We start from the raw sequence: 60,948 nt of genomic DNA, 5'->3' as shown, positions 1-60,948 counted from the left end.
ATTAAGAGGTAACAGGAGGGTATCCTGCTGAAACACAGGCACAGTCCTTAAACAAGTCTCAAGTTCCAACCCAGGAGAGGCTAATTATTCGATTTCATCTGCCTTGATGAAGTTGTTTATTCAGAGTTGAGCTCGTTCATCCTTATGGAGTTCCAGGCTGCATGAAAACGTCAAGTCACTGAGAGCAGCAGCCTGTTGATTCTTCTTAGCTTCAGTTTTAAGTGTCTGGCCTCTGGCTGTAGCTGGCAATGTTTTATCCCAGAGCTACTCCAAATACTCATCAAAGTAAAACAAAAAGTAAGGTTAATTTTTTTAAATGAATTTTCATCGCCCATCAAAATATTCAGCTTCCTCAGGCATGAGATGAAATGAAAGGTTGCAGTAATAACAAGATTATAAAACTTTTTATTGATCCCCTCTGAAGATGAATTTATAAAGCAAATTCCACACATATCTCAGGTTCACATTTCATTTTTTTTACGCAAATTTATGGCACCATTACTTTCTTTAATTTCACCAGAAAAAAATATTGATGTGGCTGTGGCCAATGTTTTATTTTATACAAATGATGAGGAAGTACATGTAGACCCACTGTAAAATAGCAATTACACTATATCAACATTCCCCAAGAAAAAAATAATTAGCCGGGCCAGTAAGATGTTGAAGCCAGTGATTTCGGATGCAAGGAAAAATATACATTCCACTGACAGGTTACCTGACACCATGGTAAAACTCCGGCAGACACAACAGTCGAGGAAGCACAATTGGTTTCCCCTTTGGAAGCAACACAGTGGTAAACAACTGATGGACAATATTAAACCCAAGGGGGAGAAGCTGAGTATGACAAACAGATTTATGCATGGGTGAACTCCAATGTGCCAGAGCCATCAATTCTCCATCTTTAAAAGTTTCTTTAGCCTCCGTCTCACCGCGCCTGTCATAACATTGATCCCTGCTAAGTGCTAATACATTTACATTTGTAGTGCTGCTCAGTAATAAAAGAGGTTGGATGAGTGGAGGCCTTTTACCATTGCTAAAACAAACATCAATGAACTCATCCACGGAGGAGCCACCCCGCCTTCAAGAGTCCCCCGACAGTCCATCCACCCACTCTCAGCTGGGCCACCGCTCCACAGTGCCGGTCAACAGTGTTGCGGTTTGAGTCTCCTCAGTTTCACTCACAATTCTCGCCATCATTTCAGGGTTCACTCACAAGAGTCTGTTTCGCACATTTGTCCAGACTGGATTCACTGTGCATGCTGTTCTCGCTTTAGGTGTGTGGAGGAAACATTTTGTCACCAAAAGTTATCAACTGGAGTCACAGGTTAAGCACACAGGCACAACATGGGAAAAAAGGGATACAGGCTGGTCTCTACCGTCTCAGATGACTTACATGCTTTGCTTTTTGTCAAATTACATTTTATAAACATTCTGAATCAAGAATTAACTATGCTGCATTTCATTAAACATTAACCTGCAATTCGCCTTCATGTTATTTTCTTCACATCTCTTATTTTGTTGATTTAAATCCACTGTCTTCAAAGCTGGGTTTCATCAGTTACATGAGTGCAAAAATTAAAAGCAATTTTAATAAAGACAAAAAGCATCACATACGGGACAAAATAAATAAATAAAGAGAGCTGTGCAGGTTTTGATTACTTAACAAACCATGGATAAAAATAGCAAAGCATTTTCCAAATACAGCCCAGTCAGTACCTCAGTGAATTATCTACACGCTTGTGCAGCACCTCATCTGACGCAACACTAAAATACTGATCTTAGGTGAATGATCTGGAGAGGTATAACCAAGGCTGACCAGCCATGATAAGATCTTCACTCTGCCAACTACTGAATAAGGTAATAACAAGCCTACTTTAAGACAAGTGGTTATTGGGTTGTTTGAAATAGAACAATTCACAGCTTTACAAATCCCTTTCCTTGGATAGCTGGTAGGGAACATCAATATAGTTGAGGCATTTTGAAAAATGACTTTATACGACTACATACTGTGTATGACCAGTGAGCAGGAAAATACTACCAAATATGTTAGGTCATCATTTCCTAATCCATTTTGAATTGCCTGCTGTAGCGCCTGTGTGTGAGAGGAACTCTACCTGCACATATGCTAAGTTTGACCTTTCTACAGTGTATACATTCTTTGCTTACATATCACATGGAAAGAGCAGAAAAGAAAGCATACACAGGCCTTTACTAAGATGGTAAGGAAACAGTCAGCTGTGCATTCACACCTGGGACTCTGGCTGCTGCTTCCTGCAGTGATCTGTTCCCACACGGTTTCAGTTCCAGTTAATCACATACAGTACTCTCAGTGCAGTGAACAGCAGGTATTTTGGAATGGGATACCAGTAGAAGAAGGCACAGAGGGGTGCTTCATAAGTGTCCATGCTAACGGAAATTGTGCATCCATACAGTTTACCAATAACACTGTGAACTGGATATATAGTACATCATGTGTAACAGTAGTCTATATCTGGGATCCCTCCTTCTCTATAGCCGCGGTTGGTGCCATGACCTGCATCAGAAACATGGTTGTCTCCTTTGTACAGGCCAGTGCCATTAGAGGGGTATATGGTATGAATGATGTAATCCTCTCGTAGGGGTTTAGGCTGCATTGGCTGGCCGGCTGCCAGTGGCGTCATCTGGAACCCTGGACTGCGGATCTCCAAAATGGTATTGTCCTTCTTGGTGCCTGACTCAATGTAGTCATCACAGCTCTTCTTTTTTCGCGAGTGTTTGCGAGTGTAGTGGTCACGGGTGCACAAATGCCCAGTCCTATGTCCATACCAGCAGAAGATACCAAAAATAAGAGCCAAGGACACAATGGCGGTAGCCCCACCAACAATCCCTGCCAAGGGCAGAACTGTCATCTGCTTTGAGTCTTCATTCTCATCCTCCTCCAAAGGGGTGGGGTCAGACGTTTCAGCTTTTGCGCACACAAGAGCTTCATCGGGGTCAGCATCTCCAGAAATTGCTCCCTTGCTTTCAGAACTTGCAGCCAGGGGCACCATGCAAATAATGTAACTGGAGCGTGGTTGGAGGGAGGTAAGCAGGTACTCACGACGGTCCCCCCGGACCAGAGTCTCTGTAATTGATCCCATTGCATTCCCAGTTCCCAGTCGGAGCCAGCTCAGCCTAAAGGACGAGCTGGGTTGGGCCACGCTCCAGGTAACACGGACACTGTTGTGCGAGAGAGGCTTCACATTGAGGGCCAGGCTCTTCCCCACTCCGCTGCTGCTGAGAGTGTAGTCTAAGCCAGAGTCAGGAAGCCCCAGGCCAGGTCGCTTTGATCGAAGGGTGAAGAGAGAGCCCTGTGGAGGGGTGTGAGTGGTAGAGGTATCGACTCCACCTCCGCCCACTCTGTCTCTGGTCCCCGCAGTCCTCACCACCTCACACTCCTCCATCTCGCTGGCCAGGTCTTTCAAAGCCATGTCTCGCACCCTGTCAGGTCCATGGCAGTTGAGGCCTCTGACAGTGATGGTGTTACCGCGGGCATGCAGCCAGTCATACAGCCAACGCAGGTTGCAGCCACAGTGCCAGGGATTGCCTCGCACCAGCAACTGGCCCAGGCTATCTAGGTCTTTGAACAGTCCCCTCGGTAGGGTTGTCAGGTTGTTTCCTGACAGGTCCAATCTAAGCAGCCCGTGCATACCATCCAAGGAACCACGTGGCATATGAGTCAGGGCATTTTCCTGTAGAGACAGGCGCTGCAGATGGGCACTGGGCAGGTTGACCGGTGGGGTCTGGAGGGAGTTACGGACTAGGGACAACTCAGTCAAGTTGGCAAGGCGGGAGAACGTGTCATCGGCAATGCGCTGGTTTGCCAAAAGGTTTCCGTCCAGGACGAGGCACCTAAGTGAGGAAAGCCCTCTGAAGGCGTGGGTAGGGATTGTGGAGATTCGGTTGTCATCTAGACGGAGTTCTTCCAGGGAGGCAGGCAGTCCTGAAGGGATACTGGACAGGTGGTTGCGTGAAAGGAAAAGTAGGCGCAACCGTGGGTTGTCAGCGAAGGCCTGGTCCTCGATGCTAACAGTGGAAATTGAATTGTCATCCAGGTGGAGCTTCTCTAGCAAGGGCATCCTAGCCAGTGCACTACGAGGAATAGTGCGTATGTTGTTGTCCTGCAAATGCAGTTCACGGATGGATGGTGGCAGGTGTACAGGGAATTCGTCCAGTTCATTATCATACAAGTAGACCACACGGATGGCAAGCTGGCGCTCCAAGGACGTGGGCAAACCCGGGTTGTTTATCTGGTTGTTCTGAAGGTAGAGGACGGACGCCGAAGGAGGAAGTGATGGGATGGAGCTCAGACCACGGTCATTACAGTAGATAAAGTCCTCATCGCACCTGCATACGGATGGGCATATCATGTCCCTGTCTCCAATGTACCCTTGTATCGTGGCTGAGGCAAACTGAAGCATGCCAGCGCGTAGTGTCAAGCAAAGAAACAGCAGGAAGAGCCGAGCCCGAAGCTTAGCCACACCTACAGGTGCCATTATGGTGAACATAAGCACTGTCTCACTTTTCCAGGTGTGTTTTCAATCCTCAAATTCTTGCAGTGAGCTGGATTCCTGTGAGCTCCATCCTGTGAGAGAAAGGGAAATTAGAGTCAGCATTGAGGTACAAATGAATAAGTTAATAAGTATAGGTGACTAGGCATGTGAGGGGATTTCAGCTAAACTCTGATTAGTTTCAGACAGCACCTTTATCCTTGTCTGTCTTAACAATATAAGAGCCTAAGAAAATGCTACAACTCTCTTATCTTAACAGAACACAAATCTTGCACTCATAACAAGGTTGCTTGCTCTACAATTACTGGTCATAGCATCAAAGAGTTGTTCACACATGGCGAGGTCTTTGCAGAATCCCCTCAGCTTCTCAAAACATTTATTCAAAGCAGAAAATAAACAAAAATTAGAGAACTGCGCAGTCCATCATAATGAGGAATTAGCCACAGTAATCCAAGATAACAGACAGTTAGACTAAACTTGAACATGTCCTGTAACAAAAAGTTTGGAAAAGCAAATCTGTATTGACAAATCAAATCCCACATTTAGAATTAAGCCTTGTGCATAAATATGATGAGAATATTCTCCCCTGCTGAATTATTTAAATAGATCTGGAGAGGCTCTATAACTCCATTAGGAGTTTCCAGCAGATGGCTGCATTAGCCAGACAGAGCTGAAGATACGTTTCATTATCAAGACAGAACAACATGTTTTAGCTATGAGCCGTCATCTTCAATAGCTGAAGTCACATCAAAATCATGTCTTCCTAATGTAGTTGCATCAAATTAAGTACCATAAAACAGTAAAGGAAATATTTAATATGTAGTGAAATGCACATGATTAGACGACTAATGAACTATTTGTAATGACCACAACTCATTTGGGAGTGTTCATGAGCTCGACTCAGAACTTGATTGGCATCACAGTTTGCTGCTGTTATTAATTAAAGGGGACCTATCATTCAAAATGCACTCTTGTACGTCTTTTAAACATGAATATGTCCCGGTGTGTCAGGGAGCTCACCAAGTGTCAGAAAACACAACTGTCTCTCTTTTCCTCAATACCCAAATCTCTAAAAACGGGGTTTTAACGGATCTGATACAGATTTGAAAATAGTGTGACGTCAGTGACGAGAAGCTCCGCCTATATGGCCAACTTTCCACCAATCAGGGGAACGAGAAGTTGCCGTGGCATGGTAACAGCATGGTAACAGCATGGTAACAGCATGGTAACAGCATGGTAACATGACGCTCATAACTCGGCCCCTCCTTTGCAGGGGGGCGTGTACAGCTGCAGCGCATGCAAAGACAGGGGTGGAGGAGAGCAAAATAGAGCAATATGAGGCATGGCTAAAATGCATGATCTGTTTGGTATTTTGAAAAAAAAAACGTATAAATATATCTTATATAGGTATGGCCCTACAATATATTATTCAAATATAGCATGATAGGTCTCCTTTAAACTAAGACGTCATAACAGTAAGAACATTATTGAATACAGAGATTTTAAAACTGGTAAATTGCAACAGAGTGACAACATGAGCCCATTCCAGTCTTCAATAACCAGAGCCATTAGTCAAACCATTAAGGCCCACACAGCAGCAAACATGGTCAGGCTGTTTTATTGATTTCCTCACGAATCAGAGGTGATCTGCCACAGCCAGTCGGCTCTCATATAAATTACAGGATTCCCAGGAGTGTAGGTCACGATAATTAACCAAATGAATGACAATTCTGCTGGAGGTTGACTTTGCTGAATATATATTTGCAAACCTTTATCTGTGTTTAATCGTTATCACAATATTGAAAACGATGAGAGAAATTATCGTTGACCTTGCAATCATTTTCAAGAGTAAAGAATCGCTGTTCAAGTACCGAACCCTCTAACAGTTGTTCTACAGTTCTAAAATAATTATTGTCTTTGTTTGTTTGTTTGTTTGATTTAATTTGCCTTTTAAGAAATTGTTTGGTTACAGGGCACACTTTAATACACTAAATAAATACATAAGAATCAACAATTGAGAAAAAGAGAAGAAATAAAAAAGAAGAAAAGGAAAAAGTGAAAAAAGATACAGATAAGATAAGATAAGATAAGATAAGATGAACCTTTATTAATCCCAGAGGGGAAATTCAGTTGTACAAAGCAGCAACAGGGTAAGCGTGAAAAAACAGGACAGCAAAGATTCACACAGATTAATAAAATCAAAAATAAATAAAATCAAGAATTTTTTTTTAAATAATAATAAAAGACTATGAAATAGGAGATGAGTAAAAATAAGAGTAAAAATAACTGTAAAACAACTGTCAGCATGTGTACATTTGGTCATCTAAGTTATAAAGTACGGAATAAGTTAAAGTGACAAGTGAAAAAATACAGGTGTTCTATAACTAACCCATTTTTCCCATCTTTCATAAAGATATGAACTTGGTTTTTTGTTCTTAGGGCTATTGTTTCCATTCCATTAATTTCACTTACTAGATTCTTCAATTGGTCACGTCAAATTCTGATCTTTTTTTGTCAGCTAAAACTTACAAATAAGAGGATTGTATTTTATTTTCCAGGGAGAATGGGTATCAGAAAGACTGTGTCATCCACTATTATAGTATATTTCAAAGTACCGGTAAATTAAGCCTATTGATGTGCCAGTATGCTAAAGTCGTTGGATATCGCAGTAAATGCAGTCTCGTGCTTAGATTTATATTTTGGAAATTGTTGGTTTTAACCATTTCAAGAAAAAAATAATATAAGGTTTATGAAAAACTATATTTTGGTTCAGTGGTATTCTTTGTAGTTGGATAACATATTTGTGACTTATAATTTGGGTCCAATGTACACGCTTCTTTCCTCTGTTCTTCTGTAGGATATTGTAATACAGTACACTTTTCATTGGATTTGAGGCTTTGGACTGCATAAACATAGCTTTGTTATTAAATAAATAATTGTTATTAACAACATTGTCACTGAAGCTCAAGCCTTACTATTACAAATTTCTTCTTCGATTTATGGTCGTCTCCACCATTTCCCGACTCAGTGCTCACTGATCATGAAACTCAATTGCCTCTCTACTCCAATCCTTTCCAAGATACTGAAGTTGGGTCAGTGCACTCTCATTGGAGCTTGAGGAGTACCATAATTAATTAAATATAAAAAGATAATGTTGTTTATAAACTTTTCTTGCAGTTTCACATTTTATGGCGTATATGTCTATGCATCAAATTCTGTGGTGCATTTTCACCCTTGTGTATATGTGTTTGGCTGAGTAGTGCTAAAGAATGGATGACTTTTGATTCCCAGGAGCTTCAGCAGAGTCTCTTGAACAGTGGAGTATTTGGGTCAGACCTTTAAAAACAACATAGATGTGGTGTGAGATTGAAGTGGTGCAGACCAGAGCCTGAGGGATTAATAGAGCATATTGAGCCGCGATTCTCTGGATTAATCAGGTGCTACGAAGAATGGCAGACGGTCATTTCAGGATGTGTTTGCCCTATGGTTGCTCATTTTTCTTCCTCAATCAGAAAATGAAAAGTATAAAAAGCTTCTCAGTACTCTTTGTGTTTGTGGATGTTTCTGCTTTGGATGTGCTGTGTGTTTGTCTGTCCATGCATGCTCAAATTGCAAAACATTAACCCATATGGGAACAATCTATAAGGTCGCAGTCTACATTTCAGTTATCTTTAGAGGGGAGTGAAGCGGGGATGTGGGGCAATGTGTTAGCTAGACAGCCAGCCGCCTCAGGCACAGTACGACAACCCCCCGAGCGAATACTGGAACCCAAGACTGGATCAATTTACATAAAAGAAAAAAACAGGGAGGGAGAGAGAGGGACAGAAAGCAGCTTTGAGCAAGACCTTTTAATCCCATCTCACCATTAAGTCACCCACAGAGGACTGGGAAATCTGGAAGAAGCAGAATGCGGATTGACCAAATGGGCTGCTGATGTATCAGGAAATCCATTTTACTGATGGCTCGGAAAAGATAATAGTGGCCCACAGCTTATCTTACATGGCATGCCCATGGATCGCATTTTAGATCTAAAGATTGCACATGTGGAAGGGATGATGCAATACATGATGGTTATGGTGATGACAGAAAAAATTGATCTGAGAGAGAAAAAAAAGAGGCCAGATTAGCATGGCCTATTCATTTTGGTATATCGTAGAGGGTTTTATTTCTGTAATAGTTCTTGAAATAATCTAATTTAGATACAACGTCTTGTACTATCATTTCAAGCTATTAAAACATGGAGATATAAATGCCCTGAAATAAACAAATAAGGCAAAAATATGCACAGCTCCATGCCCAAAACTTTTTCGCTTCCTTCAAAAATGCAAAAACATGAGCTTCATTGTCACTTTTGTGTCAAATAAACCAACTACTACAAACTACGGTCATTATCACAAATGACCTTCAAGTGTTTTGAATACACAATCCATAATCAGCGCCTCGCATAACACATGAAACAAAATGAGTTCCTGCGTTAGTGGCTCACAACACATTTGAATTCTGAATTATTTGAAGTGCAAACGCATTACAATCCTTTTGAAATCTCTTTTTATCTTCTATTCATTGAAAATATGCTCTGTGAGTATGCTATAGTATAGAGGCAGATTGAATGACATGTTAAAGGCTAAATATGAAATAAATTCATCCCGACCACACTAAGTCATTTCTTCTTGGTTTCAGCACCAATTTCCTGCCATGTGGGAGAGATTGGATTTGTGCTAAGCAGTTTCTCATCTAAACTGCTGACGCACAGACCCAGGGTATGTGACATATGTGACATACATAGAGATTTGTGTTTCCGGATGAAATAAGTTTTCCTATTTTTGTCATAAAGTCTATACAGTATAACGCAAGTGAAGAGCGCTGTATTTTCTCTTGTGTGAAAATGGATTAAGATTTGAATGAAAAACTCCACCAAGAGCTTAAATTCTTCAATAACATGTACAAAAAACAACAGTTTAATTCCATTTATAATAAAATAACACATTACACATTTAAAATTGGCTATGGCTCGCAACCGTTAAACCAAATATTTGGATATTTACGATTATGAGAAGGCAAAGCACTTTGAGAGAGCATATTTTCAATCAATTGCCATATTAACATGAAAAACAGAACAATACTAATCAATATTGGTCCTAAAAAGTGTTCATAGTGCTTCATTTTAATCAATATTGCTTTGAATGTCCTGTAGCAGAGTGATAGAGATAGTAAAGCAGCAAAGGAGTTCTTCACATAATTCATATAAGCGGATGTACTGTTCTTTCAGCTTTCCTTTTGTTTGCTGTTCGGTATGCGGCTCACAGGGCCTTGAAGTGACTTGATATATATAGCGCTTCAGCACTATAACATGTTTTATTTGTACAGCACTGTTATGTGTTCTGTCGTGGTACCAGTCTTATTCCCTGTCCTCTCCTCTGCCGCTGCTGCATCCGGAATTATTTTAGTTTGGTGTTTCTTCCTCCAGACAGCCAGATTACAGGCAGGTTTGGTGAGTAACAAATCACATGTAAGGGGAAAGAAATGCAGCTGTATCCACTTAGTTACACAGAAAAGTTACTGATACCAAAAAACTAAGACGAGCATAATGTGTTTGTTGTAAAAGGATTGAATTTTTAATTTCTTCTCCCATAGGGCCTTTTTAAGGGAGCTGCATGCATTTCATTGTGCAATCCCGTATTATATAACGACAATAAAGCTACAACCTTAAACATTCCTTTCTCATATCAAATGACTTCCCCTTCCGTATGCCGATTAAGGAAACGAAACAACAGGATTTCTTTGGAGCTATTTAAAATAAAGGTCTTGATATTTAATGGGAGACTTGCTGCTGTGCCACATTGCTGGATGGTTCAGTGTGATAGCCTAGCTGTAAAATAAACCTCAGATGTGTCAGTCTGTGTCAGTGATCATAATGCAGTCTTTGATCAATGCCGCGCTGACTTCTTAAATCATCTCCACTGCTTTTAATGTTGCTGCTTCTTCCAGTAATGTTGGTGCAGCACTAAATAGAGGAAAAGGTTTATTCCTAAGAAGAGTCTTCTCCATTTTGAGAAACATACTTGATCATTTTAAATGGGACTTTAAAGGCAAATTGATCTTCTGCCTTTGAGTCAAGGAGTCGGATGTGGGTGTCACACTTAAAGGTGGGGTAGGTAAGTTTCAGAAACCGGCTCGAGATACACTTTTTGTTATATTCCATGGAATGCTCTTAACATCCCGATAGCAATGAATATCTTAAGTGCTTTGACAAAAAATCCATACAAAAATGTCATCTGTGGAAGCTGTAATACTGTAAAAACTACAACCAATCCGTTTAGCCGGGCGGCTAAACGGATTGGATTGCCGCCCTATCTGTCAGCCTTCCATCTCGTGCACGCATTGGGCGTGCCGTCATTGGGCGTGCATTGCAGCAGTACTTCAATGACTCGCCAGCAACAGGCGGCCACTTTCACCATGGCAGAGTTAGGTTCAACATCGTCTACTGGTCGCAAAAGAAAAAATGTAACGGAGCAAATTAAGAACAAAAAGAAAGTGGAAACTAGGAGAAGTCAAACCAGAGTCAATATCGGAGTTGCTTTGGCTGTGTAGTATTGCTAACCTAGATGTGTTTAGCTTTGCCTGATATGTAACGTTACTGCAGCCTGCTCTCGCGGAGGAGGTGCTCTGTAAGGAAGTCTGAAGGAAGGGGCGGATTCTTTTTGGCTGTGTACTTTTAAATTTTAGTGCACTCGAGCCGGTTTCTGAAACTTACCTACCCCAACTTTAAGCTAGGGCTCGGATTCTTATTTTGAGAAGGAGAGAGGGAGGTTTGTTAGCTTAATTGGTTGAATTTAAATGAAATCCTGACGACTTGTTATATAAATGCAGGGTTCTGGGAGGCACCAGTGGCTGACTCACATGACAAGGCTGTGCTTCCAGGGTTTCAAATGTACCCACATCAGAAAAAGCATCACGAGCAAGAAAAATATAGCAGTGCTGTCAGGTTATGTCTGCCAGCCATACTGGAGATTAGAACAGCTGTAATCTCACCACTGCTAAAATGGTGTGTAGTGTAAACTGATCACTTCACTGCTGCTAAATCCCCCTGTCATGTAGTGGAAACACCTTCACACATCGACAGCAGCAACTGAGGAAACTTTGAAATATTAACAACTGCATCTTTCCTCTTTGTTTGAATGCAATTCAATCATTCATTCTAAATGTAATCAGATGTGGCTGTATTATTCAAAAATAATTAAAAATAATCGTGAGGAACTCGCATTGTGCTTTTTATCAGCAGGTCTGTGTTTCTGTGTCTAACTAAAAGTAATGTTCCCATTAAAAGTACATTTGACCTTCAATGGACTGTTTTTCTATTTAAAGAGCCACATCATTATTTTGTTTTCATTTATGTCAAAGGAAAGGTTTTTTGTTATATTCCAGCAAAGGAAGATTGAACAATTTTCCAATACAGATTTTCACAGTAAAGCTGTGTGTTAAAGAAATAGGACGATACATCAGTTTATATTATATTATTGCAGATTTATCAGTATATTTAGTTTTGTGTTAGATTTCTCTGCAATGTGTTGCAATGCCATTTCCACTGCCTTGTTTCAATTGTAATTTGTACGTACATTTCTCTTTTCTCTACAGAAAACAGTACAAATTCTTCTAACCTGAAACACTTAGGCAACATGGAGAATTTATATCAAATTCACATTCACATCCTACAACCCCATCTACCAAAATAGAAAGTACAAGCAGATCTGTTTCCATCACATGTTGCTGCCATGATCTCAGACTCAGCCTGCTGCTCCCAATCAACTGTATTACTCACCTCCCTGCCGGCTCATTCATATTCTCATCTACACCCTCCACAGCACAATTTACACTTACTGCCAATCCCACACTGTACTCCCCAAAATCAAAACATGTTGGTGCACGTTTCCATGCGTGCAGTGTGGATGTCTGAGGAACCAATCTCATCCTGCCTTGATTGAAAAAAGTACTTGTGTATCTCAAGATGTGTCTTCTCACTCTTTCTTGTATTTGTGACATGTGGGAACAATGAGGATGCTGACTGAGAGCAACTCATCCTTCATCCTCACACCATCCCTTAAAATCATGTTTTTTCACTGTTGCCTTAAAGAGGCCCTTTTATGCTAATTTTCAGGTTTCAAAGTTGTATTTTGTGCCTCCATGTCTCCATGCTTTAATGTTCAAAAAGCTCTTTATTTTTCCATACTGCCTGTGCTGCAGCGCCTCTTTTCACCCTCTGTCTGAAACCAGAGCCCAGTCTGCTCTGATTAGTTAGCTGGCCGGCTCTGTTGTGATTGGTCAACCGCTTAGAGATGTCTCGCCCCTTAGCACATCACATACGCTGGCTATAAATGTGAGTGTTACATAGTGTTGTAGAAACTCAGGCCTTTGCAGACCATTTACATGCACAGAAACCAATATAACACACCACAGAAAAGGGAAACCCATGAAGCATAATATAGCCCCTTTAATGTTTCCATCTTCCATGTTTCTCTGCATATTCTATTCCAGAGCATTGAATCTGTTGCAGCTTCTCTATCTCTTTCCCTTTCCCTCTACCTAACTCCTGTCGATGCAACATTTGCTTAATCCCATTTTATACAGTCTTTATATCGCCACAAGAGAAATCTAAAAAGGCAAACTAATGCTTGCCTTTCACTGATTAAATAACAAATGTTGGCAAATCCCATCTTGTTAAAACCCCACTTCTCTTATCAAATCTTCGTTTCTGTAGCAATTCAACTTTGCAAAATGAATTACAGAACCAATAAATTAAGGAATTGAAGAAAATGTGCGCAGGTATTTCTCTGAGCTGGAGATGTGTATTAAAAGCAATCACGCTCCTTTTGTTTGTGTTTGAAGCTGTTTAAGTTTGTCTCTCACAATATGAAAAATAACAGTGGATTGATAGATACAGGCCGCCTCCAGGGCTCAGAAAAGATCTTCCACTTGGGCTCCTCGATGTGTGTGTGTGTGTGTGTGTGTGTGTGTGTGTGTGTGTGTGTGTGTGTGCGTGCGTGCGTGCGTGCGTGCGTGCGTGCGTGCGTGCGTGCGTGTGTGCGTGTGTTGTGTGTATGTATGTCAGTGTGGGTTTCTACTGCATGAAACATCAGCTGTGGGAGTGTTCAGATCTTAAGACACCTCATACATTCATTGAAAACTCTTCACACTCTTATGACTTCACAGTGTCACTTTTACCCCAGAAAGCTGGTCGGACTGGACTCCAAAACAAGTATTATTGTTGATAAATCTTTTTTAAAGATTCAAATATTATTGCTTCAGAATTATTGGTTATTTTTGCATGGTTTATATACGAAAATCAGAACTGGGATGTCACAAAGTACATTAACTCAAGTATGCTACTTAAGTACAATTGTAAGGTACTATGTAACAGGTCTAACTTAATAATGTGCAATCTCCCTGTTAATTAACTAATAAATAAACATAACATTACATAATACTGAGTACTTACACCTTTAAGTAAACTTTCATGTCAATGCCTTTGTACTTTTACTTAAGGTAGATCACAAGCGCGGGATTTTTACTTGTAACAAGAGTGGTTTTACTATTTGGAAGTGCTTCTTTAATTTAAAATAAGAGTACTTCTTCCACCAATGTCGAAAACAAATAAATCCTGTCCTTGTAAACCAATATGTGTTGGCTTTGGAACTAAAAAACAAATTGAGGTATCATGGAGTTAGTATATTTCGTTTCGTTACTGATTGTTTTTGGCCCCCTGCCCAAAAGGAGAAAATGAGCTTTATTGGCCACTGTTTAACCGTTGATAAGTGATAGTTTGTTTAACGGCTTCATTTATCTCTTGTTTAATTACTGGCACCATTAAGAAAGGTGCAACAGCCAAGGTGCTCCTCTGGCTTTGTTTCTATTGGCTTTAGATTTAAGGTCTCGTAACTTTTGGAGTTGAACCAGAGGAACTTCCTTTATTTCAGAGAAGAAAGGAAATTGCCGGTACAGAGACAGTTGTCTTATTTCAGAGCAGAAATTATATTGCATTTTGGGGGTTTCATAGAAGTCTGTTGTAGGCTAATGCTTTAGAAATCTTGATCCTAAAACAAAGGTTCATTGAGTTAGCTTAACAATAGATGGTGTTTAAATAGCGGGAGCACATTCATTCCAGACACAGCACTAAGCTTTCATTACTCTGAAACATAATAATTTCTGATTTTAAAAAACCCAGATTCTAAAGAGACTTCACTTATGGACTGAATGACATTCCTTTTGCAGTGAAAATATATTTTCTAACAATAATTGTTCAACCGTTTCCCCAGTTGTGAATTTCCCTAGTTGCGAGTTTCTTTTGCAATATTTTCGTAAAAACATTATATTAAAGGCATTATAAGGCATGAAAATATAAAATATAGGACAGAAAAATCAGTATAACTGTTTATAAGATGTTGAATTTTGGTCCAAATGTACCTTTTGTTGAATAAGAATAAAATAGTAAGGCATACTTAGTTATGAGAATATAAAATATAGAAAAGAAACATCGGTATAACTATTCATAAAATATTGAATTTTGGTCAAAATGTAACTTTTGTAAAACAGAAGCAAAAATACTAGGTATGACAATATAAAATATAGGAAAGAAACATCAGTATAACTGAGTTCTGCTCCAAAGAAATGTCATTACCAGCAACCATGTTGTTTGGATTGGAGAAAAATAAACAGCTTAATTTTTTTTGCAGTAGAAAATTCATTGCAGGTTGTGGAAAAATATTCTTATTTGTTGAGGATTGCCTTTCTAGGATTTCCAGCTGACTCCAGGTATTTATTTTTTAAAGAAACAGATGCCTAGCACTCTTAAATGTTCTGTTACTTCATGTTGGGCTATAGGGTTTAAATAGCACAAGGTGACAATACATACAGCACAGATGAGCATTTCAAATTCAAAATACTTTGCTATGGTTTGATCACAGAAAAAGGTATAAACTCTTGATATTTCACAGGAGGGGTACCTGAATACATGCTTACTTTTTGTGAGGTTTCCAGGGGAGGAGGTGCTCTGACACCATTTGCACAAACTTTCCAACACGGCTCCTTCAAAGTCAGCGGGCTGTATTTTCTCCGGATTTTGTTGACATGCAGTCCATAAACTCTGGTGCGTAGGGGTGCTTTTTCAGACACAGCTCCTTCTTCTGTGTTTTTATGTTCAGCCTTGGTGTCGATCAGTTGTCTCCACCGGCTTCAGATCAGTTCTCTGTGCAGAAAGAGAGTGACAGAAAAATCATAAGGGGACGCAGATGACCGTCAGTGCCACTCACATGTCAACTGGTTCTGATGAATATTTAATGGCATTACACTTTCTTTCTTTTTGCGTAACTGCCATGCATGTCCTTACTGTATGTCACTGTATGTAGTGTTGCACTTTTTTATCTTTATTACTTTTCTTAATCTACTCTTGGTTAGAGGATTAAATGATGTGATTTTTATTTGCCAAACTTTCATTACATTTATTTAAGAAAGAAAAAAATCAGATGTGTATTTGCGATCACAGAGATTACATTTATTAGAAAGAAACCCAAAAAACGGTTTGAAAAAGTGGTTTTCATCGCCAAATATAAAGCAAAAAATCTGCCAATAGATTTTTTTTTCTTAGAATTTAATGGCATCCTCGTTTATGCTAAATCAATACCTTTATTAGCATGAAAGTCATAAGGTTATAAAGTAAAGATTTCCCAGTTTTTGCTTCTAGCCTTTTGGAAACGGGGGGTTACGTATTGTAACCCTAATATTGTAACCCTTGTTATATAAGCACAGGCAGAGCCCTCTACTGGACTCTATGGGTACTACTCTCTATCATGCTATGCGGGCATTCACCTACTGAGTTGCATAAACGTAGCCGGCCAATCGGGGCGAGCCTACCTGAATGCGCGCGCAGGCCCACAGTATATACGTCGGCTACGCCTCCCGACTGTCATCCTACACCTTCTTCAGCGAGCGGCATAGGAAAGACAGGGCCCACAGTTCGAGGGCTCCACCTGTGCTTATATAACTAGTTATATATCACACAGGCTCCGCCCTCTACTGGACTCTATGGAGTCGGGTGGAGACCCGATGTATAAACGCCCTGTCGTCCAACAACATCGACCCATCACACTGCCCCTGACCAGTCTAGCCACCGCACAGCCACCGCACAGCCACCGCACAGCCACCGCACAGCCACCGCACAGCCACCGCACCCCCACTTCCTCCAATCCGGTTGTGACCGTGGAGAAGTCGGGGCCGCAGCTTGGATAAGGCACACTCACACACGCTTACCTCGTGTAGAGTGTGCATTGGAAAAATAGTGCGGAAGACTCTGCATGGAGCTTACTGCGCATCATGTTCCCCAGGTCCCTAAGGAGCATGGTAAAAACATAAGTGCACTCTATCCCAGGGGGGGGTCAGCCACCTACTGACCCACAGCCCCCCCCCCCCTCTCACCAGTAATGTGTTGCCCTGGCAAGCACAGGCGAAGAGAAGGAGCCAGACATGTCCAAGACATAAAACGTTATGAAGGGGCCTGGCGTAGACCAAGACGCCGCCGTGCATATATCTTCCACACTCAAGCCGTTGAATAAGGCTGTTGACACAGCCATAGCCCGCATAGAGTGCTAATAAAAGTATGTTAAATTAACTATTAGCCATTTCTATTTGTACCCAGACAGCTGTCACTGGATTACTTTTCTACTGAAGAAAACTGAAAAAAACAAAAAACAAGGGGCAAGTCAGGGCAAGTTCTAATGAAATTAGTCTTGTTTGTTGATTAAGGAAAATTATTAGATATGAACATTGTCGTTTTTTATATTTCTCTGAAATGGTAAGTCAAGCTGAATCTAGAGTTAGGGTAGTAGCTTGATTTGATCTGAGTTATGACTCAGAGAATGAGTGCAATTTGTGAAGCTAATTGCAAAGAGTTTTTATGTTCCTTACAGTTTTTCTCAATTGCTAACACACAAAAATTATACATAAAGCACAATTATTTTAACTGACACTCAAAGAGCAAAACATCGCCTCAAATCTCCAAAACTCTAAACACGTTTTCAGCTTTTCACACAATTTGCAAATCAACATTGCACTTTTTCCAAAGCACTGCGCACGTTTCTCCACGTAAGACACAGAAATCTGACATAAAGTCACGTGTTAGCTGGTTTAAAACAATGATATTCAAAATGCCTCACACATGGAACAATGATCAAGAAACACGTTCCACCTGACCAAACACCTGATCGCATAATTGTTGACTCATCAATCAGGATGTTAGCACTATAAAAAGACCACAGGTGAGTACTTTCTTACAGCAACAATGGAAGCCAACATGGAAGTAAGAGGAAGAGCTGAGCTGAGAGTGAGAGGAGGAGGAAGAGGTGGGTGAGAGTGAGAGGAGGAAGAATGAGAGGTAGAGGTAGAGCTGGAGGGAGACGAAGTGGACAACGAAGAATACTCTCTAATGAAATTAAATGTTATCAACCATGGTTTGACGATGAGAGAGGCTGGACACAGGGTTCAGCCTAATCTAAGCCGATTTACTGCCGCCTCTGTAATCCGGACACTTAGACTTGAAAACAGGTTAGTTACCAGTTTTTAGCTCTGCATAATTCATGATAAATCAGTGCTTATATCTGTTGTGTGAAACGTATTTACTTCATTACTGTTACTGAATTGTTGGCATGTTGCATACTATAACTGTACACAAATCCTGCACACTTTACTGTGGTAAACTTACTTTTATGCAACGCAGACACTGACCAACCACTATATATTTGTTGTTTATCGGAAGGACTGAAAAAAAAGAGGTGCAGGTGGAAGGATAAGGATTTTCAATGAGACACAGGAAGCAGCAGCTACAAACTTGGTGTTGGCAATCAATGCCATCACACTTAGAGAAATCCGAAGCATAGTAACTATGTGCTGACATGCATGTTGCACAATGTTATTTTTGAATACAATGTAATTTTTTTCAACAACTCATTTGTATTTCTTCATTTACTGTATTTCTGTATACTCAAGCAATCTTTATCTGCAGAAACCTCTATGTACAGAGCATAGCCCATAAAAGATGAAAGTGCTTTAGATGATGCTCAGCAGTGTGTAGTTGGGTGGTCAAACAATCTAGTATTATGAATGAAGTGTGTTGTATTTGGTGCTAAAGTTTGCATTTGGCAAGTGTTTATGTAGTTTTGAGTGCAGTTCTTCACTTAGAAGGAGAAATGAGGTGTTTTCCACTTTGGGTGTGTGGTTTTGTGAATTGTGTTTAGTGTTCTGAGAAATAAAAATAAAAAGTGTGTTAGCGAACGAGAAAAACTGTAATTGACTTTGTGGGCTGTGTGTCACAACAGTTGCTGCAAAATTGTTGATTGTGTTGGTGATTGGGACAAATCAGTGAGATAAACTGCAATAACTATTTACCATTGTTTTCTGAACACCTGTTGATTTTACCTCCAACTTATCTTTCTTCTTTCAAATCTCCCACTACCCCCTGGGAACCTCTAACGAGGACATGGAGTTGTATGTGATATTGTACCTAAATTGGAACTGAAACAACAGCTGCATAATATTTTCCTGTTGAGGATCTCGCCTATGATTTAATTCCACTATACTATCATTAAAACAATGTGCTGTGATTAAACATCTTCTATGCCAGGTGGCAGAGCAGCAAACTGAGCCAAATTAAAGCGACAAACAAGGGCATTACAAGGGTGTGGTTAGATGGTGCTTATGTTCAACGTAGATGTCAGAGGAAAGGGCAACTTGTAACACCTGTTTCAGCTACAAACGAACACATTCTGAGGACATCAACCGATTTATAATCATAGCTAGAACTTCACTCGGAGAGCGCCCAACTCCCAAATCTGCATTCACATGCTCCTCGGACGGGTTTGACTTGGGTTTGTTTATGATCAAAGAAGATGTTTTGCTTTTTACGTAGGTGTGGACAATGAGAAAGAGCAGTCGTGACCAATGGGAGGGTTCCCTCACCAGACCCTGCAATCAACACGTCAAAGTGTCCTTTTGCAAGAGGCCACATGATGGCTGATGCATGTGAAAGTGGTCTCCCTTGATAAGAAGGTTGTATGGTAGACTCTAACTATGTATAAATGTGTGCGAATTATGACTTGTGTTATTGTAAAGTGCTTGAGTGGTTGCATTCCATTTACCATATTATTGAGAAAGTCATTATTTTTGACATTACATGAATGAAGCACAAATATTCTATCTGGAAATGTTAACAACAGTGAAACTTAAGGGGTGTTTCCGCCAAGTGATTCAGATCCACTGAATGAGTAGGTTCTTCCATGGCCAATTACATATCCTTCAAACATGTTTCATGAAAATCTGGCCATTAGTTTTTTATGTCACTCTGTTGACAAAAAGACCAACAAGCTTCCTTGGCGTCGGTAATAACGTTGTAACTCACTATGACCTGTAAGAGGACTAACTCAAGTAAACACAGTGGCATTTTGTAGGAGATGACACTATACGCAGAGATTGAGGAGGAGCATGAAAAGGGTCCGCATCTTCCTCTCCAAGGAGGTCCAATGGGGACAAACGGTCTCTTTGACTACACTAAGTCCCTTGGCACTGTCACCACATCCCATAATTCCTCCTATCTTTGCCATGACACTTAACTGACCTTTAGATTCCCAGCTCTGACACACAGGTTGGGTTGCGTATCTCACATTTTCTAGCTGAAATCTCAAATTGGATTCCTGCCAAACACCTCCCGATTGACCTTGACGAGCCTGAGCTGCTGTTCCCCCCCTTCCGAAATCCCACCCTTAACAAGAGCCGTCAATCACAATGACACCCGCACAGTCCCACCTTCCCAGACGGATGTTTAGTTTGATCTTAGACAACCAATTGCTAAAGCTGCTGTAGCAGATTTGCTGTGTGTAAAATCTGCTGACTCAGACGCAGCTTGTAACAACAGTCTTTGTCTTCCATCTGGACTGCTGTGGCTCCGATCTGGCTGAGCAACCTGAAAATAACTGCAACAAAACAGTTGTCAAACTCCACTTAAAAATGTGCTCGAGCTTGCTATTGAAACAGACTTCACGTCAACATATTTACACTGCATTACCCACATCCAACTTTGAGGCTTCAGATATATTCTTCTCAAATGAGGAATTTAAAAGCACATTTCTAAAGTGCTGATAAAAGGCATTTGGTTCTGTTGATGTTCAAGGTATCAAATGATGAAGAATGCATGTGAAAGTGCTCTCCCTTTATAGGCAGGTTGTATGGTAGACTCTAAATATGTATAAGTGTTTGGGAATGATGACTCATTTTAAAGAGCGTTGACTTGTTGCAAAGACTAGAAAAATATAAATGCATTCTTTTTACCATTTTATTACTCACACACAGGAATACATTTTTCTGATAATTATGATATAACTTGAATGTAGCACAAAGATCCTATCCTGAAATGTTAACAAAAGTGAAACCTAAGGAGTGAATCGGCCGAGTGATTCAGATCCACTCCGAGTTTAATGGGTTCTTCCATGGCCAAATGATACATCCTTCAAACAATTTTCACGAAAGTCTGGCTATTCGTTTTTATTTAATCCTGCTGACAAACAAAATAATATAATATTAACTTTTGTAACTACGGCCTGTAAGAGGAGTACCTCAAGTGGCACAGTGGCATTTTGTAGGAGGTGACAGCATAAGAGAGAGGAGGTACATGAAAAGGGTCTGCATTTCCCTTTCAACAGAGTTCCAATGGGGCAAAACCATCTTCTTTGACTACACTAAGTCCCTTGGCACTAGGGCTGCTCGACTGTCAATAATTGATATCACGATTATTAAAAACGATTATCCATTTACTTTGAAAACATCAATTTATTGGAGAAAAAAAATGTGAACAGTATGTTTTTAACAGTTGATCACCCTGAACTTTAAGTGTAATTCAACTGAAAAACCGATTTGAAAAAAAAATGTATTTGAAAAAAAAAGAAAAAAGTTATAATAATAATAGAAAGATAATCGATTTATTTCGATTACGTTTTTTTCATAATCGTTGCAAGCCATAATCGTAATTGCGATTAAAATATGATTAATTGAGCAGCCCTACTTGGCACTGCCACCAGATCTTATAATTACTCCTATATTGCCATGCTGACTTCCTGTCAACATATTTAATCTTAACCAACTCAAATTTTGGATTAGTCTTTCTCAAATGAGGAATAAACAGCATTTCTAAAGTGCTAATAAAGGGCTTCTTTGTAAATTTGCTAGGCAGGAATTCCTGCCAGTTTATCCACCCTTTTGTTTAGTGAATGTTTATAAATCCATAGTGGGGGGCGGGGGGGAATAGAATATTTTCTACTCATAAATCTATCGATTAGATTTATGATTAAAAAATTATAAAAGTCACTGCACCACTCTATATGCTGCTATACCATGAGTTATAAAAGAACAGAAGGACAATTCCTTCATTGAAAGAACAGAATGTATCTTAAAGCTTTTTGTAACGGAAAATATGTTGTGCTCTTCTTCCTTCATCCTATCAGCTGCCAAGAGTTTTTTTGCAAACAGTTTCTAAAGACGGCTGATCAAGTGGTTCTTCAATTTCCCTTTTATCTTGTAAAAGCACTTAAAATCGTACTTCTCTTTGCATACAATCATTTCTCTGAAATGTAGGGTATAGATTCAATAAGAAAATCGACCTGCGAGTTTCTTTTTAACAAACAGGACATGTACTCTTCTCAGCTTACTTCCAGGAAGTAAGCACACAAGGATATCTCCCAAACATTATCTATTATTCAAAGTCTAGAGTGTTCGATTGTAAGATATTGCACAGTGTTCGTGTGTGTGTGTGTGTGTGTGTGTGTGTGTGTGTGTGTGTGTGTGTGTGTGTGTGTGTGTGTGTGTGTGTGTGTGTGTGTGTGTGTGTGTGTGTGTGTGTGGTCTGTGTCAGTGTGTGTGTGTGTGTGTGTGTGCATGTGTGCGTGCGTGCGTGCGTGCGTGCGTGCGTGCGTGCGTGCGTGCGTGCGTGCGTGCGTGCGTGTGTGTGTGTGTGTGTGTGTGTGTGTGTGTGTAGACAAAGAGGAAAGGTTGCAATAAAAAAACAGCTTATGACCAATCATGGAGTGAACACAATCGGGATCAGCCGAGGTTATATTTCTCTGTTGCTATGAACCCTTTAGTCATTGATTCCGTGTGGGTACAAATAAAATATTAAAATGTGTGTGTTTTTACCCCAATGTGATTTAATTGTGAGAGACAGCAGAGGTGCAAAATCTGCCAGGGAAATTATTTGAAGCACACACACACACACACACACACACACACACACACACACACACACACACACACACACACACACACACACACACACACACACACACACACACACACACACACACACACACACACACACAGATACCCTGCGATGTGATCTGACTTTCAATGCAGCTGAGCATAATGTCTATTCACCGACAAGGAGGTGGCGGAGGGCGGAGTACGCTGGGATGACAAAGATGACAGATAATTGAGACAAAGCTCGCTAAGTGAGATGATTTCACATGAACAGTTAGCGCAGACCTTTTTCTCCATCATTGTCCTGAAGTTGTACTCGTTCTTTCACATTCAGTAGTTTCACTATTCCCTCTGAGGCCCGTCTCAATGATGACTGGAAGAGCATTCTCTCTCTCGTTAACTGAGGACTGCATCAGTCCTAATAAGAAAGCTTTTACACGGTTAATTAAGAGACCCTGTAATGCTCAATTTACTCATCTCATTCTCCCTCTTGTCTTCTTTAATTTCAATCATTATTAATCTCTCTTTTTTCCCTTATTATGTTGTGCGCATGTCCACTTTGCTCACTCCGGCTTCATTCTGAGCCTTTCCAGAGAGGAGATGGTGGGGAGAAAATGTGGAAAAATGGACATAGGGAGACAAATTACCCGGTTGGAAAAGATATTAAGATGATAAAAAGCTGGAAATAGGGGCCACAAAACAAATATTGGCAGGGATTGAGCAGTGGATTATACACAGGAGTAATATACACGAATATAGAGAGGAAAATAAGGGCTGTTGAAACATAGTGGGACGGTGTTAAGTGAAACACAGATGAGTAAATAGACCTACCAGCATTAAAGGAAAGAGAGGAAAAATAAAAGGAAGAGGTGTGCATGTTAGGAGAATAAAACAGAGGTGGAGGTCGAGCCGAGGTTGCCGTTTTAAAGGTCTGCACGTTGGAACGTTAATTTAAATGTATCCACTGATTAATTGCCCCGTGATGAATTGTGGCCCTTACCATAAAAACTGTGTATGCATCCCAGAGGGAGAGAAGCAAGCCCCTAAATCTGTCACCCATGTTTTTCCTGCTCTCTGCTTTTGACAGTAATGAGTCGGGCCGGTATGATTGGCTGCTCAGCGCCTGATTAAAAGAAGTTTTCTCTAATACATGGATTAACTTTGGCATTTCTAACACAGGGAATCTAATGGTTTCATAACAGTATAGGAAATAATTATTATTTTCTTTGGCATTTCGTCTTTTAGCTGTTGTCCTGATTATTAAAAGAACTGTTTCATCTTTCAAAGGTTAAAGAACTGTAAAAAGGATACCAAGGTGACGGAGCTTATATTTTAATTTGAAGAATGAGAATCAATGTGAAAATAAAATGGGTCGCTTGTTGTGATGAACCGAGAGGAAATAATCGCCTGGATCTGCAGCTCATGGTTTGGCAGTCCGGCCCACAACTTTAATGTTTTAGTTCACTCTCACTGTTTATATCTTGTTTTAGCTCCAGCAGGCAGTTGTTTTGGGAGAAAAAGTTCAGATAAAACCACTGCACACTTCCTGCTTAGCATCAAAAAGCAGATGACACATAGAGGCTAGCGAATACAGCGAGCGTTTAGCAGCTAGAGCCAGATAGAGCCAGATAGAGCCAGATAGAGCCATATATTTCCCTCAGGAGATGGTGGAGACCAAAAACAGAGCTAATAGAGAGCTTTTGAGAAGCTGGAGGCAATGAAACTCTGGCTTCTTTAATTGCAAAATAACTTTCGATTATTATTTGGCTATCATAGTTTTAGCTGAATATTCTGATGCTATAGTCAAGTCATCTATTAGCCGATAGACTAATTTGTATAATTTAATTAATTAATTAAACAGGTCCAGCTTCTCCAATCTGAAGACTTTATACCTTTTAGAATCTTTAATAATACTAGATTAGATATCTTTGGGTTTTGGATTATTGGACAAAGCAAGACATTATTGGAGATGACACCTGTGAGGAATTGCAACAAACATTTTTCTGACAGTTTACAGACTAGAAGAAAAATCGAGAATACAATTGTCAGGTTGATCAATAATGAAAATCATCCTAAATTGCAGCCCCACAAATTGGCTTATTGATTCACCGACAATTTGTTTCAGCACTTCTTCATAATGTCTTTAAAGGACAAAAAGATCTCCTGCAACCCTTCTATAGCCCACAGAAGAACTGAAGTACACTATTAAACATTTTTTATTAAGAGGAATACTGTACTATACATCTTCCTGTAGTAAACTCCTTGTCGTAACACCGTTCATGAATTCAAATATACCTATAGGAGGCCAATCAGAAATGCTCAAGTCACGGCACACTGAATGTTGCAAACGCTCACAAGCGAGCCGCCTTTGAGGCTGTTATATGACGCGTAGTGGGAGACAAATTGCAGCGTTGCAGACCGAAATGGTTCATGGCCTTGGCTGAGTCTGATAAATTCTGCCCGCCGAGCTCCACTAATCACTGCAGCCTGTCACAGACACGCCCCCCTTCCCCAGAGAGACGAGGAGCACACTCCTGATCTCAGGCCGGCCCAATAACACACACTCGCATCCATGAATCTAACTAATTTCCTCCTGTTTCTTTCCCTGGTAACAGCCCCCCATATTTTGGGGACTCACATGAAACCAGAAAAATGCAGAGTACAGCACAAAAATATCCATATCTATCTACCATTCTTAATTGTTTCTCTAGTCCACCCCTGTTTCACATTTACACACAAACACACTCGGCTCGGCCGTTTGTAAGCTGTATGGTGTAATTGATGCAATGACTGGAAATAAACAGGCAATTTAAGTGCTGGACACCTCACTGCTCTCTCCCTCTCCACTGCTCTCCTCAACCTTTCCTCTTTGTCTCCTCACACACACGCACACAAGCACTGTGCAATATCGCACAATCGAACAAGCTGGAATAAGGGACAAGGTCAACATGCTGGGGGAAAGAAAAAAACGCGTGAGATGGGGAGGAAATTAGAAAGGATAAGAATAGAGAGGGACAGAGGGCATGCAGTAAAACAAAGACTAATCTCACAGATGACTCATGTCTGGATGGCCTGTTTAATGACAAATTAACAGCCCAGTGAGAGAGAGAGCAACAGAGTGTGTTATAACCAAACTACCATATCCAGTTTCTTCTGCTCACTTGCTAGCTTCAGAGGCCTGCAGCTTACAGGAGGTGCAGTTCAGTGAGAGCTTTCACCTTCCAAAATGTATCCGGCAAAAAAGTCTTCCCTCTTTGTGTGATGGGTCGCCCTCACTGGACCACTCAGCCAAGCGGACAGTGTTCAACCTCTCCTGCCTGCAGCGACACCAACTAAAAAAGACAGAAATAGCCCAAACTGATCCAACTGGCCATGTCAACCTGACCTGACTGCAGCACAGAGCAGACTCCATCTTTTTAAAGGTCCTCATTATGGTCATTGTGTGTATCTTTATCCTGACCCGTAGCAGTAGTTATAATAAAAAAGCTATATCATTTGATTCTGTGTGGTCCTGTTAGCATCACGTTGTGCTGCATGAATATTAAGCAGCCAGTTCACAATAAACAAGGTCTAATCATTTAATACGTCCTCATGTTGACAGATCCCATGAGCGGCCATACTGTCTGCACCTGAGGTAATGGGAAAAGAGAGTCAAGCATAAAATGATAGAGCAGGTCTTGACAAATGTATAGCGGCAGAAAGCACATGGCTCTGGTTTCAGACAGAGGGTGAAAAGAGGTGCTGCAGAACAGGCAGTATGAGAAAAATAAATACCTTTTTTGAACATTAAAGCATGGAGACATGTCAGAGTATAGGCACTAAATACGAATATTAACATGACAATGAGCATAATAAGTCCTCTGTGGAGTTATACACAAATATTGATTCATCTAATTAATAAGATAAGATAAGATAAGATAAGACTTTATTCATCCCGAAGGAAATTGTTGTGCCAGAGTAACAAAATACAATAAACACAATAAAAACAGCAGCAAAACTGTACACTAAAAGTGCAGCAAAAAGATCAATTAAACATCCACAATAAACATGAAACGTAGAAACATAGAAAGTCAAACAATCAATGCAATTATTATTAGCAGTATTTAGTAGTTAGTAGTGCAAAAAAATTCAAACGTAGTGGCAGTTACGTAATTGCACGTTATCATAGCATTATTAATAATACTAATAATAATAATATAATATAATATTGCACATAGTTATATATATATATATATATATATATATATATATAGCAGCGAGTGTATTGCAATGATGTTAATTATATTGATAAGTATATTGCACATAGTGTTGGTGTTGAAGTTCTCAGTGCCCTTTACTTAGGGGTGAAGAGTTAAAGAGTTTGATTGCCACTGGGAGGAAAGACCTCCTGTGGCGCTGTGTGGTGGTTATCGGTGATCTCAGTCTGTGGCTGAAAGTGCTCCGATAGGAAACCAGTGTGGTATGCAGGGGGTGAGACCCGTTGTCCAGAATACTGAGAAGTTTCCTCAGCATTCTCCCTCCGACACCACTGCCAACGACTCCCTGATCCACTCCAGGACAGAGCCTGCTCTCCTGATGAGCTTGTTGAGTCTGTTGGCATCAGCTGTCTTCACCCCGCTTGCCCCAACACACTACAGCAAAGAATATCACACTGGAGACCACCGAGTCATAAATCATCTGCAACATAGTGCTGCAGACGTTGAAGGACCTGAGTCTCCTGAGGAAATACAACTTCTGTAGATTTTTTTTAACCCAAAACCATTCATCTTTTCCAAATATCACAAAGCAGTTTGACTGTATGAATTAAAGTCATGCTATATTTGAATAATATATTGTAGGGCGATACCTATATAAAACATGTCTGTGAAGTTTTTTTTTTTAAATACCGAACAGATCATGCATTTTAGTCATGCCTCATTTCACTCTATTTACTCTTTTCCAGCCCTGTCTTCACAAGGGCTGATTCTGTGGCAAATGAGCTGCAGCTGACCACGCCCCCCTGCAAAGGAGGGGGGCGAGGCACGAGCGTCATGTTACCATGCTGTTACCATGCTGTTACATGCTGTTAGCATGCTGTTACCATGCCACACAACCTCTCATTCCCCTGATAGGTGGAGAGTTGCCCATATAGGCGGAACACCCGTTTGTCAGAGCAATTTGAAATCTGTATCATTTTGTATCAGATCCGTTGCAGTCCCGCTTTTATAGAACCAGGTATGGAGAAAAGGAGAGAGGGTTCTGTTTTCTGACACTTGGTGAGTTCCCTGACACACCGGGGACACATATTCATGTATAAAAGACAAAAGTGCATTTTGCATGATAGGTCCCCTTTAACTAAGCAGAAAATGACACATGTTGCTGTGAATTCATAGGAGAACGCAAGAAAAATGTGTATTTCTTGCGTATCATATCATATAACAGTTATGTGATGATACAACGCGCAAAAAAACATAATCTAAAATTAAATTAACAATATATACATTTCCATGACATTTTAAAAATCATATTTTGGAGGTTTCATATCATTGTTGTATTTGGATGGTAAGGTTTTCACTATTTATGGGGAGTTCTTTGAGAGTTCAATGTCTGAGCTCAATCTATAAAGTCCAACAAGTGTTTATGTCTACCATTAAACCTGTTGACCTCGATATAATCATCATTTGGTTTCTGGGGGGGAAAAAAATTCTATGTGTGAAGTTGAACACTGTCTCTCTCATGACACAACACTGCGGCTCTGCCATATTTCCAGGACTGATGACATTTCCTCTCCTGCTATGGGAAATGTAGTCGTCATCCTTCAAAATGCCTGCCCTTGACTCAGCCTACAGAGCAACTCAACCTTGACTTTGTGTCTGAACATCACACCGACAGCAATTTTTCAGGACTAAATAAAAATGCAATTCTTTCACAAGATGAATCATTTCAGCATAGCCATGTTCTTGTTTTTAAATCCTTTATTTTTCCATTTTGACGTCTGTTCTTGAACGATATACCTGTGAGCAGATCTCCTGTGAGAAGTGTGTAATCTCAATGATTTCAGAATATCTGGATCTTTTTTTTAATGGAGATAAAAAAAGTTGGTTTAACCTCTGATTCACGGAGTTAAAGCACCTGTCACCTCATTTTTGACACATCACAAAGGACATAACAGTGCAAACTCTGGCGCAACACTTTTACGTAAATTGTGCTTTTGTAAAAAACCTGGGATGAAGATTTTAAGGGACACATTTTCTGTGTCCAAAAATGCCGGTTAAGCATGGATGAGAGACCAAAACGCATAAGAATCTGTCTTTGTTTGGACTTATTGCATTAACTTTAGTACAGCAAATATATTTTACCCAAAACAATCAGTGTCCAACAGTATGGATGAAAATGTGAAGAGATAGGTTTAAATTCAGTTGAATAAATAAATATTTGAGTCTGAAAGGCAGGTTTGCCTTCATTTCTGTAAGAAAAGCAAAGGGCTTGAAAGTCGTGTAATCATTCAAGGTTAAACCTGAAATAACACCCGTTTTCTTTTGGATAGGGACTTAAAGAAGTCCAGTTTTAGTAGTTTTGTCTCCACCACATCCTTAGGTAAATATTTAAAATCAAGCAAAATACTACTATATTTACCATTTACTGCAGTTTCTAAGTCTAGGTTTTGGTGCTCAGCAGGTGTGGGTTATTCTTCATTAAAACAGCTTCCTGAAGCTGCAAAAAAAACCAACCAGTAACAGTTTTGTTGCAGGCTAAAAAAAACAAAAAATGAGCTGAAAGGCGCTAAAAAGCTCTGTAGAGTTAAGGAGACTTGGCTATAAATCTATATTATTTTGCATACAAGCAATCTTGTCACATTGTAGATATATTTATTATAGTCGCTTCAAGTCTGTATTGATTGAATCTAGCGGTTCAGAGGCATCATGGTGTGCCAGGATGCGATGAATGAGGTAACCAGGGGCAGGAACAGTTCAAATACACGAACATGGTGAATAAGGCTGAGAAAAAGGAAAGAAATATTATAAAATATAAAATGTTTTTGACCAAATCCCTCCAAATAGATATTGATGAAAATATTGTTGGGATGACCACTTTCACAAAATTTGAATTTTGATAAATAATCATCAGCCATGTGGGTATAATAACTAAGCCGGTAAAAGCAAATAATCGAACAGCTAGAGGAGGGGTGCAGATTTTTCAAGAAAATCTGCAGTAAATTGCATTTAACACTGACAGTGGAATATTAATGTCAAGATACTGTATGGTTTTTTTTCATTGCCTTCTGCTTCCAATTTTGCTCGTACACTCCCTTGAAAGACTTCACTTCCCTATTGCAGCATTATCACTGCAGCCCCCTGAAAAACAACCCCCCCACTCATACAACAAAGCACACACACACACACACTCATGCATAGGCTTTCTGCAGTGCCTCTACCTCATTGACCACAGTATAATACTTCATTAGCTATATGGCAGATTTTACCGTCTAAGTGAGATTAGCTTCCTTTGTCTCCCTTTATCCTCTGAAAAGCTCCCTGCCATAAAGCTTCTCTCCAGTCACAAAGCCAATAACCTCAAAGTCAAGAAATGTTATGTATTCCTGGCCTGTTTTTGTATACCCTTTTCATTCCTTTATTCTCAGATAGTGTGCTTTCTGGAAGAGATCCATGGCCATATGACTGTAAAGCACGTGAAACACTCCCAGAGGGGTCAGACGCTCCAAATGTTATTAGTTTAAAAGTAAAGAAAGTAGACACTTGTATAAAAAAGGTCTGATGTAATTTTGTAAAAAGCTCATAAATTATAAGTGTAATGTGTTTAGATATTTAACACCTACAGTATTAACAATCAAACTGCTCAAGGCTGTTCCATAAAGGGCAGCCATTTGTCTTTCTGTGTGGAGGAAAGTTAAAAGATTCAGGAGGCAGACCGGGACCACAGAACTCCATTTTAAACCTTCTGAGAAATGTTCAGCGCAATTGATCATCGCACTTCATTTCACAAGGCACAAAGCCTGGAGTGTGGAGAGAGGAGAGCTGGATGGCAGGAGGAGGGAAGGAAATCAGACACAGTAAACCTGTCCATCTGGGCGCCGTGTGTGTGGGCTGCTGGTTATTGCACCCTGGCGGGGCTTCACACGGATGTGTTGCTGTAATCTGACCCGATGTGGGCGTTGTGACAAGCCATGATTGCTTCCGTTCGCGTGAAACTACGAAGTTTAGAAATGGCGAGTTATTAATGTTTCTACGCTGCTTTACCATAGCATTGACCATAGCATTGACCATAGCATTGACCATAGCATTGACCATAGCCGACTGCACGCGAGCACTAAATGAGAAGCATCAATCTGAAATGACAGATAGAAAAACTTCAAAAGAGCTGTGAACAAATAAATGGTCACTTTTATAATGAACAGTAACGGTTTTATGTGAAGACTATGAGTGTTAAAAGAAAAGTTGTTCGCCAAGTCGAAATGCCTCTTTTGTAGAGTACAAAGTGAAAACTACAGTTGCACACCCAAATTAAGCTACAGTACAATTTAGAAGCAATGCAACATCTCTTACTTTCAACTTTTTTTTGCATCCGTCTAAATTGTTCTTATTTATTATATTTGTATTCTTTTATTCATCTTTTTCACAGTAGTTTTTTCTTTTGTTTAAACTCTAATGTTCTTACTTTGCTTGTTTACAGCCACATTAAATATTCATGAGTAAATACGGAACAATCAAGTAAAAAAAGGGTTAGAATGTTTTTTATTTTTTCTAAGAGTTAAAAAAAACAACTAACGAATCAGCCCTAATTACGACTCTACTGGTGTTCGTTTGTTTCAGATTGAATCGACAGTAACCAAACAAGTCAACATCACAATCCTGATTGGTGCACAGAAGTACAGGATATTGCCATTTTGTGTATGAGTCCTGCTTACTTCAAAACAGTGAGGAAAAAAAGTGGAGGATCCCATCACATTTTAGTCAAAGGAAAATAGATTTTCAGGGCCTTTAACATTTCTGTTCTATTGAAGCGTAAGAAGAGTAACCGCATACATCTTTTATTTTTCATTTTCATCTTAAACCACAATTTTTTTGTAATGATTCCTTGCAGGTCTCCTTGCAGTGTAAGGGCAGTGCCTTTGCTTGTGAGCCATTTCTGTCACAGTTTGTAAATTATTAATTTAAAAATGATTGACCAGGGGATTGAATTACGGGATTGATTGATCAGTGGGCTCGTAAAAAGGAATTCCAATGACCACTGGAACCTAAGTATTACTAAAGGACTGAGGGGCGGAGCAGCAATCCTGCAGGCCACCGTGCTCAACCAGAGGGGGTTGAAAATGCATCCTCTCTGGAATGGGTTCACAACAACCCTCATTCCTTTTACTTTGTCAGTGAGAAAAAAGAAAAGTGGTAGGAACAGTTGGATATTTGCTGGAGGCACAAAAAAAGAAGAAAGGAACAACGCTGAAAAATGTGGTAATGCGCCCAATGGATCTGGAAATACTTAAAAAAAAGGGTTTTCTGTCACTTTAATGGAGAGGGTAAAGGTTAGGGCTGCAACGAGCAGTTATTTCATTATCTACTGAGTAGTTTCTTGTTCAATATACTAATGGATTGTGTTAAAATGTCAGTAAATTGAGAAAAAATGCATTTCCCAAAACCAAAGATATTCATTCAAGAAAAGCAGAAAAGAAGCTGGAAGCTGTTCATTTAGACATTTTGACAGAAATCTAGACACATAGGTGTAAAGGACCTGTAGGCGTTTTTATGATCTAATGAGACCCAGGGTTTAGCCCAGCCTGAAAATCATACTACTAGAATATATATATATACATGACTATATGACCACTATCAATAGAGTTTCCAAAGAATACAAAAATATAAAGAATACAAAATATAAAGAATAAAGAATAAATAACAACTCTGTATAATACACCAATACCACAAAAACAGAAATATAACGACATAGTTTACTATATACATAAAAAAAAGTGTGCAAATGTATTAAGTATCCTACATCCATGTTTTCAATTGGGGGGTGGACTCCATATACTCTAGGGCAGGGGTAGCCAACACGGTCCCGCAGGGGCAACGTGAATCGCCCGCGGGGATTGTTCTAAAAATAGCTTGCCAAGCAAATACAAAAAGTAAAAAATACACAAAACAAAAAAGAAAATGTAATTAAAATAATCTACCCTATGCATAAACGAAACCTCAAATAGAAAATGCATATTTGATTGCAAACTGTATGGAAGGTGGGGGCTCTCCATCTCCAGCTGCAGTGTTTGCTCCCAGCTGGGAACACGGAATGGGTAGGTTGTGTTTCAGGTGCAGTTTAAGGTTGGTTGTATTGCTAGCTTTTGTTGCTACCTTTTTTAAACAAATGCGACAAACCGCCCGGCTCATTCAAGTCCGTAGGTTCGCCTCGTTGATTTGGCTTAAATCCAAAATATTCCCACACTGGTTTTGCAACTACTTCCATTTAACTTCAAATTCCCCTCGAGCAAGTCTCCTGCTTGTCTCTATATTATTAATTAGGCTGCTACACTGCTGCATGCGGAGTGTCCTGACCTGGCTGTGTCATGGGCTGTGTCATGAACTGTGTGTGAGCCCCAACATATTATATATATTGGTAACATAATTTTGAGGACTTTATTGTATGCTCTGTATGACGATGGATCCTAGCTGTTTTCTTTTATATTAGGGATGCTCCGATCGTTATCTGCCGATATTCACTCTCGGCCGATATTCACTCTCGGCCGATCGATCGGTGCTCTCTATAAAGGCCGATCAGGAGAGCCGATCACATGACGTAAAATACATGACACTTCTCTCTGTGCGCGGCAAAACAAGCTTGCCAAAATGGCTTCACCGGTCTGGCAGTATTTTAAGGTGTCCGAAAAACAGTAAAATAGCGGTATCCCAGCTAGTGGGGAACGTTCTCACAACTTTGGCTAACATTACCTACATGTAGGTCATGTTCTAATAAGGTTTTAAAGAAACGTTTTAATCTGATGTTCAAAGAATGTTTTCAGAATGTTTATTTTTTCAAATAATGTTCCTATAAGGTTTAAAGTTAACTAAGACATAATGTTTTAACTGCAACATTCAGAGGATGTTTTCAGGATGTTATTGAGGCCTGAGATGAAAGAAAGTTTTTTTATAAAATGTTCCTTTAATGTGATATGTTAACAAAGGTGGAACGTTTTGCCTGCAACATTCTAAGGATGTGTTTTGGACGTTGTTGGGTAACTAAGTAAAGATGTTCTTTATAAAACGTTCCCTCAATGTTACATGATAACAAATGAAGAACATTCTCCAAGCAACATTCTGAAAATGTTTTCAGGATGTTATTAAGGCCTGAGATGACAAAGTGTTTAATAAAATGTTCCTTTAATGTGATATGTTAACAAAGGTGGAACGTTTTGCCTCCAACATTCTAAGGATGTGTTTTGGACGTTGTTGGGTAACTAATTAAAGATGTTCTTTATAAAACATTCCCTCAATGTTACATGATAACCAAAAAAGAACATTTTGAAAGCAACATTTGGATAATGTTTTCAGGAGGTTATTCTTTTTTTATAAAACGTTCCTGTGATGCGAAATATTAACATGGTCATGGTCAACGTCAGATTTATTTGTAGTGCGCTTTAAAAAAACAAACTTGTTGCATTTGTTTAAAAAATATCTGATGTCACCACATTTTCCTTTTTTTTTTTAAATAAGCACGTAATTCATGATATTGCATGTTTGCGTAGGCATGTCTGAGTTCCCAGCTAGACATTGTTGGTTCTAAAAACATTCTGAGAATGTTACCATTCATTGTTCTAGGAATGGTTTCATCGAGACGTTTTATTTTGGTTCCTAGAATGTACTTCTGAAAGGTAGGATAACGTTCTCTAAAAACATTCTTAAAATGTTTGGTGATAACATTGTTCGAACATTATACCCCAAGTGTTTTTGTTGTTTATGCACATATCTCTATTGTCATATGGATCGAATAACACTTAGAAAACCAAAGACTGACATATAGAAGAACGGACCGACTATCACTGCCCGTCCCTTAAACCCCTGTTAGTGTTTGTATGTGTTTGTTTCTACTGTGTGTGTCTCTCTCCCCCACCTGCCTGCTGGTCTGCTCTACACGGCTGGGAGCAATCTCCAAACAACCACACCTGCAACCTGCTCATCAGCCACACTATGAAAGCCTGCAGCCTGCACTCATTCCCTGCCGGATTGTTGCCGTGAACGGTTTGTTGCGTGCCGCTTTAGCTTTTTGCCAGCATATTCTTTGACAACTTTGCCTGCTTTTGCCTCACACTAATTTTTGTGTCTCTCCCAGGAGGAATCCAAGGCCTTCCACACTCCCAAGATCAGACTCTCCACTCTGACAAATGTTACAAATGTTACTTACACCAGCTGATTCCGAGTCATCCTTGTACATGTGTTAATAGTCAAATTCCAATAGTTAAGTAAACTATCCAAATCATCTTAATGACTACAGTGGTCAGTCCAGTTACCCAGGAATTTTGAGTTGAACAATTACAGAAATATTATGTCTTTATGTTCTAATAATGTAAAAATATTTTAGTAAATTGTTACCACAGAACATTTGCATAATGTTTTAAACATAAAGCATGTTATCCTTCTCTAAAATAATAACATTCTGGCAACATAAAAAAATCTAACTTGCAGCTGAAAATAATGTTCTAACAATGTTATCAAAAACATTTTAAGAATGTTTTTAGAGACCGTTATCCTACCTTTCAGAAGAACATTCTGGGAACCAAAATAAAAGCTTCTGCTGAAAACGTTTTAAGAATAGTAGGGCATAATGTTCTGACAATGTTATCAAAAACATTTTAGGAAGGTTATCACCAAACATTTTAAGAATGTTTTTAAAGAACGTTATCCTACCTTTCAGAAGAACATTCTGGGAACCAAAATAAAAGCTTCTGCTGAAAACGTTTTAAGAATAGTAGGGCATAATGTTCTGACAATGTTATCAAAAATATTTTAGGAAGGTTATCACCAAACATTTTAAGAATGTTTTTAGAGAACGTTATCCTACCTTTCAGAAGAACATTCTAGGAACCAAAAGAAAACTTCCCGCTGAAAACATTCCTAGAACAATGAATGTAACATTCTCAGAATGTTTTTAGAACCAAAAATGTCTAGCTGGGATGCAAGTGGCTGAACGATTAATCGATTTTAAATCGAAATCGCGATTTTAAATGATGCGATTATCAAATGATGCGATTATCAAATCGCAAAGCCTGCGATTTTTTTTTATTCCATTTTTTTGTTTTTTTCTTGTGTGTCAGTCATCCACACCAATCAGAAGTGCTGTGCTCCACATGTACCAGCCATTGTTAGTCAATCAGAAGTGGCCCATGATAGAAGGTGATAAGGCAGATTGATCCAATCACCTGCCAAGTATTTTTGAAAGTGCCTGCCCTTTCCAAATGGCTTCCAATGGAGCTTTCCTAGATGGTTTGGTGAAACAAACCATCTGAGTCAGGTTAGTAATGCTCCATCACATGTTTTACATCTATTAAACGGTGAATCTTAAAATGAAGCTTGACTTTAAAGCAACCCAACGGAAGTTTCATGTAAGTTTAGTTCTTTCACTCGTAGCTCGGGCTGCGGGGGTGCTATAGAAGGGAGCATGTTGATGTGACCTTTCTAGCCGGAGATATGGCTACATTTTACAATAAACTTCCGTTGGGTCGCTTAAAAACAAATATCGCAAAATGAATCGCAATATTTGTCAGAAAAATCGCAATTAGATTTTTCCCCAAAATCCTGCAGCAGAAATCCTGCAGCTCGCTGTGACGGACCGGTGAACGGAGCAAAACACACACTAAGAGTTACTGTAGACCTAACACACTTAGCTATTTTATCTAGCCTACCTCTGGAACTAGCTAAACTATTAATAAATATGTTTATTCTTCACTGTCGGGTCACTCGTCATTACTGGATCAGCGAGCTGCATGAGACGGGTACTGACGAACTGTCAGGAGAGGGAGAGAGGAAAATAGAGCGCTTCCGCTCATTTCTCCCGTGTTATTATCCAGAGTTAATGTAAACTTGAATAATGTAGCCTACTTCATTTGAATGTAATAATTATGTTGTTTGTTGTTTGTGGAAGCGCATCATGTATTGGAAAATGGGAACTTTTCGATCCATTACGATTATAAACTGAAGCAATATAAAAATGAGCCCCATTAACTGAGTTGTAAACATCACTTTAAATGGAAGATCCCCATAGGCCCCGCCCACCCGATCGGATCGGCGATCGGTATCGGCCGATACTGATTCCGGCGATCGGCCCCAAAATGCCCGATCGGAACATCCCCAGTGCATGACATGTGGGCCATCTAAGCTAATTTACAGATGGCCCTGAGCCCAATAGAGATTGCCCTGAAAAATGCGCACGGACGAAATGACACACGAAGGGTTTGGGGGGCCTCCCCCTAGAACATTTCGATTTTTTTTGCAGGCCTTAGATGCTGTCTGGTGCATTCTCTGGACTGAATTATAAGATGAACCACCACAATATTATATTGTACAATTTCAATGTTATTCTTCATTTCACTTGTTTGTTTGTTCTTGTTTGTGTTTGCTCTCTTGCATGTCCTGCATAGCTATAAGAAATACTTAAGTTGTTGTTCAAGACACTTTCCACCTGATTAAGGCAAATGCCTTCCCAGATGTAAAAAAGTAGAAAACATTACATTCAGTTGTAACTGCCAAAACAAACATTATTTACACTATTATGGCCCCTGTTAAAAATGTTTGTAATGTTATCTACTGTAAGTTGGTCGAACGAATGCCTCCTCATCCGGAAGCTGACCGAGCAGACCCGAGCAGCAGTCGAGAGGAGCCGAGCGCACACAAAATGGCGACGTCAGAGTTCCCGTTAGCAGGCAAATCTAAATCTCTTCGGTCAAAATAATTTCCCTTTAGCGCAATACCGCTTCAGTTGCGCCACTTATGTGACAGACAAGAATAGTCAATTCTAATGTCTAACACTTAATGTGGAGAAAGAGATGTGCTGTATGGGTTGATTGTGCGTTGATCTGTTGGTAATGCCTCGGGGTTCCGGTGGGCATGTAAACAAATGCATAATGCTGCGCTATACACAAGTTATTGAGCCGTTTCCGCTCTACATCCTGAACTCCTCCCTTCGATGCAATGCACTTCCGTTTTGGCGGACTGGGTTTGTTTTGCTAGCTAGCTCCGTTGTGCCGACAAAGCACTGATATCGCAGAGACAAAGAGGATATAACAATTACAACATGAAGAAAAGTGGTTCGGGAACTACGTGTGCGGTAGTTGGTTGCAATCACTCGAGAAAGCACCTGAACGAGTGGTTAGATAGAGAGTGCTACGACCACAAACCAGCACCCAGCACCCAGCCATGTTGTTCATTAAATACAGATAAACACAACAAATACTGCATGCATTGTATTTTTTAATATTATATATGAATATTTTCATAGTGATGTAATTGTGTGGGCTGCTTTTATATTTTAATTTGTAATACCTGTTAGGATTAAACATGTGATCTTTCTTGTTGAAGCCATTTCTTTAGTTTCCTCTCAACAATTAATTCATTCAGTGTTATTTATGTACAGTATGAGCTTAATATGAATGATGAACTGTGTTAAAAGAAATTGTAGCACTCTAAGGAACATATGAAATGCAATAATGCAATAACAGTGCAATAATGAAATGAAATTACATCAAACTTTATTTTCACTCAAACAGTACAGGCACATATGATATATTGCACAGCATAAAGAGATCATGTAAATTGTGCATTATGTAAACAACAGACAACTGTTGGCTCCTGTGGGCATGACCTAAATAAGGCAGTTTATTTTGGTTTTAAAATGCTGAGATATTTACTGCAGAACTGTAACCTTCCCTCAACAAAATCGTCAACAATTTTCGGGAGCATGTGGGCAAAGTAGAATGTGCGCAGCCTTATGATATGCCTTCAGACTGTCCATTGCTTTTCCATCTATTGCCATGGATTGAACGAAGTAGGAGCAAATTTTGCTGTACGTTATGCTGGGCCACGTCGTCATGTTATCCTCCCAGTTTTGCACTGAATTCGGGTGGGGGAGAGTAACGCCATCTCCAGTCAAAGAAGTAGAATCGTGTTCCCAAGCTAGCATCACTGTTAGCATCGAAATCGCTGTGTTTACACCAGTGCCCGTCTGACTGTTTACACCGGTTTACACCGACAGACGCTGTGCAAAATACTTCCGGCGGAAATGAAGTGCATTTGTGTAGGGTTATGGCGCTACCCGTGTTTTGGCGCGTAAACTTGTCTATACTGTGTGGCCTGACCCAGTTGCATAGCGACGGTTATTGTTTAGGTGTCTTTTAATAAGCAGGTAGTCATATCATTAGCTAGAACTAGCTGGATCTGATCGATATGGACATAAACGCGAGTGAAGTCTAATCTGACGGGAGAGAGAGTCAGCTGCTGCTGACGAGTCGACACGCAGCTCTGCATGATCACATGCAGCGGTGAGCGGACAAAACACACACTTCAGGTTAGAATATCACACGTAGCTATTTTAATTACCTCTCAAACTACCTAAACTAGTTATAGATATGTTTAGTTTCACTGTCGGGTCACTCATTACTGGATCCGCAAGCTGCATGACACTGGCATAATAGATTGCCCGATCGGGCAACCAGCAGGTGAGGCTTCATTGCCCGAGCTAAATACTAGATGGCCCCGGGCCATCGGGCAGCCCTTAATGTCGAGCCCTGCTTATTTTATATTCTTTATATGTTGGGGGAAAAAAGAAGATCTTGAGATCCAGGGCTACATATAAAATGTCCGAGGCCAACGACGATCCTGGTAGCTAGGACTTGTTAGATTGCTGCTGGATGTGTACACCTTTAACTGGCACCAAAAGCAACTTTCACTCTGATATCAGATGTTATGTTTCCAGGAGATTATCACTGCTGCTGTTTCTGTCTCAGTCTCTGATTCTGCATGTTTCTGTCTCCTCCATCAAAGCAGAACAACAAATCCCTGTATTTCTGTTTTTCATCAGCGCCACTCCTGCTTTATCCCTTAAAGTTTAAGCCTTGTGTTTCATTTATTTTTTATTTTGCGCATTTTTGCGTTGCATGAAGTGCTGGACATGCTCTCCTTCTGCACAACAGTAATCCCAGATTACACGTTGGGATATTTAGTGTGTGTATAAGCACTCCATTAAATGGCACACAGATTCTTAAACTCTGTGTACTTTATGTAATCTTGTGTCTTGTCATTTTCTCTCTGCAACCAGTGCCCTCCGCACCGCCATAAATTGTTGTAAAATTCTGCAATCGGGCCTCCACAAAGCACTAATCAAATCCTGTGTTTTTCCAAAGCCGCAGTCTACATCAACCAGAGAACCTGACCCAAATGCCACTTTCCATTTAGAGTGCTGCAATGAAAAGAAAGAGAGGTTTGGCATTGGGGAATTCATGAAAACTAGGAAATTGTGGGAATTATTAAAGAATCACTGAATCAGCTGTGCTCTCTGTAGTGTGAAGCTGCGTTTTCTATATATGTGCGTTTCTGAAAAAGAAGGCCGCACATGCTGTTTGTATAATAAAAGGTGCTGTTTGCATATTGCGGAGTCATAACAGGAGAGGTTTTCCTTTAGCTTTGTTATATGAAACTCCTTAATTTAAAACAGCAATGCTTTTTAATAGAAAAAGGAAAGAATAAAGCTGTAGCGGGAACAAAACAGATCTTAATTATTGCTCCAGTCAAAACAGAAAAGGAACTATTCATAGCAGCCTTCCTGAAAGAATGCACATCCTCATCATATAAGGAATCGATTTTAAGGTGTCAATCTAACTTTTTCTTTAATCAATTCTTCTCCACGCACTGCTGCCTTCAATGGTTGATTTTATGGCGTCTTCCAGCGTGGACTCTGCCTGCATCCCGTCCCCGCTGGATTCTTATACTGGCCTTTTGTGGATGAACTGTTGCATGTTTCAATGGCCGCACAGCTCTGCGGGCAGGAGGAACAGTAAAGTGTTCTTCATGTGTTTAAGCTTTCCACAGAAGAGCAGCAAAAGGAGATCCAGAGCTACAGCAGGCAGGAGTCCCGTTCAAATGTGTATTTTCTCAAGTCAGTTGGCAAATATCTGCACTTGTGTTGGCATGCCCGCTGTACCCTACCGGCTGCCAGCTGTCACTCAGGAAGACAGAGAGATGGAGGATGGAGAACAAGAGGAAGGAGGGGGGGATAAAGGGAGTTGGTGATGATGTGAGGACATGAGCCCCACGGCTTTCTTTCTCTCTTGTTTCTCATTTGTCTCTCTGATGATAACCAAAAACATGGCAGCCTGAAATAAGAGAGGTAGACATCAGAGAGAGAGAGGAGGTAATAATGCTGAGGAGAAGGAGTGAGCGTGGTATAGAAAGGAAATAAAATTAGCTTTTTTCATGTTAATGGTGAAAAAGAATCACCACAAAGAAAGCGATTTTTCATGCATTATTCCGGATAAGTGCACGAACAACAACATTAAGCCTATACATGTATATACAGATGTGTTATTTGTGAATGCTTTTATTTGAATACATGAAAGATTATGTGAGAGGTCTCGCCTTTATGTCAATTTGGCATTGCAAAATTATGAAATTCTATCTCTGTTTATATCTCCACACTATGTCTATTTTCTGTTATTGTGAAAGCATTTTGCATTTTGGATTTCTTGTATAAAAGCTGCTATACAAATAAATGTGTATCATTATTCTAATTGCACTCCAGTAAAGAAATCCGGCCGCATGCTGGTGGAGTCATTCCCATTGTGATGCTGTTCCCATTATGTTCCAAACACAAGTACATTGCTTAACAGCTAAACTAATTGTACAGTTGTTGAGCCTTATGTAGTCATTTTAAACACAAAAAATTGAAGAAAAAGCTGTTTTAAGATTCTGAAATATTGAGATTACTTGCTTTTCACTGTTTTATATATTTTGAAGTGATTTTATTATGGTTTTAGATGGACAAAAAAGGACATTTAAAGACATTACCTTAGATTTTGAGAGACAGGAAAAGCCTTTTTTCTTCTCTTTGACAATGGCTCCATCAATAAATTATACAATCACGCGCTGCACAGACATTTTTTGTCTCTTTTGAAGAGTGTCCACATCATGTGTGGGTGGAATATACTCTATTTCATCACATACTGTACATTGGATTTGACATGATGTTATTTGATATTCTTCGCTCTGCTGCAGCAGATTTGCAGATTAATAGATTTCCTGAAGCCTTTCATGTTACATGCCCGGCCATGACACACACATACAACTTTCTCATATTCCATCCCATGGGAATTATTAATATTTAATAATACATTTGGCTCATACAAAGCAAACTGTGCGTCAATCTGCAGCTAGAGTGAGCGGACAGTGTTTGTGGGTTTTCGTCGACACATGTCAGATACAGCTTTATTACGAATAAACTGAACCGAGCATGAATGCTTCGGCTCTTCATAAGACGCTGATTTCCGTGATTTACAGAGTACAAGGGGGTTTAACAGATCACTAAATCACTGCGAGACACATTCTGTGACTTGTGCTGGATTTAAACGCTTTAGTGTCGACAAATGTCAATACTATATCGGGCCAGAGGAAGCTTCCTCCATGTCTCATTTAGAGCCTCGACATAGGGACAGAATAAACACTGTTTGCTGCTGTTCTTTTGGAGATTAGGATTGAAATGTCATTAATTATTACTATTGTGACTTTTCATTTAAGTTGACCTCAACTTCCAGCAGTCTCTCTCCTGTGTTACACAATATAATTATATTAACATATGAAAAATGTTTCACTATTTTTCAAGGCTGCATACATGAGACTGCATTGTGAAAGAGGTATTGTTATTTTATACTCAGATAAAACCACCTTTTTATATTCAGTTGGTCTTTTGTATTGAAATCCAGTTATGAGATGCATATCTAAAAGATGTCAGTGTGGGCATAAAGGAGTGCGTAGGACAGAGCAAATTAAGACCAAATGCCAGAACAACATATTTCCAATGGGAAAAGCCAGCAGAAGGTTTGATTTGCCGCGTTGATGCATCATGCCTCTCCTGCATCAAAGTAGCCATAGCCTGTTTCTAAAAATGAAGGACAAATTCAAATGGAGTGAGGATGTAATTTGCTTTTTCCCACTCTCTCAACATGGCAGTGTTATGTATGAAGGAGTAAATAATATTGCCTGTGGTCGAGCAGCACAGAGGCTCTTTTGAGACAGAAGAATTGCGATTTAATTCCAGCTCAGTACGCAGTACAAGCAGCTGCAAGCTATTGATGATTGTTCCCACAACTATTGTTATTGCACTTTCAATTTGCAGAGCAGGATACCACTTTTAAACCCCATATTGCAAAACGTCAATGCAACGGCGACCGCCACCCCCTCACCCCCGCTCTCACACAGCTTTTATCTGGGCAGAGCTTTCATCTGAGGATGAACCGGTCACTCTGCATGCACAGCCCCAGTATCGCTGCACACAGCGTCACATCGCCTGTTTTCGGAGGGACAGCAAGAGTTTTTTTTCCTTATTTAGAAATGGGAGACATTCAAAATAGTCAAAAAGACAAATGAATGCAGGAAGCTGTGTTTCTTTAGCCTGGAACCACAGTAAATGGTTATATCAGCGCCACAGCTGATGTAATAAGGGAGAGATATGCACAGCACACACAGCCCGAGCACAGCAGAGAGGGGGGCAGTTCCTGTCTACTCTTTCTACTCATATCATGACACTGTCTGTGATTCACTTTCACAATGTGAGCCTGAACATCACAACTTCCTTTACTTATTTACTAGTGGTAGGCCAATTCATCAGGCCAATTATAGCCATTTAGAGCTAATTGGCATCAGCCTTTAACAGCTCTCAAGAGGTTAATGATTTATTCATTCTAGTATTTCATCGAGCCAATACCAGGAAAGGCCGCTACACACACACATTATTGTTTATTTATTTTATTTATGTAATTTCGTGTCTCAGAAATAAAGTAGTGATGCTATTTTCTGTTGTTGTTTGTTGTATCAAATCAGTAATCAGTACGCATAATGGATATTTTGCCAGTGTTGTATTATTATAGAATATTAATCATGTTAATGAATATTAATCATGTTAATGTTTTTATCATTAACATATATATTTGAATGTTGTAAATTGTCAATGTTGAGAAAACACTGGGTAGTAGTAAAGCGCTGCATGATATTACAAAAGCATATCATGAGTAAAAAGGACAATATTTTCTTCTAAAAACGTAACGATTAGAAGTTGCATACTACAATTATGTGTAAATAGTACTTAAGTAGAATACTTGAGTAAATGTACTTAGTGACTTTTCACCACTGATAGATTCTAGATTTCATTTATTTATACCAGCTTTTTAGTGTATTACACTTCTATATAACTGTTTATAGTGTTTATACACTTACTATACTGTAGGACTACTATACTGTTCAGAATGTACATACTTTTGCGTTACTTGTATTATATTTAAACTTATATGATACTACATGACACTGCACTACTGCTTCTACTGCACTTTATAGAGAGATGCTAACTGCACCTTGTTGTCTCAGTACTTGTACAATGTGCATTGACAATAAAGTTAAACCTAATAACTGCGAACTACTTCAATATCTATTCATTAATTCCAATTTAACAGCATCAACACCTCTGCAAAGCTTGTTGTACATTTTTGCATATATTGCTAAATTAAAACCTTATGTTTTTTCGAGCCACTTCACAATCTTTCCATGCTCTCTAACTAGAAGTTGGGACTCACTGATCTATGCCCTGCCATCACTCATATTTTGGCGAGCTACTTTTCCGTGGAAGCCTGATGTGAGCCGGACGAATTTGGAGTCAAGTCATGTTTAGAGTAGGGGAGTTATTATGTTGACATGCTTTGGTATTTACTGCTCTTCACGGTGACATCGTACTGATAATAAAATAAAGATAATGTTTATGAACATCCATGTTGGTCTGTTGAAATTAAGATTGACTGTGTTTTTCTCTCAGTTGTGCACGTACAATATGTGACGGTTGACTAAAAAAGACATAACCTGTCTCTTCTCATGTCAAAACTGACACTGAGTGTGACTCATAAGCGTGTCAGCACTATTAAACACCTTGCACTGTGTAATGTACCTTGCACTGTGTATGTTATGCTTATGGTCATTATGGTCTATTTGCATGCTTTCAGTATTTGAATTAATTAATTAACATTATGATACTTGGAAATGACATATAAAGTGATATGTTCGCATGTCCATTTCAAGCATGAAAGCATCTGAAAAGATGTATTTTAGTGGCCTCTAAATTAAATGGTAAATGAACTGTACTTATATAGCACTTTATCCAGTCTTTAAGACCCCTCAAAGCGCTTTACATACTACATGTCATTCACCCATTCACACCCATTCATACAGAGCAGTGTACCTTACTCTAGGGCAGTGGTTCTCAAACTTTTTCTGTCAGGCCCCCCATTTGGAGAAAAAAAAATGTCGGGACCCCCCAACACAAATAGTCAGGCTCAGTGGCCAACACAAATAGTCGGGGTGCTGTGGGGTAGCTTGACGTTTCATAGAGGGTGCTCAAACATTTAGGGTTTCCCATTAATGTAGCCTACCGGTCGCCACAGTTGAATTTGAAACTACAACAATCCCCACGCATATACACAGTGTACCCACGGCTGTTACAATTAAGGCTTGATAATCAGCTCACGGCATATAGGTGTAAGAAGGGGTAAAGTGCTATTTTTATAGGTGGTGCGTGGACCTCACACCACCTAGACCGGGGGGTCCGGGGGCATGCTCAACACCCATTTGAAACAGAACTGTAAACAGATTTACTTTTTCTTTATGGATATTTTACAAATCACCCTTTTAAACTTTGTTATTTTTTTACTGTCATATAGTATTTCATACCTGTTTTTAATTTAATCTCTTATTTTTTTATAACTATAATGATCATATAAAGGTGTGCCTCGGAAATAATTGTTTACATTAATGGTGACCAAAACGTTTGAGACCCACTGAGATAACACTGAGAGAGTCCTTTAGCTCACTGAGTCTCTCAGTCTGACAGGAGAGGACTCTCCTCCACCTTGTTGTTGAAAAAACTCCTTATATCCGTTAGCGTAGCTCGCTAGCACCAGAAGCTAACAACAACGATCTCCGGTACCGGTGCGCTCTCTCTCTCTCGCTCGTGCACGCACACAAAATGGCTCGTTCCACACACACACAGAGCTGAGCTTTAATGAAACACAGAGACCCAGACGTAATAGTACTGTACTGTATCATATTATTTTCGAATAAATAATTTTTCAAATTATGATTTTAAAAAATAATAATTTTATAACCATTTTTCCTCCTGGTCTCTCGCGCCCCCCCTGTCATGCCTCTGCGCCCCCCAGGGGGGGCCCGCCCCCCACTTTGAGAACCACTGCTCTAGGGCCTAACATTCACACACATTCACACACCGTTGGCCATGCCATCGGGAACAACTCAGGGTTAAGTATCTTGCCCAAGGATACATCGACATGTTGACTGCATGGGCTGGGATCGAACCCACAACCTTCTGGTTGAAAGACGACCACACTCCCTCACAGCCACAGTCGCCCTGAAATTACATGCAGAATTGAAGCTGGTATAGAAAACATGTTTACATTTTTATTTTACTAAACCTCCAATTAATTTGATCCAAAGTGACCACAATGTCTGTTGAAAATGTACTCCTTTTCTGTTGATTGGTATTGGTTCATTTGTATATCATATTTCATTCTCATTTGCAAACAGCATTACAGCTATCAACAGCAATTAGAATACAATTGGAACAGTATTCATGTCCACTAGTGTTTTATTTGCCTTGGAAGGATTAGGGTTTTGGAGCGCATGTGCTGATATCGCCATTCCCGCTCTGCCAAATAAATAGCACTCGTAAAACTCAGGCGTCTGCTGCACAGGATGGCAGGAAGTTTACAATAAATGTCTGGATAAATCCACAAAAGACAGTGTTGCCAACTTTTCTCAAATGAAATACACTAATGGCTGCTCAAAAATTCTCACAAAGAAGATGATGCAATACCAGCATTTACATATAAATTAATAGGTATTTATCATCAGAATGGAAGGATTCACTACATGATAAAGAGAGAGCTGGATTAGTGAGCTAAGACTGAGCCACAGAGACGCTTCATTAGCTGGTGGTAGAGAGACACATCCTGTCACAAGCTGCCTCCTTTTCCTGTCTCCCAGCCAGCTGACTAACGCTGCGAGAATGAGCCTCAGTTTTGTCAGCAGTGCTTCATCGTGCTGTTTACCCTGCAAATGTAATGTAACTAATTATTTTGTGGACGTGGCCAAAGAAAGAGGCTGTCCAGCTCAGCGCAGGCCTGTGGCAAGGGCATAAACACCCAAAAAAAGACCTCACTGGTTCCAAAAAGACATTCCTTCCAATTCCTTTCCTTCATTTTCTGTTTCCTATAGTGCTCTCCCTGGAGAAGAGAGGGACTGTGTTTGTCCCTGCTCCTGCAAGAAGCACAAGAACGGCTTTTTTTTTTTTAAACAACAAAAACAGTTGGATGCAAAGAGCAGTTAAAAGATGACAAATAACTTAAGATGTGGAGCTTTGCCACAGGCATTTTGCAAGAATTTAATTCAATGCCAACGCATTAGTAACCGTACAGGCAGCGAGTGGTACTGCAACACGGGAGAAAAAGAAAACATAGTTGTCCCATAGTGGCCGTTAGCGATGCGGCGGCGTTGTTGTGTGGATTATGATGCGCATCTATAGCAGATGCGCTAACCAAATTCTCTACAAAACCGCTGATCCAAATAAATTGGAGCTTGGCACTTTACTGACTTCGCTTGTCAGCAACACAAACACCAAACTAAATATAACACCCTGATAAGCTATTAGGAAGCTAGCGAACAGGGGCCCAGACTGGTCATAAAGACACACACACACACACACACACACACACACACAATGAGTTAACACTGGTGCTTTCCATCCTAATCAATCTGAACTTTATTTTTCACGAGCTGTTTTAATCCTGCTTCTCAGTCCACCTCCAGTCTGTTCTGACAGGTTTCCACTGACTGCCCACCACAGACACTGCAAACCATCAATTGTTCAGCTGTAATGGCAACAATGGGTAGCGGGAAGGCTGTCGCTCCTATAATGACTGTGCTGTCATGAATATAATGGGTACGCCGTTATGTTTTATGGACAGAGAGTTCACATATTTCCTGTATGAGCAAAAAGTGCTGCAGCTGAGGGCAGCTAGCTTGGTCATCAGTGCTATCTGAATCAGTTTTGTAACAAGAAGGAAAAAGGTGAAACAAAGCCAGTAGGGATCATTTCATTTGTGTCTTTCTGTTAAATCTTTGATGCATGTTTTAATGTTAACTTGCTTTAACAACCAATTGCAAGTAGCCCTAATGATTTGAGACTAGATTACCACTGGCAGCAACAACATGAGTCTCTGATCTGCTACAGTCACAGCGAGGTGGCCATTATCCAAAGACACAATAATGAATGGCTGCCTATATATTATGCCGCCTATTACATAGCTGCTTACCAAATACATTATTAAATCTGACAATTTTCTTTAACCCATCTGTTTTTTCCCTTTGATGGAATGAAGCCTAGTTCAATGCATTCATTCATTCTCTTTTCTCCCTCTTACTACTGCAGCTGCACCTAATCAGCTGATTACGGGCTTTCACTCCTTTAGTTAACCAATTACATTTAGCCATGATCTCCAATATCCAATCGTGTCTCTGCTGTTATATCTATTCTTCTATAAGCTCCCATCAGCTGTCATTAAAAGCTGATATTGCATCATATCCAAGGCCCAGGTTGAACTCATCCACTTCTCGTCAAATCCAGATCTTCATCATTGTCTTCATTTCATAGCGGTCGATCACCATCAGTGTAGACATAATGGGGGGTTTCCTAGTCTACTTACAGCTTCACCTCCCACTTAAAATATATTGTATGATGGGGCCAAATCGCAATCACCTTGTGCACGTGTCAATACATATTCGTTGCCTCAGAAATAAGTCTCTCCTGATTGAATTTAAGTAATTAAAAAGACAGCGGTAGTGCAGTCACTGTGAAAGAGCCGGAACAACAGCAACGCAACAAATCCAACAGGACCGCCATGTACTCTGTCCAGATGAATCCATACCCCCATGCTCGAATGGGGTCTCGCAGTATCTACGGATAACTTCAAATGAGCAAATAACACGCAGCCAACCCACACAAAGACCCTTACATCACGAATACCTTGCACTTAATTGTGCCTGATGGGACTACAAACAAATGGATAAGAAAACCACACTATTTAATGATCGTGCTGGATTATATGGCGTATAATCTTCCATGCTATAGGTCATTTGATATCTCAATAACGATATACAGCACAAAATACATTTTCGGAAATACTGCTAAAACCTATATAATATGTACTCCAGTCAGTGTGAATTCAATATTTTTCAATTTTCTCATAATGTTTCTCATTCGACTAAAAACGTTAGTGTAAAATTACAGGACAATTTCAAGTGAAATTACAGAGAAATATTGAAAATATATTTCCAAATATGCACTTTATGTTCATTGCATTGAACTGAGTGGCTATTCAGATTTTCTAAGAAATTTGTAAATTGCTTTCTTTTTTGTGTTTTTAACATTATCTCTATCTGGATATAAAATTTCAGCACAATACATATAATAGCATTTTGAATTATTGCTCAGGCCTCTTCAATAACTGTGTTATTGCCTAATACAACTTGAAGAGGCTGCATTGTGCCTGAGATAGACAACCAATTGCAAATCACAATTTCTGCACATGTATTGATAGATGATGAAGCCATGCAAATGAATTCAGCAACCCTCTGCAGCAGCAGCATCAGTTACAATGCAACTACAGTGATTTTTACTTTTGTTTTAAAAGGTACGGTCAGGTCTTAAAAGTGAGCAATGTAATCAGTGAGGCCATTCAACATGAATGCCATCATTACTGCCAGACCCGGGGCTCTGTGCCAGCGAGTCAGAGGGCAGTCCATCCAAGAATATCTCTTCCAACTTTCACAAGATGAATTCCTCTGGAGATGCCATCTGTTTGTCTATCGCCCGCGTGCCATGTGCACAGGTTAGATCAAGTCTCTGCAGTTCCTTATTCATACGATTCATAATCAGTCTTAGGTTTTGCTTCTGTGAAGTGCCCCTCTTAGATTTCTCAAGACACATCTACCTTCATCCTGATCTTCAGCAAAAAGGATTATTAAATGAGTTGCGTTTGAAATGTAGTTGTTGGACGTCAAAATCCTGTCATAATCAGACACTTATGTGTGAAATTTGGGATTGAAAGAGCTATTGATTATATTGATGGAACATTGCTTTGTTTGCACACATAACAATATGCTGCAAAACTGTTAAAATAGGACACGTTTTTCATTTAAATTCTGGATCAGATGAAGCATTCTGTGTGGACCTGGTGTGGACACACATGAGCACTTTCCATGGCTGATGCTCTGAAGCACAACATTTCTATGTTACATGTTTAGATTTAGTGCACGTTGTCTTGATTTCAGCCTGCGGCATTATTACATCCAACTGTTTTACCAAGTTAATAGCAATTTAATGGGCATTCATGGTGGGAGGCACTGCTGCAGGAGTAATATATGCAGTCATTCTGTCCACAAGTCAGATAACTCAATGGGAACCCGGCAGTGGGGGTGGGGTGTGTGTGCACGTTCAGGTTATACAGAAGAACTCACCAACTTTACAGTCCTCACCTAAACCAGAATATTGGGCTATAGAGTATTTCAGTACTTACAGAATGGTCAATGAAAGCACTGCTTAGATGGTCCCTCCAATAATTGCAATTAATCCAGACATTAAATACAAAGTACAAATGTAAAATATCACAATAGGAAACTTACATTTTGCTGCTTCAATATGCTGCTTTCTCTCTTTCATACCCCTCACTGCCTATTGTAGACGAATGTAGCCTAATTATTGTCTCTTCTCCTGTTTTTGGATTTATATCCAAACTGGGCCCTGGATCCAGAAACCACTGCCTATATGTGCAGTTGTCGGCCAGTTATTCAATAAAACACGATTCCTCAATCAAGAGGCAATTGCATTGTTTCAATCACAGACCTGATTATCTCTTGCACCGAACCTCAACGAGGAGACAAATACGAGTCAAATACTTGTTGGTGCCATCGTAATCAAACATTGATCGGGTGATCATTATTATTATATATTTTGGACAGATCGGATGATGAACGGCATATTGGCAGTCGGTGCACATCAATCAAAGCTCACCTACCGGATGAAGCTTCGTTCGGATGCCACGCTTTCTCTCGGCTGTGTTTGATGCAAAGTCCCTCAGATTCTGGCCGCCCTTTTCCCCCGTACGGGTCCTCCGGTGTCCTCCAGAAGCAGGTGTGACCACAATCTCGCCTTGTTGTATTCCCATATGTTGTCGCCAGCGCAATTATGAATGCTCCAGTTGATCAGTGACTGGATAGCCTGTGTGATCATGTGCTCCTTTCTCTCTCCCTCTCTCTGTAACTGCTCCCTCCGCCCGATTATCTCCCCGCTGCGGCACTGCTACATGGTAATACGGAGAAATAAATAAAAAACGTGCCCGAGTCGCTGGCGAACTTGCGCGCCTTATTATGACAATTAGTCACCGGACCAGTCCGTGCCTGCTCATCCGTGCACCTCTGATACAAAAAAATCTGCTGGCTCTGAGCTATATCCGCTATTTGCACTGAATAAATTACCACCGAGATGCTGCTTTATTTTCTGAAAAAAAAGAGGGAGAAAAAGCTCAATGTAATGTGCCGGCTGAGGCTGGAGAAGAAGAGACTGAGGCGTAAAGGATGGAGAGGATTAAAGCAGAGGGAGGAGGAGGCTGCACATTTGTGAAAGCCTTTCCTCTATATGTCCTTTGAATAACAGTGAGACACGGTGCATATCTTCCCAAGTCTCTCTGTCTCTCTTTCACTCAGCTGCTTCCTGTGTTCCAACTGAAGTGTGAACTTGTGCATAAAAGGCTGCACAGATCATTGATAATGCTGCAAATGTAAAGTCATCCATATATGTATCCATCTATCCATCTATCTATATATCCATCTATCTATGTATCCATCTACCTATCTATCTCTACCTGCAGTGTCTAGAAATCAATCCTTGTGAATAAATAATATCACTGGGAGTCTCACTTGCATTTTGGGAATGTTTTTGGCTCTTGCTCGTCTCAGTCTCACTCCCTCTCTGTCAGACTGATGGATGTTTTTAGTGATGGTTTTTAATTAGACCTCCACTCTGATCTGCGCAGCATGTTGGGCAGGTTATGATTCCGCCTAATCAAGGCACTGTTAGCCCGAGCTTTGACAGCGAGTGTTTGCAAAGTGGTCCACAAATTGGTCAGACATCTGCTGCTCAGGTCCCCAGAGTGGATGTGGACCCCTGCTCGCTGTGGGATAGGGACCTGGGCCATGTTGTGAAACCCATCGCCGAGATTAAACCAGCTGCTTACATTTCAGTTGTGCATCAAAAACAATAATAGTTTGCTTTAGAGCTCTCCACGAATATTCTGGTGTGTGCAGGTCTGCCACGACTTTAACCTAGAATTGTATACATAAAAGACAGAAATGTAAGCAAAGATCAGTGTCTCCTATAATTACAATGCAGAGCGTCAGCATATAACATCAATGATTCAATAGGACCTTGAAACGTGAAAAATGCAACTATACTCAAATGATTCTCCTGTGCTTGCGTTGCATTTAATGTTATCTTGTAAGCTTCGGATTGATGCATGTGTTTTCCCAGCGAAACAATTACTGCAACATCTGAGAGTGCTATAGCCTGGAAAATGATGATGATAACCTTAGCCCTTTGAACAGAGAGCACAAGGGAGTTTGGAGTAAATAACTTACAAGTGCCTGGCTCTCCTCCCTGAGAGATGAAGTTCCACAGAAAGTCAAGGAGGCATAAAATAATCTGTTTGAGAAAATGGTTTGCCAGATCGTTGACAGGACTTGTCTTTCTGCTTGAAGTCTAGGATGCAGTTTAATAACCCCTTCTAATAATACCTTTTTATTAAAAAAGGTAGTTATGAAATGGGGTTGTTTAAGGTACTTATCCCTAGTCTGTGTACTCTCGGTGGTCTCCACTTCCACGTCCCTCATTTTGGAGGAACAGACTAGAGTTGAGGCACAGGAGCAAAGCAATGTAATGAAGCGGACACAGCGGCGGCAAAATGTATTTTAGCAGCCCAAAGGAATCGTCTTTAGTTTAACACTTCAATGCTTTACCTTGCTGTCAGTCAGCACCTAAGTGAACACACTTTATCCATCCAGACGTAGACGAGTACAAGGTAGAATAACTGTGTTTGTCAAACGCTGGCTCGATCCGTTAGTTGGTTGGCGTTTTGTGTGACCTTGGCGAATTCGAACTAGCCCTTTAAAAACACCAAAGACACACATTAACTCAAACAAACGTAATTATTCAGGCATTTCAACAACCCCTTTGGTTTGCGAAGTAAAATGCATGTTTTTGGCAAAGAGGTCTGGTTTCTTTCGAAGTTAATAAAGTAATCAAGGCTTCAATAGTTGGAATGGCTGCTGTTGCCCGTACTCAGCCATACACTGCTTAGTTTCCGTGATCGCCACCTCTTCAGGTAAAACACCAAATATGGATCTCATACAACTTCAAAACATCTAAACTATCCCTATCGGCTGCCAAAATCTTCATTAAAATGTAACAACTTTTTATGTTTTGGTTGGTGGGTGAGAAGGCTTGTTTGTGTGTTTATAAAAAGTACATGCCCCTGGCAGACTGTTAGTTAAATGTTCACGCTCCAGTGCTACTAGATATTATACTACATCGGCTGTGAGAAAAGCTACCTGACATTTTGTGCAGGCAACTCACCGATAGTCCAATCACTGTCATGCTGGCAGGTCCAGACATTTCAGGGGCTCTGCAGGCTGACTGTTGATTTTAACCGCTGCTGTGCAATCGTAAGGTGAGCTGAGCATTATGGACTCTCCTTCATTTATCTGGTCTGCATGCATGAGACCTGAGAGGACGAATACGCCAGTTGTTTCTTACTGGCTAATGTCCACAATCTGGTTTGAGTTCACTGCTCGTCAGCATTCGATGTGGACATACATACTGTAAGCTTGCACGTTCTCAAATGTGCTAATGAAATACCTGGTTCTCAGAATAAAGGCTATGATGATGATGATGGCTGATGACGTGTCGTGTGTATCTGGCTTTTGTTTGCTTGTTGCTAAATGTGATTTGCCATAACCATGGCCATATTGTAATTAGACTGCAGATTGAATGAGAGCTTCAGTCTTGGGATGGAATTTAACACATTATTCTTTAGAAGGAAACGCAAAAAGTCCAAGGGCAATATGTAAAACATCCATAAACTTGGACAATAGTGTCCAGCTGCAGAGATCAAGGCCCAGGACTCATGTACATCACCATGGTGGAGAATCACTTGTTTTCCTTATCACAAAATAACATATATGACACTGTATTATTAAGCAGTTTAGTGTCTTATCACGCTTATTATAAATAATAAATAAATTGGCAAACTGCGCATATACTTAACGGATTGAATAGGTCCATTGTTATTACATTATTACATTGTACAAGTGCAATCAACAATGAAGAACTGAAAAATAAAAAAAGAATGCTGCAAGTAAATGAGCTTGTAATACCATTGTAAGTACTACTGCATTGGCTTCAAATATGTCAAACATTGAGTACTGAATAGAGATTTATTTTAAACATTTAAGGCTAGGTGCGGGCGAAAAAGGTTGTTTTTTTGACACCAACTGGTAGAAAGAGAGTTGAAGAGTGATATTGCATACTGGATGAGCTGCAGAGGTCTGATGGCACTGGCAGGTAGACCAGCCATGAGAGAGATGCACAAGTCAAGGTATGAGGTGACAAGAGCCTGGGCCAGAACCTGCACGGCTCTGGATGAGTAGAGACGTGTCCTTCTGATATTGTATGGAGTGTATTTGTCTCATAATTGTATCACGTCCATGTGACACAACCTCCATCAATAACACAAATGTTAAGAATATAATCCTAATATTTTGATATATCTGTGTACTGGTTAGATAATGTTAAAAAGCAACATGTTCTTACCTAGGTTTTCCAATGTGCTTCTAAAATGTACCTGATTGTCATAATAGAAGCTAACTCTGTTGAAAGCTGTATCTTGTTTATACTGTAGCTAGCTGCTAAGAGATTTGGAAAATGTTAAGCTGCAACACTTAAAACATTTTCTTAGTTTAGCTTAGCTACCATTAGCTAGTTGCTAATGTCAATAACTAATTGCAACACTAGCACAACAACCCAGTCTCACGGCATTTCGTGTTATAGTCACGACATTTAATCTATTGATTCGTGTTCATCAACACGATTTTCCCCTTTTTTTGTGTGTCACAGAACGATTTTAAAAGCAATGTATTTCTATTGGTAGTGTGCTGTTTCGTGCCTGCACCACGTCTTTTTGTCCGGTCGGTCTTGGAAGACCGGAAGCTGTGGGGCTCATAAAAACATTTTCTTACTCAATATCAAGCCACGATTATTGTTATTTTAAATTGTATAATGCCGGACTTATTTTGCTGTCCGCGCGGAAAAGAAATGGGGCTCATAATGAAATCTGTATTTTTTAAATCCTTTTTTCCTTCTAATTTGTTATTCTTTTCTAAATAACACACTGTTATTTACTCCACAACAACACACAATTATCCTTGTTTTTATTTATTTGTTTCATTCTATAATCTTGGGCTTTTTTGGCGTCCGTCAGGAACTGAATTTCCAAATAAAGTAACAGGAAACAGACGTAGGCGCCAGGCGACATATTTGATAGTTGGTGCTTGAGAAGACTAAAGCATATTCATTACTCGTTATTCTCTACTAATAGTTAATTAAAAACTGTATATAATGGTTATTATGCACATCCCTTTCAAGATTTCAAGATTTTCTAAGGTTTATTGACATATCATATACACAACTACGGTGTAGTTATGCAATGAATGAAAAACTTGGCACAAGACATCTATCAATATGTGTGTATACCTCCACCATTAAACTGTCAAATTCTGCACATTTCTTATACATCTTAAAGGAGTATAATTAATATGTATAATATCAGTTAAAATAAGTGCTTCAACACGGTAGATACCCCCAAAGCTTTTCTCTTGTTTAAAAGAAGACCTTAACCTAAAGTATTCTTTAATGTTTAAATAAAGGTTAATTCGTTTTTCTGTTTTACACATCCTCCTATTAATATCTTTGGACATCCAGCACTAAACTGTTTTATTGTAGAGATCACTTACAGTATCTTCTTGATTATTTATATTCTATATTTCTATCATTGACCTTCTACTTTCACCCTATTTTTTGTATGTAAAAATAATTCAATAATGTGCTTTAACCACTAGACGGTGCACACAATGTACACACAGCATAGAATGCCATAATAACTTTGTATTATTAGTGTAGGACACTTATGTATGTATAATATCTGAAGATGTGTAGTTTTATTCATGTTTTCACATAATTTTACAGCATATTGCTATACTATTTATCATGTTTTACTTCTACACATTAATATCTGATTTGTAAAACATCACAGACAGAAATCCGTCATTTAATGGTAAGCTAATGAAATTGTGATTACATAGATGCGTCTCCCATCACCCAAATCCCCTGACTATTCTCTCAACTCAGTATTTACATTCTTATATTCAAAGAAAATCAGTAATATCTTTAAAAACTACAAGTCCTTTTCTATCAGCTGTGCACCGTTATGGGGTAGATATAACCTATCTACCAATTGGATCAAATATAAAAGTCAGCCGAATTAATGTTGATACTGCAAGGAGACGTACAGTATTTTGTGAAGAGAAATTGAAAATGTTGTTTAATTGCTGATATATTTATGATTCACGTCACATATTCAGTTTCGGTGCAGTTCTTCCAGTTTCTCCAAAGGTATTCTAATCAGGGCTCTATAAATAAAGAACTACGGCAGATGTGTTATATTTAATGTAGTCAAACCGTGTATTACAATGCCATTATGTGATGACTTCCAAAGAGAAAAGCAAGTACACTCGGATTAAAGTATCATTTATTTATTTTTTAAATGTTTTTCGGTTTTCATATCGCATAAACACCACATCCCAACGTGCATTGCGGCTAAACAATCCAATCACTTATTCTAAACAATAGCTGAGGATCTTGGGTAATCAATTCAGTGTGTGCATCTATTTCCGGTTATTTTATTTTGAAATTCAGTTCCTGACGGACGCCAAAAAAGTCTGAGTTTATAGAATTAAACAAATAAATAAAAACAAGGATAATTGTGTGTTATTGGTGAGTAAATAACAGTGTGTTATTTAGAAAAGAATAACAAATTAGAAGGAAAAAAAGATTTCAGTATTCTGAGGCTCTGAGCCCCATTTCTTTTCCTCACAGACGGCAAAAAAAGTCAGACATTATACGATTTAAAATAAAAACAATAATCGTGGCTTGATATTGAGTAAGAACATGTTTTTATGAACCAAACAGCTTCTGGTCTTCCAAGACCCGACCGGACAAAAAGACGTGGTGCAGGCACGAAACATACAACCGATAGAAATACATTTTTTAAATCGTTCTGTGTTACACGGAAAAAAAAGGGGGAAATTGTGTTGATGAACACGAATCAATAGATTAAATGTTGTGACTATAATACAAAATGCTGTGAGGCTGGGTTGAGCACAACAACAACAACAACAACAGGAAGAAAGAACAGATAACATTATTGCAAACAGCATTACAATGCAGAGCGTGTACAAGTAACGTTTTATATCCATAATTTAGGTTATTTTTGCACCTGTGTATTAGAGGTCATTTAAAATAATGATCAGGTTCTCGTATTCTGATGGTGGTGTCTGTCGTACACATTTTGAGATATAGACTTCAGTTTTCTCCAGAGAAAACTGCAGTTGTTCAGGTTTATGTCACGGTTTGTGAAACAAGCAGGACCCAAATGCAGATATAAACTGAAACTTCCTTTATTTCAAGGCTATGAGATATATGTACAATGACAAAAACAGAACACTCACCGCAGAACTAGTCAGGGAACAAGACGAACCGAACAAGACAGACAGACAACCCAGAACTTAAATACACACAAGACTCAATCACACAACAAGACACAGGTGAGGTGGGAGGAGAAAACACAGGGGCCCAGGTGAACATAATCAGACAATTAGACAAACCAGGGAAACTAATGACAAGAGGAAAACACAGGGAAAAGGACCAGACAATAACCCAAAGGAAAACATGACATGGAAAACAGCAAAAACACCCAAACCTACAAAACTATAAACGTGACATAACATGAGAATCGTGACATAACCCCCCCCTTAAGGGACGGATTCCAGACGTCCCAAAAAAACAAAAATCCAGCAGGGTGGGTGGAGGGGTTCTGGAGGACGGGTCTCTGGCGAACGGCCCGGGGGCAAGGCAGAGTTAAAAAAAGGGGAATTCGGGCGGACGGCCCGGGGGCAAGGCAGAGTCCATGGAGGGAATCTCGGGCGGACGGCCCGGGGGCAAGGCAGAGTCCGAGAAGGGGTGAAGACCAGACAGCTCCGGAGGCCGGTCAGGAGCCGGTGTCGGCAAGATCCTCCATGGAAGAGGACACAGGACCGGCAGGACCCCCGGCAGGAGAGCAGTCGGTGGAATCCCCAACGCGACAGGACATGGAGTTGGCAGGACCCCCAGCGGAAGAATAGTCGGCGGGACCTCCAACGTGGCAAAGCAATGTAATGAATGAGGAGTTGGCAGGACCCCCGGCAGAAGAGCAGTCTGCGGGACCTCCAACGGCTCAGGACATGGGGTTGGCAGGATCCCCGGCAGAAGAGCAGTCTGCGGGACCTCCAACGGCTCAGGACATGGGGTTGGCAGGACCCCCGGCAGAAAAGTAGTCTGCGGGACCTCCAACGGCACAGGACATGGGGTTGGCAGGACCCCCGGCAGAAGAGTAGTCTGCGGGACCTCCAACGGGACCAGACATGGAGTTGGCAGGACCCTCGGCAGAAGCGCAGTCTGCGGGACCTCCAACGGCTCAGGACATTGGGTTGGCAGGACCCCCGGCAGAAGGGCAGTCTGCGGGACCTCCAACGACACTTGAGTGGGTTGGTTCGCCAACAGAACCCGGGGAGCTGGCGTCGGACGGACAGCCAACAGGAGACGAGGTGCTGGAGTCGGCCGGTATGCCGACAAGACACGGGGAGCTGGCGTCGGATGGACAGCCAACCGGAGACGAGGTGCTGGAGTCGGCCGGTACGCCGACAGGACTCGGGGAGCTGGCGTCGGACAGACAGCCAACCGGAGACGAGGTGCTGGAGTCGGCCGGTACGCCGACAGGACTCGAGGAGCTGGCGTCGGGACCATGGTTACTGGAGCTGGCACTGAAGCCGGGACCATGGCTGTAAGGTCCGGTTCTGGAGCCGGAAACATGGCTGTAAGGTCCGGTTCTGGAGCCGGAAACATGGCTGTAAGGTCCGGTTCTGGAGCCGGAACCATGGCTCTTGGGGCTTGAGCTGCTATCTTGGCCTTGTGACTCCTCTTCTTAGCAGCCGCCTGAATACTCCGTGGACCTCCGTAAGCCAGACGAGTTCCAGAATATGACTCCTGGACAGGAGCAGGAACTGGGGCAGAAGCACGGGTTGACTTCAGACGGAAACCACCAAGGCGTATGGTGCCAGGTTGGGAATTGGGAGACATGGAGCTAGCATGCCTGGGGCTAGCAGGCCGGGAATCACACACTGAGAGGAAGTCCAAAATCCAGCCAGGTAAGAATTTAACTAAACCTGGTTTCTCCATTGCCCTCTGGTGTGCCTCAGCCCAAACAGCCTCTCGCTGCTGACCCCTGGACGCTCCCAACCATCGACTAGAGCAGACAGCCAAAGCAACGGTTAACTCCAATATCTCCTGCTCGAAAGGATCTGCTGGGCCCATATTTCAGGTCGGTTCGTACTGTCACGGTTTGTGAAACAAGCAGGACCCAAATGCAGATATAAACTGAAACTTCCTTTATTTCAAGGCTATGAGATATATGTACAATGACAAAAACCGAACACTCACCGCAGAACTAGTCAGGGAACAAGACGAACCGAACAAGACAGACAGACAACCCAGAACTTAAATACACACCAGACTCAATCACACAACAAGACACAGGTGAGGAGGGAGGAGAAAACACAGGGGCCCAGGTGAACATAATCAGACAATTAGACACACCAGGGAAACTAATGACAAGAGGAAAACACAGGGAAAAGGACCAGACAATAACCCAAAGGAAAACATGACATGGAAAACAGCAAAAACACCCAAACCTACAAAACTATAAACGTGACATAACATGAGAATCGTGACAGTTTATGCATCTTAAGTATTTTGCAGTATTTTCTTTAAGATGTAGTGAGCAATACGGTGATTGAGATCATGATGTTCAAAGTCACCTTTGCCCCCTTAATCTTTCAGAGTGCCCAACCGGCCCCCAGGAACAACCCCCCCCCCCCTCCCCCCCCGCCCCCTTGTGACATTTTGTTCATCTTTCCCTGATCCAATGCCACTGCTCTCAAGCTATGCTGCATTTATTTCCTTATCCTCACTCTCCACGGCGTCTCAGTGGGAGTGGGAGTATAATTACGCAGTCAGACAGTGTTTACAGACGCAAAAGCTCCTTAATTTATTCCAACAGTTAGCAGTAATTCCCCACTTTAATTTATAGCTCCTCCACCCAGTGGGAAAATGAGAGAGGCTGATAGTGAGAAGAAGGGGGGAGAGGGAAGGAGCATATGGACGTTATATTACAGAATACAATGTACTTCTACTTACACATGTTAAAGCCATCATCATTCGTTTTACTGCACATTTAAGTTGTTTCCCTCTCCCAATCTATTGAGGGTTTTAGCCCACTCTGTAATAAAAAATATACAAACATAAAATATGTTCATGGATGTGTTATTTGTAAATGTGACTGGATGGCAATTTAGTTTTA

General features: G+C 40.3%; 1 protein-coding gene across 2 annotated transcripts; it reads right to left on the bottom strand.

Moving 5' to 3' along the window:
* Window positions 1-391: 391 nt before the first annotated feature.
* Window positions 392-51,592, bottom strand: flrt1a (fibronectin leucine rich transmembrane protein 1a). Of its 2 annotated transcripts, none has more exons than XM_079651746.1 (3): window positions 51,180-51,592; window positions 15,543-15,768; window positions 392-4,603 (listed from the first exon to the last, which is right to left on the bottom strand). In XM_079651746.1, exon 3 carries the CDS (start codon window positions 4,524-4,526, stop codon window positions 2,469-2,471), a length of 2,058 nt encoding a protein of 685 aa, XP_079507872.1. In that variant the 5' UTR covers window positions 4,527-4,603; window positions 15,543-15,768; window positions 51,180-51,592; the 3' UTR covers window positions 392-2,468. The 2 variants fall into 2 exon arrangements, with proteins under 2 accessions (XP_079507872.1, XP_079507871.1); XM_079651745.1 differs by having other exon boundaries at window positions 51,184-51,592.
* Window positions 51,593-60,948: the final 9,356 nt, after the last annotated feature.

Source organism: Notothenia rossii, assembly GCF_949606895.1.
Source record: "Notothenia rossii genome assembly, chromosome: 9".
Lineage (NCBI taxonomy): Eukaryota > Metazoa > Chordata > Actinopteri > Perciformes > Nototheniidae > Notothenia > Notothenia rossii.
The sequence above is the reverse complement of the archived record's forward strand: the minus strand, read 5'-3'. Positions and strand labels throughout refer to the sequence as shown.

Bases quoted from the DNA above. Each gene is read 5' to 3' on its own strand.
- flrt1a (XM_079651746.1), bottom strand. From the start codon at position 4,526: ATGTTCACCATAATGGCACCTGTAGGTGTGGCTAAGCTTCGGGCTCGG.